Source organism: Tinamus guttatus, unplaced genomic scaffold, assembly GCF_059628265.1.
Source record: "Tinamus guttatus ecotype Peru unplaced genomic scaffold, ASM5962826v1 Tinamus_guttatus_pri_ptg000211l, whole genome shotgun sequence".
Classification (NCBI taxonomy): Eukaryota; Metazoa; Chordata; class Aves; order Tinamiformes; family Tinamidae; genus Tinamus; species Tinamus guttatus.
Window position 1 is genome coordinate 2,619,131 of NW_028288745.1, and position 72,089 is coordinate 2,691,219.

The 72,089-nt window shown below is 42.6% G+C and overlaps 1 protein-coding gene across 1 annotated transcript; it reads right to left on the reverse strand.

Moving 5' to 3' along the window:
* Positions 1–17,594: 17,594 nt before the first annotated feature.
* Positions 17,595–56,508, reverse strand: NEK7 (NIMA related kinase 7). Its single transcript, XM_088524563.1, has 10 exons — positions 56,488–56,508; positions 52,229–52,313; positions 48,225–48,365; positions 42,930–42,992; positions 42,236–42,346; positions 33,969–34,077; positions 32,700–32,807; positions 27,544–27,638; positions 23,237–23,350; positions 17,595–17,713 (listed from the first exon to the last, which is right to left on the reverse strand). Exons 2-10 carry the CDS (start codon positions 52,283–52,285, stop codon positions 17,603–17,605), a joined length of 909 nt encoding a protein of 302 aa, XP_088380689.1. The 5' UTR covers positions 52,286–52,313; positions 56,488–56,508; the 3' UTR covers positions 17,595–17,602.
* Positions 56,509–72,089: the final 15,581 nt, after the last annotated feature.

The following is a 72,089-nucleotide window of genomic DNA, read 5'->3' on the forward strand; positions in this document are numbered from 1 at the left end:
GAACATGTTCTCTCCAAAATACTCTCTTTTTCCATCTCAGTTTGGCACGTAGGCTCCAGCAAATCCTTGCTACTATTAGACTGGCTCTTAGATCTTTACAGGGAGGCGGCGAGCCCAGCCGCTGCCTTTGCAGCGCTCAGTCTCAGCAGCACAACCGCCCCTTGGGCAGAAGATGCAATAAGAACACCTCAACTTGTGACTCACGCACACATCTCCAGCTCGAGGCCTTGGCCGAAGCCTCACACCAAACCCTCAGTTAGTTATTTTCTTTTAAGAGGGAGCCACTAACGCACAGTCAAATTATGAACAGAGAGAAACTTTACCCGCTCAAAGGGAACGTGACATTTTGGCCGGGGCCGGGCGCAGGAGCGCTCGTGTGACAAGGTTCAGTTTTTAGCTTGCTCACACCCACGTGGAAGCAGAGAGCAGGAAAGCGGCATCGACACGAACCACAGCTAATGGCAGGCAAGGCAAAACAGCATCCAGCAGGCAGCCGTCTAGACCCGGGAACGGAATAAACCCAGCTTGGGCGCTTTGGGAGCGAGCAGAACCGGACAAGCAACCGTCTTAAAAGAGGTTCAAGAAGTTACTGCTATAAAATGTTATCAACATTATCATCTTGGTACAATGATAACTTTACAGACTCTTAAATACAGACATAACATGATAGCTGTGAAATAAATATTAGGTAAATAACAAAGCCTTGGCTTGTCCCAGTTTAATGCATTCAGAAATTCTGCAGTTTCTGCTTTTGGGCTCTACTTGTTTAGACCTGATCCTCAGAGACTCATTCTCCGGTAAAATATTAAAACTGTTATTTTCTCTGATTAAAAAGAATGCTTAACATTACTTAACAATTTAACATTAAGTAATATTAAAATGTTAATTAACATCCAATCAGGAACAAACTGGATGTGGGAACGCAGGACAAATAAGTAGGTTGAATTCCCTGCTCTGCAAAAAAAAATCCCAAACTTTATCACCTTAAAAGTTAAATCAAAATTAATCCCTTCCACCCCCTGTCTTCCCTAGTGTATATTTTCTCCCTCTCCTACCGAAATACTATCAATCTCACGTAGCACTGCGAGGTCTCTCTCAAGATCTCGGGCTGTGCTCCACTATCACGACCGCTATGTGCAAAATATTTTAACACTGCCCTGACAGGCAGGAGCGAATTGGAAATTGAGGGGAGCTTGGCCCCCTCACGCCTCCTGACAACTCCTGTGGCTCCGGCTGTTTCCATTTGTCAACCAGATCATCCCTCAATTCCCTCTCCCTCAGGAAGGGGAGCAGAAGCAGCACCCGGGCAGATCCTGTGCTGCCTTCAGGTGCAATGATTAATTTCATATATTTATACTTATATGTAAAACTCAGAGCCAGCCCAGGCAGGCAGAACGAAGGCTGGGGCACAAGCAGAACTGGAAAGCAGGTGTCGCTTCCTAATGGCCTGGCCTGCGTTGCTGAATTTTGTATTTTGACCTTTATAAGCATAAATGAAAGGTCACCACTTCCACAAGATGTGGGGCTTCAGGTACTAAACTAATCCATAAAAAGGATTATAAAGTTCTCCAAAATCCAGTTTGTCTCCATTCCTCTCACTGGAGCATCTTGAGCCCAAACAATCTATGCCTCCCAACCCACCAGTTATGACAGAGGAAGCTCTGTGTCATTTCTTTGGAAATGGCAGTTCTGCATTGGTTTTTGGCTTTCCTTCAAAAAGAAGGTTACTGCCCAGATCTCCTTGCTATTTTCACCTGATCTGTTGGGGACTAAATGTACTCTCTGTTCATCTACTCTTCACTTTCATCATCCAGAATAATCTTGTCCTGTAAAGCAAACATGAAGAAATGAGGACTGGTAGCAGATACTTCCTTTTCTAACATAAGCAAAATATTTTGTAGATACTCCTGTGTGTTTTTTTTTTTAAATGAAATTATAGAGACAAGGATGCTAAACCTTTCATTTTTAAAATATCTATAAATATTGTGTCACATTCCCATTGGTTCAGTGTTAGAGGCCTCCAGTCTTAGCAACACTTAGAATAATATGAAGCTCTTAAGCATGACTAACATTCCTAGTGAAAGAGAAAGATTCCTATAGCTTTTTTTTCCATTCACTGGATTTAAAATATTTATCATCAAGATCACTGACTGTATGTTTTTTGGATAAAAATTTCTTCACATTTTTACTGCTTTGATCTGGAATGCCTCATATTTGCATCCTGCCACTTTTGTTATGTACAGGAGAGTTCAGTGTGACAGCGTGCTCTGTGCATGTTTTTTTTACCTTGCAGATCTCCTCATACATCAGCCTTCCTCACGGCGAGCCAGGAGTGTAAATAATCTGTGTGCGCCGCCACACACTGAAAAGACATTTAGAACAGACACCCAGAGCTTGGAAGAAGAAAACTGAGCTTTCTCTCATGTTTTCTATTAATTAATATTTATGGGTTTAGATGTTTCCCATAGTATTAGGAAGTTTCATATGTCCAGAGCACTCCTCCAAGAGCCCCTCTTGCTCAAAAAGGATGCGCTTCCGTCCTGGATGAACCAGCAGCAAGTGCACGAGCAGAGACTGAGCTCCCGCTTCTCTAAGAGCTCTTAATTGAAGCCTGACAACCATCTATTTACTTTTTTAGGGAGTCTACGTGAATCTGGACTAGAACAGGACCCGGGCATCCCCCTCACGTGAACCTCCTGCCCAAGCCACAGCAAAGGGTCTTGAGCGAGGTGCCTCCCGCGAGACGCTCCGCAGGGATAACCCCCCATGCCTCCAGCATTCCCTCTGCTCCCTCTTTGTGCCCACTCACCTCCTTAACACTCCCTTGCACCCCAGGACACGCTGGTACCTGTTTCCACTGAAATGGTGCTTAAAGGACAGGCGCGAGGGCTGACGCGGGGGACCACGCGGCCGGGGCACCCCGACCTTCGCCGCTCTGCTGAGCTTGCTGGAAGACAGAAAGCACAAGTGGCACTTGGGGAACCAGCCTTTCAGCTAGAGCTTTCTAATGCGTCGCTTGACATATATGTTAAAAAAGAAAACAAAACAAAAAATAAAAAACTCACATCCTTTAGAGGTTGGCAGAGGGTTAAGGCAAAGCCCCATGCCAGAGCAAGTGCAGCACTGCAAGCATCCTTGATTTATACTGATTAAAAATGCATCTTTTTGTTTTTCTTTAAAATTTTTTGAATCTCTGCATGGTGGTGCGTGAGTATTAACCACGTAGTTCTTACTGAGTAATTATAACATTTGTTCTTCAGCAGTTTACGGCTTATCCGTGGACAAACTTTTCCTTTCACTGGGATTCTGCAAGGTTTCCTACCCCTTCCCCTAATCGAGGGCAAAAGGAGCAATGGGGATCAAGGCCAGGTGAGCTTCCACTTCATGTGTCTTTTAAGCCTTTTCAGAAGAAAGCACAACTGGGAACTGTTATCCTTAAAGCACAACAAACACCCAAACAGCTCTGCTGCTCTAGATGAGCTACAGCTCTGGATTGGCTGCAGCTCTTTTTGACCATCTGGAACTTGCTCTATTTTCTCCTAGTGCTGAGCTATTTCCCTTTCTTAAGTACTTCAAATTGTAGTTTAGCAAAATTTGACTGCACAGTTAAAGTTAATATTTGTAGGAGAGCCACAGGCAGTCATACTCACACCTCTCCTTTTGAAATACGAGACTGTCCGTGCAGGGAGAAAACTCCACGTTCTTTTTAATTTTAGGCTGCCTAATTGAGGAATAGTGGAATAACAGCCTTTTACTGGTAATTGAGTTAATGAACACATCTAAGCACGCAGGCAGTGGCTCTCTGGCTTTATTTTATTGCCAGCAGTAATGGGTAGCAACCCATTCATTTTAGAAGTCAAGGTGTACACTACAAAGTTAATAAAATCATGCAGTCAAAGAAAATAATAATTGGGGAATTTTACTGATTTTTCAACTTCCTCTTTCATCCATTTCTGCAGCACATAATGCAGTGATCTTGAGGCATCTAAGAAAAGTGACTTTTTCCATTTAAAAGCTGTATTAACTTCACTATCACCAAGCACGACATGCTGTTTCAGCAGTCCCTGGCTTATCAATATATATGCCTAATTCCCTACTTCATTTATTCTATTTTAAAAAGTTTAAAATCACTTTTTTCAAGTTTTAAATTTCCTGTAACGCATCTTAGGAGCACCTGGGATAGACAGTGGAAGAGGGCAGCGTTAACCAGCCGATACTCTGTACGTCCTAATTCAAGGTCCTGTTCTGGGGAAGAACTTTTTTTTTTCCTAAATTTATTTCCAACTACTTTTGTTTTCCTTGAGGGACCTTTGAAACACTATATTGCTACTTTTCATGTTTTTTATTTGCCCTCTGGAACAATAAAGGCTCAAAGGTTCATAAATATGCATTCTGTAAATGTATTATGCTGACAAAGTGTTGCTCAGATAGCTGCGCTTGCCTTTAGGGAACGGGTAAGTTTACAGCATGCTTAAACAACAGTGCAAGGGGAAGGAGAGGAAGGCAGAGCTGTGTCAGCGTGTGGGCTCAAAATGAACAAAAGAGTTATCCTGAATGCACGGAGAAAACAGCGAATACAGTTAAACACAACGCCACAGCTAGAACCTCAGCACCCGGAGGAGCAGGAGGGAACTGGAGGGTACTGCTCACCAATGATGTTTTGATGTTCTGCAGACTGCTCCCCAGCAAGGCTGCACAAATAGCATCAACTATCAAGCTTCAGTTGCTAATTCTAGGAGGTGAGCCCAGGAAACCCTCTTTTTCCACCCAAAAGAGCAGGCTCCAGGCAGGGTCCTTGCTCCTGCCAGGAATCTAGGTCTGCTTTGCCGGTTCAGAGGAGCTGGCAGGTTTGCACAGACCGACCAAGCTCAGGACCAGCCGAGGCAGAAGGGAAGGAGAAGACGCTTGTAGCGGCCATAAAAGCTGCTGACAACCTCCCCATTACCTGCTCAATACCCTTGTTAAACCTGAAAGTTCACACGGGGGTATCCAGGGCCGCGTGGACACCGCAGGATGCGGCGCTCCACACCGCACACCCAACAGCACCCAGCCCGAGCCACCAGCTCCACTTCTGAGCAGCCAAAGGAAGGATTCGGTTCAACCTCCTTCCATCTCCAATGAACTCAGTGTGCAGAGATAAAGGCATCTGAGCCCCTGTTCACAGGGGAGTGAGTTCTGTCAACAGGAGTATCCCTACTCACGGCTGAACATGCACCTACCAGCACTGTGAAGCTATAGGTGATCTCTCAGACCTACATATTTTAGATCCCTATGTTTTCATATAGATAAAAACCAGTAAATGATGAAGCAGCCCTTCAGCTGCTCCTTCTCATTTCTCCATAGTCGTCACGCTATTTGCTAAATGTCTCCTAAGCACACAGGTTTCCCACCTTGATCATTTAGGTTTGTGTCTGGTTCTTCTCCTGGTGAGTGTTTGGGGAATCAACAGTCAAACAACGGAACCTTCTGCACTGCCTCGCAACCTTCCCAATCACTTGGGCAATGCTCCGACTTTCCCCTTATCCCAGGCTTTCCATGGGGAGCCCAGAGGGTCTCGGAGCCTAAGGAGTCCTGCCACCAAGTGACACAAACTCTGAAATGGCCCTGACTGCAGATGGGAGATGAAGTTAAATATTTTGCCACTAGTAGCCATTGCTTTCCCAGTATAGACCAGGCTGCGTTTTGCATGGTACCACTGCACCATCATGCATGTAACTGCATGGTAACATCTTTGACCATCGATGTGGGAAGAGGGGGAAAAAAACAACCAGCCTGGTCAGGTTGTTCAGTCTGCACATATTCAATGGAAGAAGAAAGGAGAAAAGACCTGGAATGATGGAGAAAAATAATAATAAAAAAGAGCCTCCTGAGCTATTCAAGGCAGTGACAGACAGACCTACTGTGAGGGCTTCCAACAGAAAGATAACAGAGCACCACAAGAGATAGATACACGCACATTCTGCATCTCTCCTATAGATACACTCTGTTAAAGCACAATCGACAACCACTTTTCTTCTTTTTTTATCTATTATTAGGTTTTTCAAGCGTCTAAGTATTTCTTAATCAAAAGAACAGTCCCATACCGTTCTCGACATCAAAGGAGAGCTTTTCCAAAGCGATTACATTATCAAAGTAATATTCTCAGCAGAACCTAAGGTGAACCATTGGAATAATCCTTCCTTCTGGAATAGAGATAAAAATGCTGCATTCACTGTTGCCCAGAAGTAGCCGAAGCAATCTATGAAAGAGGCCATAAAAACACTGGGCCACCCTCACCTGATGCATGGACTCGCCACTCCTATTATTTTCCTCCACTTTGTCTGCTTCCCGCTAATCTTACTGTTGCCTGCAAGTTCCTGGTGCACACATGAAAGTAGCAGCGCTGATTAACAAGTCATGGGAAGAAATGACCTCTGATGGGCTTCAAATCCATAAACCTTTTATACACTTGAACCACGTCATGAAAAAGAGCATTAAGGTAAAAATAGCAGTACTGTAACAGCACCGAGGTGAGACTGCCTGATAACAGCCCCCCTTTGCATGTGACCTTGACAGATTTTTTAGTATGTCAAAGTCAGTTACTTCTCTTACTGCACATGCATTTAACAGTGAGCTACTGCTAATTAAGCAGTATGGTTTGCTAATCCATTTTATTAATGGAGTTTAGCAAACCAAACATTCAGTTAATTGCACAAAGCATATACTTCTCTGCTCCCCTGTGTGCCTGCAATAGGATTTGCAGGAGGGAAGAGCAGTTTTTAGCAGTCATGGTTAACTGGGACTAAGCAAAAGGAGAGGGAGAAGGCAGAGGAAGGAAAGGTGAAGAAGTTATCAAACAGCAAAAGCAGATCCATCTGACAACAGTAGTTAACTTGCTCCTTGAACTTCACATCTGGTAGCATTTTCATCTTTTGCAAACTTGTAAAATGCTATAGTATTTTAGACAGTGGGAGTTCATTTCCAGAAAAAACTTTAACAGTACAAAGAGACCACAAAAGTTCATTTCTTACTGGGCCATAGGGTTTTCTAATCCTTAAGGCGTAGCTTCCTTCAAGGACACCTTAGAACTCCTCCATTTACTTACATTTACTTTGAGAGTATTTTTAGCATCAATCTTCAGCAGCCATAATATGCCCCTATATAGAAAGGCTGCGTCTTACACAGCCTCATTAGAGGGGTAAGTCTGTCCAGCTGCGAGGCAGATGCAGAGGAGGGGTGGTGAGGGAGAAACCTCCCCTGCACTTCCCCTCGTGCACAAGCCTGCAGAACACATCAGGGAGCAGCACGTGCCTGTTCCTCCCTGTCTACAAAGAACAACAGCTAGAGCTTTCCTGGACGTTGGATCCGGAGCTGCATGGAACCGGCAAGGATTTTGGTTTGACATTAAACAAGCTATAAACCAAATCCACCATTGCCAGCACGCAAGCAATTTTCTGAAACAGTAACTCAAGCCCCAAAGACCCCCCCACACCACTGAGAGTGTGGTGGGAACTGCAACCAAATTTCGCTTAAAAACATATACACACATATATATATATATCCCTTAAAAACCCTTTTAAAGCATTACTCTATCTTACACACATATAAAATGTTGTATATGGTGGCTGTCCCAAACATTCTAGCTTAAAATCTGCTGCTTCTGGGGAAGATTACTTTTAAAAAGTAAAATATGTGACTTCACGAACACCAAGTAATTCCTGTGGCAATGGATACTGCGTTTACCAGTCTCCAAACCAGCACCAGTCCCAAGCACAGGACAGTCTACAATGGTAAGAAAAATGTGATCCAAACCTACAACCCAAAATGCAATATTCTTGGTTCCAGCTATGACTAATTAACATCTATTTTACAGCAAAACTAGAACACGTTAGGCTTTTGTAATTACTACTGTAATAAGAGTGGGGTGAAATACTTGCAGATACTGTAGAGCAGCAGCATTACAGAGCACCCACAACTCTGCATTACCAGCGCGGGCAGCCACAGGCCCCTGGCAGCTGGGGGATGCTCTGCGGCAGATCCTGGGCGCGCTGGGCACGGCACGAGGTGGGAGAGCAGCTCCGAGGGAGCTGCACGGCCCCGCTCCGCTCGGCAGGCCTCGCTCAGCCTGCCCGCGCCTGCCCCGCTTGCTGCGGGTCCCGGGGAAGAGCTTCCTGCACGGGCAGCGCAGGGAAAGCAGGCGGACAAGCTGCCCTCCCAGCTCCTCCGCTGCGTCTGCAATGACAGCTTGCCATGGGTTCCCTGAAGCTCTTGGAGATCTGCAGAAAACAAAAATTATGCAAAGTAGATCATCGGTTCCTCGCTAAATCCAGGCATTTGTGCATTTGTGCTTTTAAACAGCTCCACAAAACATTGATTATACTTAAGGAAAATTTATTTTAACAGTGAGGGTGACAGAGCACTGCAACAGGCTGCCCAGAGAGGCTGTGGAGTCTCCTTCTCTGGAGATCTTCAAACCTGCTTGGACGCAGTCCTGTGCCACGTGCTCTAGGTGACCCTGTGTGTGCAGGGGGGTTGGACTAGATGACCTCTAGAGGTCCCTTCTAACTTTAACAATTCTATGATTCTATTTCCCTCATTTCCCCTGCTTCACTTGTCTATAGGATGACAAGCGATGCCCAGCTACTGTGGCATATCCCCCTGCACTGCACCATCCCACTGCCTGCCAATGCCAGGGGCCCATCCAGCCCCAGCAATCAAAAGCAGGAATTTGATTGAAATTGAAAAAAAAAAAATGGTTTCATCAAAAATTAGAAACACACATATTAGTAAATAGACCACATGCAATCATCATGTTAGCTTTCTTTTTTTTTTTAAATAAACATATTTTAAACAAAAATACCCTCCAGACTATTATTTTTGTAATATAACAATCATTTAGAAGCATTTTCATACAAGGCAAGTGGATGTTTACTCTTCATGTCTTGTAGCAAACCAAAATAATTCTGATCTACCTGCAGCAGAGCACAGTCATTGTGGGGTACACGTAAACTATTTTAAGGGGGTAAGAGAACGCCAAGGGAATTTTCATGGATTAAATGTCAGGAATGAAACATTGCATTTCAACTTAGCTAGGACTAAAGAATGAACGTAAGGACGATTATTGAGAGGTCTGAAAAATGCAATTGATTTTACTGCAATTTCAATGCTGAGACACTTTAGACAGTTGAATAGAAGGAATTTATAGTTTAAATTATCATTATATAAATTGTGAATTTACGAAGAGTTCTAACACTGGTTTTATTTCAGAAACATGGAAGAATTTCAGAATTTCCATTCTGAAAAGAAATTTTGTTCTAGGACTACACAGAACTTAGTTCTGTTGTTGTGTAAGCAAACACAGTTACACTCTATTTTGGACAGAGGCAGCTCCATGACCCCACAGAAAGATGAAGAGCCCGGCGCAGAAGAGCAGCCCGGGCTGCAGGGGAGCTCCGCAGGGCTGGTGCGGATTGCCCGCTGGCAGTGCCCGTTTCCGCCCCGCCACGGCAGCGGCACCGCGCAGGGCCCGCGGCGCGTGCGGAGCGCGGCCGGCGAGCAGGGCGCGCGCACGGGGAGACGCCTCCCGCACCAAGGGGGACGGCAACTACAGCGGCAGCGGGGGCTTCCGCAGGAATAAAGTCTTCACATACCCGCTCTAGGTATCTGACTAAAGGAGACATGGATCATTAACTGCAAAATATATGCCACGATCCTTAAGAGCACTCAGTAGCAGAACGGGTTAAGCTGTCCTTATAAAACCTTGCAGATTGAGAGCTCTCAATGCTGTTTAAAGAGGACAGAAGGCAAGAATGGGGCATCTGTAAAAAGCAGAATGCTCCATTTCCCAGGGATGTCATCTGCTGCTGGGCACAGGAGACCACGGCCACCAGCTTGAGCACTCACAGAGAAGGAAAAGAAAGCCATTTTCAAACAAAATACAACTTTATGAATAGAATTAGTACCATAAACATGTTCTCAAGTTTTCCCTTTTTACTAACAAAAGTGATATGGTCCAAATAATCACCCTCCTTTTGTGCAGTGGCCGGATGCCTTGAACTCTTCCCCGTCCTGCAGCCAGACCCGTGAGCTCGCAGCTCCCGCTGAACAGCAGCCACCTTACCTGGCAGCACGTCCACAGCAATGCCTGCCCTGCAAAAGCTCTCGTTTAAAAAACTGAAAGAGCAAAACCAGACAAAACCATGAAAAAAAACCCATATATATTTATACATAAACAATATGCAGTTGGCCAAAAGAAACCAAGAACAAAATGAAGAAAGCCTAACAACTTCTAAATGATATTTTTGTATGTTGAAGGAATTGTTCTGGGGCTCGGGAAACTGTCTCGTAAGACACAATTCTTATTGAAATGATACAAACCACAGAACTTTTAAATCAAGTTTTACTGCCCAAATTTTATTTTACACTCAAGTAGTAACTGAACATAGTGTACATGTCAAAAAGGAGACAGAAGTATTAGATGAACATATACAGTTGGCTTTAACAATTGTTTCAGAAAATAAAAAATCCTCCGTTGTTTATTTCAATATTTGACTTACCTTTCTTATAACAAAGAATATTTGAGGAGTGGCAGGAGAACAAGAAACATGGGTCATAATTTGAAACCAAGGAGGTTCTGACAAAACACAGGAGAAAAAAAAAGATCGGAAGGATCTAAGTGTCACAACGGGTTGCCCAGGAAGGCTGCGGGATCTCTATCTTTGCAGGTATTCAACATGCAATTGGCAGAAGCTTCAGAGCCTCCTGAATTCAGTGCTGACTCTCTCTGAGCAGGTGGTTACAACTAGAGACCTCTTCTGAGGTGCCTTCCAACATCAGTGATCCAACAACTTAAGCAATCAGCAGCCAAATACAAGTGAATTACCTCCAGCTTCCTTCTGCCCCCTCTCCCAACCACATTTTCTACCAGAAAATGCAATACTCTAATGCTCATCTTTATTACTGAATGCTCATCTTTATTACTTCAGCATTACTGAAGGCAGTTGGAGTGCTCAGTACTATACACTCGAGGTCAAACCAAGAGGTTTTGCATAGTTCAGAATTTCCTTTGCTCAGTAATCACACATTTTTAATACCAAATGCGTGATGAGTAATAAATGGCTGTACGATGTACCAAAGATCTACCTAGCCTTTTTTTTAATGAAAAATTTCCTACTCGCACTGAGAAAAGACCACAAGAGCATAAAACAGCATCGAGATACTACTTATTTTCCAAGTGTCTGCCAGGCCTGGCTGTGCTGTGCCCCAGCAGATGAGGCCGAGCACAAGCACCGAGAAGGTGGAGGGGAAGCAGGGCCTCCCAGAACGTCTCTACGCTACCTTGGGGCCAAGCCTGTCCCATCTGAGGCCTCTTTCTAGTGCTAGAACTTAAAAGTAGAAACGTGGAAAAGTGGAAAAGTGGAACTATCAGGAAGACCACAACGTTCCTTGTTTCTTTTCATTTCCATATTAAAAGAACATTTCCATTAGACAAACGGTTGAAGGCCTCCATGCATCATTAGGGCAGTTGTAGAAAATCAGCACACTATACAAATTGACCGCAAAGCACAAGAGTAAAACTTGAAGATATCTTTCAGAGATTTTGTTGTCTTCTAATAGGCAACTGATCCTCTGAAAGAAAGAGCTACCCTGACACAAATAAATGAATTTGTGATTAAATGTGGGTATGCCCATACGCACAGCCACCCGTATTGAGTTTGGCACCCACACTATCCTACAGACCAAACTCCCAAGCTTCTGAGCTGTGTGGAAAGTCCATACCACATCCTGTACTCCTCAGACTCGTTTAAGTATGTAAATACCACGAGTAGCCACGAGCAGCCCATCCCAGGGAAAGGCACCTCCCCTGCAGGTGCCAAACAAATAAAATAAGCAATTAAACACGTGGCTCTTCCCAGGTCAGTCCTGCTGCAAGCACATGGAGCACAAAACAGCTACAGCCCCAAGCCCATACTTTAGTCCTGTCCATTTGGATACCTTGAAGGAAGGAAGTCCAAGTGACGGAGAGGTAAAGGCAGCCAAGACAAGAGCAAGAACACCACGGATAGCGAAGAGGAGGGGAATCTGATGCTCCTTACAATAAAAAACTTGATACTTTGATAAGCAGGTGTAGGGGAAAAAAAATGTCAAAGATAGAAATGTGGCCATGGAACACACAAAGGCAGGTAAAATTGTCAGAGATGTTAGAACAAAAATAAAAGGAAGTTAGGAACAAAAACTAGATCTCTGAATCAACAGGTCTAGGACTGTGGCTGGATGCCCAAGAAACCATCCAGAGATGGAACCGTGGGAGAAACAAACTGGGGAAGGAAGTACTAGATTTTTGTGGCATCGAAATTAAAGCCAAACCTTGGAAACAAAATGGAGAGAGGAATAGGAGGGTACGGGATATATGAGAAGATGCTCAATGAGGACTAATGGGCAAATATTATCAGAGAGACACTTAAAATAATAGCTGCCACCCCCTTCAAGAAAGGAAAAGTAGGAACATGGTGGCAAGGGAAGGAAATGAAGAGACAAAACATGAAATTAGAAAAGTTTAGAAGCAGAAGTCATCCAGGAAAGGCATGACGAATACACAAAAGATGACACAAAAATAAAAGAGACAAGCGAACAGCTAAGAGGTAGGGAGGCTACTTCAGACACACGCACTGAGAAAGCAGACCATTTTTTTAAATAGAAGGAAAGATATTGCCATGAAATAGTAGGTTTGGTCTGAAGATAAACCCTGAATAAAAAATAGGTGGACAAGTAAAAAGAAATTTGAACCTGGAAACAAGCTCAAAAAAGTGAAGATAAAAGTGGTTTAAAAACTTGTTTGGAGGGCAAATTAAAAAAAGAGTTGAGCCCAAAGCACTGCGCCGATGCAGCTCTCGAGTTATTCATAAAGGCAGGAATGAAAATTCCAGAACTACAAGAAAAAAAAAATGTCCGGGGGATAATGGAGACAGGACAGTGCAAGAAGTGACCACAGAAACCACACATAGAGAAGATGGAGATGAAAATGAAGATTGCAGAGCCACAAGAAGCGAGACCAATGAAGGAAGAAGGCAGCAGACAAGAGTAAAGGAGTCAGAAAGGTTAATAGACTGGAGACCCCAAAAGGGGTGAGTGACAGGGTGGAGGAGAGAGAAAGACAGATATGCTGAGAGAGAGAGCAGGTAGTGATCAGAGAGAGGGAATTTAGAAATGAGAGACAATAAAGAGAACAGTATTTAGTGAAGACAAGGTCATGGAAGTGATCGAGGCAGCAAGAAAGTCTGTCTCAAGCTAGAAATCAAAGGGAGTTGGAAAAAGAGTGAAGGACAAGAGAGCAGTTACCAGAACAAAACAAACAGAAAACATAGGAGGTACCGGTGACGAGAAATAAAATTTGAGAAGGTAGAAGTGTGCAGAGTGCAGTCAACTCCCAAAGTAGTCAGCAATGCAAACCAACAGTCACTAGGAAAAGGTCACGGGAAGGAAAACTAGACAGGGAAGACGTCAAAGCAGGAGGGCTGCGGAACAGACAGCAGAGGACGAAGCACAAGCAGCAGGAAACAGAAATGGCAGGATGCAGGAGTGAATAAGAAAGGGAAAATATTAAAAGAAAGTTCAGGAAAAGGTGTAAAGTTTGGAAGAAAACCTTAAAAATAAATCCACATCTGAATGTTTGGAATGTTTGCAAACATAAGGATCAAATCAGGCATGGCCAATACCTGCATTTCCCACGTTCCTGAATTGCTACTTTTGCTGGAGGACCTCAGCACAAAGGGTTAGGAGTTCATCCAGGCCAAACTGCAGGTCGGATATTCAGAGACCAACGCTCACTCACTGGGTGGTGCAGGGACGTGCTGGTCCTAGAAAAAGCTTTGGACTGTTAAAGTGGTGATTTGTGCTCTGCTGTCCCGCTCCTTAACTTCCCAAATAAAGGAAGTCTCCACAGACCCAGAGCAAAGGCCTCCACCGACTCCTCCTCGTGCCGGCCACGAGAACCCGACGCCAGTGCTGGAGGGGTCACGAGAAGAAACTGCAGCTTTGGGTGCTGTCCGGAGAGCCCCGAGAAGCTCCGGTCTAACAAGGCTGGCTTCTCCACTCCCAAGCCTCTGTCAGGAATTCCACTCTTTCCTAATCCCAAGCGGGAATCAAACACCAGCCTCTCCAATGCTTCCAATCCCACTCTTGCCCATTTTCACAGTTCGGGCTCGTTAGCAATAGAGCCAAGACTTCTACTGCCTGCTCACAGGGCGGGTAGCTGCCTCATTGCAACGTACAGAAGAGATTAAAAAACACAGCAGCCTGCGCTGCCAAAACAGTAAAACACAAAGTTTGCCAAGGGAGCTGGGCAGTGGTTCTTCATACACACACCCTGCCAGCCCCTGTTTATTCACTGCACGTAAAACAGGTTCACTAAGAATTACCAGACTCCCATAAAAAACACGAGGGTCACGGGTCATGGGAAGGGGGCAAGAAATGCAGGTTTGTGCGTTTTTCCTTTATAAAATGCTTTTCAGGTTATTTTCATACTGCTTAAAAATAATTTTAGATTCTCTTTTTAAATATTATAGATAAAAACTCTACTGGGCTGACCACTCACAGATCTAGCCTTTTTCAATATAATTTTGACATATAGTGTGAAACTTTTTTTAAACATACTTCTTCTGTGACAGGCTATAAAACTCACCTATAATCAACTACTAGAAGCAGCAAACTGTCCACAAGATAGGTAACATCTACTGTAATACATACATCTGTAATAATAAAAGTTGAGGAAATATCATAGAAGCACTACCATTTTTACATTTTATTTAATATCTGTATGTTCTATTAGACTATTGCACGCCAGGGGAGCCCTTAAGACTCAAGACAAATGTTTTAAGTGATGTCATTCAAAGCATAAAGTTCACTGTTTTATGAAGCATGTTAATACTGCAGTACTACTGAAATAAAAGGAGAAGCTGGGCAGACATTTATGTTAGAAATGTAACATTCATTTTAAAGTAAATAAACATGTAATGCCATAAACACAAAATAAATAGTGCCAAATGCCACCATCAGCACATGAAAATCAGAATGGTGTTTTGCAAAGAAAACTCTTTACAGAAGCACAGGAGAAATGGAAGCGTTGTAACAGACAACAAGTTTTTCATATGTTCAAGGTAACTTACTTGAGGGATGGCTTGGAGTCCCCGGGCAGCTCTGTTAGCCCTTGCCGGGTGCTCAGGGACCAGGGTCAGTACCAGAGGCATCTGCACCACTTCTTTTAGACTGCTTTTCAATAGGAACAACTGCTACTTTTACTCAGCAAAAGATTAATCATCAGGGCTTAAACACTGGAGTAGGTACTCATCGCTCATCACGATGCCTACACTCGAGCTGCCCTTCCAAACACATTAGTGTGGAAGGGAAACTGTTCTGAGCTTCCTTCAGGAAAAATGCTAATAATTGATACATAATCACAGATGCAGAGAGTATAGTTGTGTTTGGATTTTTTTTTCCAGAAATTGCGTGTTCAACTTCGTTTCAGAAACAACCAGCTTGAGTATACATGCATATTAAGAGCTAATTCCGGCAGCCAAGCAAGAACTGCAACTGTTGTCTTTTCCAATAAAACCCATTTGACTTTATTATAAAACATAACCGACAGTTTTGAAAATCAGTGGTTGGGAGGGAAAAAAAAAAAAAAAAAAAAAAAAAAGAAATGAGACAGAGAGACACAGAGAGACACAGAGAGGGGTTGCTGGACACAAGCCAAGGCATTCTGTCAGGGCTCTTAAATACTTCACTCCCATAAGTTGCTGCATTGAAGCCTTAAGAGAGTAACTGAGTACATACAGCAGCCAGATAGAAAACTAAGGATTCCTTTTACACAATTTTGTCACCAAAATAAAAAAAGAGGAAAAAAAAAAGGTTCTGGTATATTCATAATTTTAAAACCTGTGTATTTTATTCAACAGAATTTCCTTACTACTTGTAGTAAGAAACAACAACAAAAAAAGCCTGACTGAGCTTGATGTTGGATAAACCCACAGTTGGATGTTTTGTTTTTTTAAGCATTATGTCAAATCAAAAGAATTGGTCTAGGACAAAGACACATGGCTGTACTGTGTTCATTATACACTGCTATGTTATATTTAAAGTCACACACAAAACAAAAAGTGTGCAGAGACTAACCATATACAGAGTCCTTATATACAAGTACATACTGCAGATTCTTTGATTCAATCTCATCTTACCTATGTAAAGATTTAACTGACCTTAATAGCTTTTCAGCAGTTCCACTAAACTCTGTCCTGAAAGTTTGTATATTCGCAAAACAATTGTCTTCAAACTCAATAAATTTCAGTTCAAATTCCATTATAGCATATTCTTAAGGAAAAAAAAAAAAGAAAAAAAAGTCTTGTTCTTAACAGTAAAAATATTACTAAAACATATCCAAAAGGCTTTCCCCAAAATATTGTGAATTTCCTTTTCCACTAATAAGGTATCAGTAAAATAATCTGCATATATATTTACTTTCCAAATGACAGACTGGCAACTTGCATTTAAAAGGCAAAGCTAATATTTGCTTATGCTAAATATAAAACTACTTCTCAGAATACATACAGTATATAAAATCAAATATTCAGGAAGAAAACATTTGTATTATTGTACACAAAGATACCAAAAAATTTGTGGATTAAAAAAAAAAAAAAATCAAAAAAGCATTGTTCAATTTTAAATATAGTGCTGTAAGGTCATTTAATTTTAAATACAGTAATCTACAGTGACATATACATAAACAGTTGGGAAGTTGAAAATGAAGCATTGCATCTTTTAGACTGGACCTTCTCCTATGTGCTACCCTCCCTGATTCCTTACTGCTGCAAAAATCACCTGTGTAGCTTCAGCATTTCCCTGCGTAGCCTCCTGCTGCTGCAGAGCAGCGTTGCACAAGTCTCTTGCAAACGACCTGACTGCAGAATTAACACCTTAAACCTTCCCCCAAAACCTCCAACAAACTTTTTATGTGCATTATGCCAGAAAAAAACAGAAAGAAAAGGGATGTTACAGAAATTTCGGCATGTGAGTTTTTCCCTGTAACTCTTTTCCCAGCACACTTGGCACACCTGCAACAGCTCAGCTCATCAGGCTCCTCTCACGCCAAGAGCTGCACCTACAATTCAGTATAAAATACAGTAGTCTCCTATAACAACCACCCCCCTTTTAGAAGAAAGATTAAAATAATAAATTTAACTGTGCTAACTCATTTTTCATAACTTAATAAAACTGTGAGATTCAGAAATTTGTTTCTGAATAATAATCCTAATATCTCTATCATGTGCAAAAGTGCAACTGTGTTTTAGAACCAAGGTCCAACTGAATACAATTTTGTTATTAAAGAAAAATACACTTGAACTCACTTTACATGGAAAACAGTGGTTCCCGGTAGCTACGCTTTACATATTGCAACCTGTTTTAAAACTGCAAGTTGGCCAAAAAAAAAAAAAAAAAAAAAAAAAAAAAAGCCTGTATATAAACTGGTTTACAATTCAGAGCATGACAATAAGCTTCAAATAATTACATTTCTGTAACACACAAAGAAAGGCTGGAAAGGCCGGAGCGTGGCCGCCGTGCCCGCGGCCGCTCAGCTGCTCGCCGTGTGCGCGTGCATGCGCTTCGCGACGTCGTACACGTACGTGACGTCCGGCCGCCTCTCGGGGTCCGGGTTGATGCACATATTCACTAATTGCCGCAGCTAGGAAAGGAAAATACGTGTCAGGGAGCCAGCAGTGCTGTCATTTGGGTACTCTCAGCTTCAAGTTAGTAAGAAATTGGCAGAAATTAGCTCAACGCAGCAATTCTGCATCCGTATCCGCATGCAAACCCAACACCCTCTCAGCATCCCCCACATGGGTTTTATACAAGCACATAAACAACGTGCTCCTGCGATCTCTGCATTTTCATGCTGCTCTCTAGAAAAGCAGGTAAGGCGATTCAAGTTCCAATGCTTTCAACATACAATTCCAGACATATATTCACAACAAATCATTTCCATGATGATTCCCGTGTCCTACAGGCATCCATGACTTCAAACCCCAGCCTAGGTCTTGTCAGCCTAGACGGCTGCAATGAGTTTGGAGAAGGTAAACAGATAAATACAAGGCAAACACAAACTCGGGAGTGAAGGTCCTGTGTGACATGACCAGGGACAGACAGTGAATCCTCACACAATGTGAAATGACCCTGCAGATCCTCCAGCTGCTGGGAGCCCCGACATGAACACGTGCAAAAAGGAAGCAGGCAAGTTGAACACACTGGTGGTTATTTTTAATAGGAAGATTCCACCTCTGACTTGGGAAACTGCTGAATTTCAAACTGCTAAAACTTGGGACAAGTATCTGGGGGAAATATTCTATGCGATTCTGAAATACGCATGATGTTGGCCCTGTTCTTCCATTTGCCCATTATCAAAGACGGGATACTGGACAAAATAGTCTCTAGTTTATGTTCCAGTACTTGTTCATAGGATTAAGCCCTTAATTTTTTTCTCCCTTAAAAAAAAAAAAAAGCCACATAATTAACACACATGTTGAAGAAAAGCTTTATCTGGGAAAAAGCAACCACTGTGAGTAGAAAATACCTAATTTCTGCAAAAACTCTAGTCTACTGGGTTTTTTTAGAGAGCCCACGCAGAGCAGAGGGAGAGCAGCAGCCACCCCTGAGATACCCGTCACTGCCTCCGAACCTGCCAGGAGCAGCCACGGGGCAGGGGAGTTACTGCAGGTGACCCCGGAGCTCCCCACGGGCTGGGGGCTTCCTGGGGGGCAGCTTCCATGTCCAGGTTGCACCGTGCACGTTTCCCGAGCCCTCCACGCCGTGGAACGCGCTTCCTGCTGGACAGCCTCCTGAAACGGCTGCCGCCTCTGAGGCGGCCTTACAGCTGCAGGGAGCTCTGTCTTGGTGGTAACAGTTCTGCTCTGACCTCCTAAATGTCCTTATAGTATTAAAAAAAAAAAAAAAAAAAAGGAAAAAAGAGAAACGTGCAATCTAGCCTTTCCTGGCAAGGTGTCAAATCTGGTTCAGCCTCCCTCCTAGCACTCTCAGATAGGGGTATTGAAAAAAGCTGTACTTACTGCAAATAAAAGTGCAATCTCATCACCACGGTTATTCAAAGGCAACAGACTGCATGTTCAAATTTGCCATCAGAGTTCATTTCCTGCTTTCTATTGAAAGACTAATATGCTTTTAAAGTTATAACTACACCCCCTTATTTTTTTCCAGAAGAATTTAAATGTGCTGGAATATAAAATTCAAGAATTAAGAAGGAAAGATTACACACCACTGTCTAAAGCCTTGAGCACTGGCCCTCACACAAACCTTCTGAATGGTATACAACGTGCAGATATTTCATATATACAATACAAAAATTACATCCCTACAACACTCTTTCTTTTTAGCAAAGAGTTTGTTTTGGGGGCTGGAGGGGAGGAATTGTTTGTTTTCTTGTTGTGTGTGTATGTGTTGTTTTTTTTTTAAAAAAAAAATATATATATATATATTAGCTGCATGTCAATAGCTTAACTGTAGGTAGTGCAATAAAATTAGATCATCAGGAGATTTATCTGTGAAAAGCCCAAGAGACCTTGTTTGCCACCAATAGGTACTTATGGCTTTCCAGTGCTGGCTTGTGGTTAACTGGTTTTGTTTTTCCAAGCTGAACTTTTCCATCCAAAAGTCATTTTCAGACTCAAACTGTTTAATGTCATTAAACGATGTCTTCTCCAGAGCTGCTTTTGTTATTAATGTTACAGCATATTCAAAGCTTTAGAAATAGCAATAGAGACTAACTTCTTAGGAAGGCGCTTTAGGAAAAACAGCACCAATATTCAAAAGTGCATATAGGGATTTAGCCCATAGTAATTCTTACTAGTATATTTAGGGTAGAAAAATAAGCTACATGGCATTATGACCGGTAGCATTTTGCAGGTTTTTGTGTTTTATTTTTGTTTGTGTGTTTTGTTTTTACTCTAACAAGCTGGTATTGTTTGGAGGGAAGAAAGGATTTACAAGAACACGTTAACAGTGGGGGACAATCACCCATTTGATGCACTTAAACTCTTAACATAATGCAAGAGGTGAGCTCAGTTGCTCATGAACCTGCACTAATATTTTAATTAAATAAGCAATATGGCCGCAGACCTCTTTTGGCCAACAACATCTAAATGCTGGTCACCGGAGATGCTGCTAAATCTGCCTCCCCCTCCCAATCCCCAGAATTTCTGCTGTAGGGCAAGAAAGCACAGCTGATTATGCCTGAAACAGAGGGCAACGAGGGGGCAGATGCCTGAGTAACTTCAAAATCCTGGAGCTCTTTGGAGCCTTGTTATTGAACAGCAAACCTTTGGGATCAAATCAAGTAATTTTTCTATGCAGGAGGAAAATAACTGTTAACACAGGAACACAGAAATCTTCCTGGACCGAGACTGGGACCATCCTGGATGCTAACGCTAGTCCTATTTCTTCACATACCCTCCAGAAATATCAATTTAAATAAATCTGAAGTCTTTGTCAACCTCTCTAATCTTTATAAAACTTTCAATGATCAGGGGAATTTTCCATGATCACGGGAAGCAGCCGGACACTTGGCACATGCAGTGTCCTCGGGCTGCAGTTCAGCCTGACATGGAAGCAGCAGGACACGAGCCACGTGCTGCTGATGCGGCCAACGCGAGCGATGCCCAAGGCCTGGGGCAGGGCTGGCAAATGTCCTAAATGAGAATGGTTTTCAGCAAGTGCCAAGCGCTCAGTCCGAGCACCAGGGCTTCCTAAGGCATGTTTGGAAATGGAGATCCCCACAGTGGTCAAGTGCCTGGAAAACCTCGCTTGGCACTGTGCTGCTCAAGCAGGTCCGCTTGCAACTGCAACGGGCAGCACCTCTCAGTATTAGAATTTCAGATTAAAGGCATGTATTAAAATAATAATAAAAAAAGGTATCCCTCTGCGTGTCTTAAGCCACATCTGTCCATCACGTTGATGTGGAACACCACAAACATGAAGTATTAATAAAAAGTTAGTCTTGAGGGACTTCCAAAACGATACATCTTTAAATGCCAATTCATACAGAGAGTTTACCCAAAACACACGTCTTCTATTTTGCAATCAAAGCACTTATCTGAAGACACAGATCCTCAGTGAGGTTATTCTTTCAGCAAATTCATTGCTACAGAATATAAGGTGGGTTTTACTGTTTGGGGATCCCTGAACTTTACTGCTCACTGAGCGTGCTTCCATCCTGCTTTAAGGTTTCATATATAAACCTTACATGGGATACATATATATGGTGCACATATATAGAAATGAAATGTTTAGGATGTTATTGTCATGACAAATAATGCTTCTCTGGGTCTTTCTTTTTAAATTGAGCACAGCACTTTTTGTACAAGTGAAAAGGAATGTTTTGATGAAATAATTAGTGAAAACATCTATATTTCTTGTGTATTTGGGCAATATAAATGTGTTTCAGAAGAAAATAAGTTACTAATGAACGTCTATTAACCCTGCAGAAAACCCATTGGATTACTCCTGTTAAGAGACTCCATCCGCAGTTGTAAGTTGTATTACAGCTCTCGTTACGTTGCAAAACCCCACACGGTTGTTTCGGAAAGGGCGGATTTGTGCCAACCGGAGGTGTAGCGGCCCCGTCCCTCTTCCCACCCAATTCCCGGACCGCGACGGGGCGAGGGGACCCGGCGCATCCCCGCGGGCACCCGGCGGAGCGCAGGCCGCGTCGCCATGGCAACCGCCCGGAGCGGCCTCGGCAGCCGCCATGTGAAATGCAAATAGGGACGGCCTGAAAACGAGCCCGGCGAGAAGAAGGGAGGCCGAGGACGCGGCCGCGTGAAATATTCATGGGCTCGGCGGCGTGAGTGACACCACAAAGAGCGGCCCCCGGCACCGGCACCGCGCGCGGCCCGCCGGAGCGCACCGCCGCCGCCGCCTGACGCAAACAGCCGCGAGGAACCGGCCGAGACCACGAACCGCCAAACCCGCCACGGGCCGCGCGGCACAAACTACTCGCACCTCAGCATCGCGCCTTCTGCAAAGCTGCCCCATTACCTTTCCGAGCCCAGCTTTTGGGCTTCATAAAGGGGGAAAAACTGGCGCCATAAACACAACAAAACACAGGGCAGTTATGTTTTATTAACAGCCCAATTACTGCCCTCGAATGTAAAAAGATTCGAAATTGCAACCTCCTATCCTAGGAGGAAAAAAAAAAAAAAAAAATCGCACAACACCTTGCCTTCATTATTTCAGTGATCACGATTATTATGTTTTCAAATTGATCTTTAATTCTTGCAGACCAAATTCAATTAGAAATGGTTACTAGTGCCTCTTATTTGCTTTACAGCTCCTATCGGTTTGCCCTGTTCTAAGTGGGAAAGTATTTCAAAACTGGCATTTCGGAACATGAAGCAGCAAGCATTTATATTTCCTTACCCTGTCATATTGGGTAAGAAAAATATTTAGTTTCTCCTATCTTGTTTCCTTTCACTTTATAGTAAAAAAAAAAAAAAAAAAAAAAAAGTAATCCCTTCCCCACACGCACACAGTCCCCATTTTGACGGCAAAGAGATATTATGCACCAGCTTAAAACAAATGCTGTTGGGCTACACACACACACACAGTATACTGCTCAAATTCATCCGTATTATGTTTTTCTGTATTTCTCTGAAATTTCCGATTAACATGGTCACAAACCACTTTTCTGCCAAATCACTACTGTTGTTCAGTCACACGGAGCAGCACATTACAGCTTCGTAATGCGGACAAATGGGGATTAACAATTCATTTTTACTATTGAGCGACATTAGCTCTACTTTAATGGCAGTCTCTGGAGAAGCGAGGCTGGCGCGCTGGTTTATCGTGGGCATAAGCCTGCGTCATGGTGCTGTTAGAAAGCCATAACGTGGCCGTAAGCCCCCGCGACGCGCAACGCGTGTTGTTGGGCATCCTGGAGTGACGCTGCGTTTTGCGAGGCTCGCAAGGAAGACCAAGGAAATTGGGCAGCTAATGGTGTGAGGCTACAAGCGGTAGTAAAAAAAATAAAGATAAAAACGTTGTATGAGAGTGCCTTTTGGAGATAAGCATTGGAGCAAGGTCAAGCAAACGCTTAGGGGGATAATCTTCAAATAGCATGAAATCACCCTGGTTCGTTTGCCTGAAAAAGCCCCAGCCTATCCCCAGAAAGACGCTGGCCTGTGAGCACAGCGTTCCTTACTTCCTCTGAGTAGTGATCCGAGGGCAGGGGCGGGTAGTCGCACTGCTCAATCTTCTTGCACAGGGAGTACAGGTTCATTTTATCGCCATAGAAGGGACTCTGCAGAGCAGCCATCTGTTTGAAAGAAAACACACTTTTACTTTGTGCTTTTAATAGACCTGTTCTGTCACAAAATCTAGTGTACTAGTAAGTCAAAGGGACTTTTAATGACTTCTGTTCAGTTTGGTCAAAGGGCTAAAACACTAGGTCTGAAGCAATTAATATAAGCAGTTTGCAGGGGCACAGCAGTACTGCCAGCATCCTCACGTCACAGCATTTCAGTTGTACACCAGGACACTGTTTCACCTGGTTTTTCCTCGTACTCTATTAATAGTTTCAGCTGTTGCTGTGAGCATGGGGGTTGCACCACTAAGGAAAATAAAAACACACCCACAAAACTTCTCTATATACCCCTTGGAAAAAATGAAAAGTATATCATTTACCTGAAAAAAATTAGTTGATCTAAAGCAATAGCCTATAGTGAAAATGCTGGATAAAAGCAACTTTGCAGCCTACTTCTGCTATTCTGCTATTGCCTTTTTTTTTGTTTGTTTTAAATAAGGAAAGCTGTGAGGAACACAAGTTCATGAATACTTCCAAAAAATACTCATGATTCAGTATGCTACTCCAAAATGCTTCAACAAAAAATGAGGTTGCATCCTGAAACTTCATTAGAAGTGCAAAATTCAGCTGATACAGTTGGGTATTATAGTTATGAGTATTAAAAATTATCTGGTGGAGAACATTAAATAAACGATCAACCTAAAAATAGTATTTATTTCTAGACAACGTTGCAACTTGACATTTCTGGTAGAGACAAATGCTATAGTTAGCGGGATTACAAATCTAAAAATTCATTTCAAAATCTCTCCATTCTGCTCAAAGGCTTTCTGAGGCTTTGAACCGCAGCAGCACGACTGCTGCTTTGAGCGCGGAGCTGCCCCAAAGTCAGTCACCCTTTTCTACATGTGCTAATAAGTTTGATTTTGGAAGGACAATGTGTACATTCCCCAGACAGGCAGAGCGTGTGTGAAACACGCTGGTCCATGCTGTGCTACTCAGTGAGCTTCAACAGGGACAGGACAAGCTGAAAATGGCTCTCATCTGTCTTGTGGTCCTCCAGATATGCCTTTAACTCCTTCGTGGCCAAGCACTGACATGATACGGGGAAAAAAAAAGGGGGGGAGAAAAAAATTCTAACGTCTATTTACTTTATACCCAATAAAATGCTTTCAAATGGTTCAGCACTAATTTTTGTATTAACTTCAAATAAGAATGAATTTAAAGCTCCCAAATTAATACTACTGAATTCTGTCCTCCACTGGCCCCACAAATTCTAGAACTGTGCTAACAAAATAATGTTCGTTTTTTTGATGTACGTGCCACTGGCTCTACCTTGAAAAGAATGCTAAAAAATGCAGGCTAATGACCAAAAAATAGAATAAAAATAAAATCAAAATCAGCTACAGAGTCTGTACGCTTGCAAAAATTCAAATAAATGCACAGATACTCATTTCATACTCTAGGTGTTCATTAAAAAGCACTTTTGTTTGAATGCTGCAGAGTGTTAAAAGAAATTCCGAATGTCCCCTAAGGAGTTAAAACAGGAATACTATATTTTCATGCATCTCCTGCTTTGACAGATGAAAAATGTCAACTGTCCTGTTTTTATTTTCAAGCTTTTGCACTATTCATCTGGTTCATTAGTGCATCTCGCTGCTGCCCCTGACAGCTGCTCGCCCTCTCCTCCCAGCAGCTGAATTTTTCAGGCTAATTTGATCCTCCACACTGAGACGATCGCTGGAATGATTGACTTGCTCCCTGACCTCCAGGGTCTGACTTTGCTGATTAGTATTCCGGGGGTGTCTGCGGGACGGGAGCCCACTGTCTGTCTGCGGGGCTGGTGGCAGCTCCAGCTCCCTCCTCTTCTTCTTCTCCTCTTTTTTTTTTTTTTTTTGAACTGTAAGCCACCAACCTACAACCCTGTAAGGATGCAATCGCTACGCTGAACAATAAAAGGAAATGTGTAAAACCCACGTTTCCTTGTAAAGGTCCGTGTAGCAAAAGCACAGCATCTTGGTTTTAATTAGCAAAGTCTACTTTGTTGCATATCAATTAAAAACTCCCGCAGTACTGTTTTTTTTTTTAATTACAGGTTGCGGAAATATCTGAGGCTCTGGAAAGCGGACTTTAAAATACGTTTTTTAAAAAAATACCAGTGACCATGTCAGTAAGCACTGAACAATAATCTGTAGAATAGGTTAGAAATAATATTTTTAAATAAACATAAGCTATAGCTAATTAGTTTAAACTTTAATTAAAACATAACTGAGAAGAGCTTAATGGCAATTAAGCGTGCATTGAAAAGTGATAAACATGCCACAGCTTTTCCCCAATTAAGTTGGAGAGAATCCAGAGCACACATTAGCATGAAATCAATACAATAAAATGTGTTAAAATGCAGGTAATGCACATAACACGTATCACAGAAAGACACCCAGCACAAAAGAGCACCGATAACAACCACACCAATGTCCAGGCATGGCTTGCACAACCTTAAGCAAGTTCTCCGATTTTTTTTTTAAATAAGAAAAATGTTAAGTGTATATTTATTTCTATGCTTTTTTTTAATTAAATGTAAAATTTCAAAATTAAAGGGCTGGTAATTTAGCAAATTAACTACACAGAAAAACTGTTCTATTCATACAACAAGTACAGGTGAAAAAAAAAAGTCAACCTCAATAGCATCCTGCTAAAATGCATTAAAGAAAAAGTATCTAGTGATTCTGTTATGATCACTGGAATAAAGATATTTAGCTGCTTAAATTTTTGCACACTGTTCAAAAAAAATCAGATAAAGTTTTAATGTAATGCATGCAGCAGCAAAGTAGCAAGCTAAAAAAAATTAGAAGAAAAATAACTATTATTGATCCACTTGGCAATCTGAATCCATAACACTGAAGAAGTGTTAACCTTAAAACACGGTCTTGATTTTATATATTAATTAGTTATTTAAGGTTTTTGATTGTTTTTGTGATAAAAACAATACACAAGAAAATGAGCAGGGGTGTAGGGGGAGGCTATTGAAATACCCTCATACACTGGTGAAATTTGCTGTCTCCAGGCTTCTCCTTGCACAAGCACATACAGTAGGACATGGAAATTGATGGCAATTTCCATGGTTGGTATTAAGGAATCCCAAAATTAGGTCTCACTAGAGGATTTAAACTTGTAAATACTTGCTACCCAGGTATCACTCTTAATTCCTATGGATTATCCCAAAGAGTGAGAAGAGGCAGGACACAGGCCAGCAAACTCCTCGGAATGGCAATAGAGCTACTGGCCCCTTCCGTATTTAGGGCCACCAACTTGTAGTGGACAACGTTGCCCAGATGCTCAAGTTCCACTGAGGCAGGTGGCTGTTTTTTCCACCTAGGCAGGTGGCACATTGGATAGATCAGCTTTTACCTGGGAGATGACTGGGAAGATCTCACTGCCAGCACTACAGGGCAAAGAAACGGCTTCCAGCAGCCTTCCCCACCACTGCTCGGTGTTTCCTTCACACATGGCATGGACTTGGGAGATGCAGTGGCCTCCTGTCCTGCACACCTTCACTACGAGTCCCTTTGAACTGGCCCTACATCTTTTCCCCCTTCAGGACAGAAGGTCCTTTACACTCGGGTACGTGCACCCTAAGACTGCCCAACACAGAACTTAAAACTATTTTAGTTAACTAGCAGGGGAAGAGGAAGGAGAAAAATACTCATGCCTCTGCAACAAAGCTGTTATTTTTGAAAGTTAATCCAAGACGGTAGTAAAAAGCACAGAGCAGCCCAATTTATTGTTTATTTCAGTTCTAGATAACTAGGCTTATATTAGAGTATATCACAGTTTAAGCGAGCATTAGTTGGAAGCTCAAGCCAGTTCTAACTCTCCTCAACTCATGTATTACCGAAATCATATAAAAAACATAGGCCCTTTAAAATACCTCAAATAATTTTTCCACGTGCCCATCATGATTGACTTATTAATCCTCCAGTTATGCACAACCTCAGCAAAGTCCTGTAATTTTTTTTGTAATAATCCTAGTAAAAGGCAAGCATCTAGTAACTCCCAAGCATTTTATATGGTGAAATTCCTCAAGACCTTTCTCATTGCTAAATATATTTTTAAAATACATAAAGGGCTCAACAGCAGCTTTTGCACAAAGCAGCGGAACGCAGAGAGGGGCCGGACCGGGCCGCGCGCCTGGCGCTCCGGCGCGTTACCTCGTACAGCAGGCAGCCCAGGGACCAGATGTCAGACTTGAAGTTGTAACCGTTTTCGTGTATTCTCTCCGGAGACATGTAATAAGGGGTACCAACTGCAACAAACACACAAGAATTTCTGCATGAGAAACGCTGCTATGAAGTAGTAAAAAACGCGGTATTCCTGGCCCCAAAAAAGCAATTCTTATCTTTTGTACTGGCATTTCCCTATGCATAGTTTGAACATGTAACTTTGCAGTTTGATGAAAATGGACATGAATTAGACACACATTTCACCCAGGGCAGCTTTATTTTCACTACTGATATGCAGTTATCAAAACCATTTATAAAATATTTCCATTTTTTGCTTTTAAACCTGCTCAGAAAGATCTCCAAAATTAGGGTTTTTTTCCTAGAAAGATACAGGCACACATCCTAAACATTTTCTCCCACAATTAAATCCAACCAAATTAAAGTCATTTCATTGTCACTGACTGTATTTCCAAACTAAAACTGTCGTAACATTGCCAGAGTTTAAAAAAATCAATACTCCCACAAAAATCCGAGGATAAACCTCACACAATTTTACTTCATAGGAATTTTGAGGCTATCATAGGCACTTCTGCATTTCTGATTTAGTTTCAGCTATTCAGAACTCATCTCCATATGGATTCTGTAAATGGAGATACAGCAAATATATATATTATTCCATCTCTTAATAATGAGATTAATGATTTTGATCTGGTCCCAACTTAAGGGCTTTTCTTTGGGAACGTGGCCTTCCCACACTTCATAGAGGCTGGCATCTCAAAGCATGGCACCTCTCTTATGGAAGAGGATGATCAGTTTCCTACTTGAGTGCTCTAGAATATGGGTTATCAACAACAATATTTTAATCTGCATTTAATAGCATCCATCTAAAAGCGGGAGCTGTAACTAAACAATATTTCCCTTGATATAGCTTAAAGATTTTTACTATGCTTGTAGTACTTCTCTGCTGAAGTCTTTAAGTTTTTTTCCTGGGACTTGCAAGCTTGGATACCCCTGGAGGCTTTCTGTTGTATTTTGCATCTGTGAATCCACACACCCACTGAGGATATTCAGATGCTCTACTGGCACGATCCATTTAGCAACATAAAAATAGCTTTAAGAGTAACAAAAAAACGGCTCTACGAGTAACAAAAAAGGGGTTAGGAGCTGGCTGCCTTTCTTGCTGGAGACACGAAGCAGCACGTGGAGGTGCCAGGAAGCAGCCATGGAGGCGGCAGCGCTCGGCCTCTCCCAAAGCAAAGGGAATTTTAAGCAGGAGCCCTGGGAAAGCTGCCGATACGTCAGGTGTCTGATGTGAAAGATTGATGATAGTGAAAAAGCAGAACAAATGCTCTCATTTTACAGAGTTTAGCCTGGTGTAACACCTCGGCTGCAACACAGCCTGAAGCCCCCGGTGACCAACAAGTGAAGCACAACAGGAATTACAGCATGCAGCTACTCAAAACACAGGAAGAGCCTCCAGATGTAGACCTCAGTATTACTGCTGGGCTGTTTGCAGCTGGACGCGACGGGAAGGATTCGCTACTCGGACCGAAGCCACCGCGAGGGCTCACGAGCGCCACGGGAGCGCGGTGCCCTGGCACCGGGCGCCAAATCCCGCAGCCCAGGTTCAGCTGCGCTCCTGCCTCCTCCCACATCCGTATTGTGGCTGCTAAGTGACATATACACACCACAGTACGATAAGGACATGCTGCTTGCTTTAATTATCTGTGAAAGCAATGGCGTGCGATAGGACAGACAAAGATGTAACACGTTAAGGTAGCTCTATTTTCAGGAACAGCATTTGTGACTTCAACGCTATTTCCTACACTTCCACATCTTGGATAACCTGCAAGCTTTAGCGGTCATCTTGAAAATGGCCAAATCTGCTTCCCCAGGGGCTGCTGCCGCTCTGCAGCTCCCTCCCTTTTAGAGAGGGCCGGAAAATGCTGTTTCTTTATGGAAGCTTTCTGGTTTTGTACGGAGGAGACAGAAGTCACAGAAATGATGAAAACTATGATGAAGAAAAGGGTGTAAGGATGTGAACATTCCCTTTTATTACCTGCATACACGTGTAACTCACATTGCTGCTGAGAAAAAGAAGAGAGTGTGTGTGAAAAGTGGCAACGCACAGAGGAGTTTCAGGAAACAGTAGCTAACTAAACACTAGGAAACATTTTGTAAACTGGGAGAGGAGTCCGCCCAGCAAACATTAATACCACTTGCACAAAATAAACATCAGATGAGTCAGCCATTACATTAATAGACTTTAAAAAAATCAGTAGTGATTTAGCAAAACAGGTCTCGGTTTCTCTTTTGGAAAAGCTGTGGGACACTTCTTGTGCTGAGCCTTGGTGAATCACCGCGGTTCACACGGAACCCTCCGTGTTTCTGCCCTTGGCCCACGAGCAAAGCGAACGCGGAAGAGGAATTCACACCATGGCCACGACGTCACTGGAGAAGTCGAGTTGTTTGCTCTTTCTGGGGGATTACTACAACTAGACAATACTCAGTTCCATTAGTCATTAGACAGAATGACTACTGAAGCTGGAAAAAAAAAAAAAAGTTCTAACTCCAACTGAAAAATCAGCTTCTTTTACCTTAAGGAAACTCTTAAACATGAAGTGTAGCTAAGTGTTTTAACAGCAGTGCCATAAGCTGTCTTCAGCACTGACATTTCTTTAAAGAGCATAAGGCCATTCAGCCATTAAATAACGCCGACGACAGACAAAGTCACAGGGAGCCTTTCTTGGATGCTCTTCTTGACACACCTTCCCAATAACGTCTTCTGAAGCTAAGAAATTTGCCCAGATCAGCAATACCAAATACCTCCATTTCACTTGGATTTTTGTAAGAAATATTTTTATCTTTAAAAAGGTGTATGCATTCTGTAATAGGAAACTCCTGCTGCTTTGATAAGGCTGTATGAAACCCATTAAAAACATTTAACAGCCCTATCCAGTGAAGGATTTCCATTTAACAACACTATCCAGTGAAGAATTTCCATTTGTTTTAAACGGATCAAGCATTCTAATCAGTATTACTCATAATTAGCAGTTACAAGCAGCAGCTAATGAAAATTTTAGTACATTCCTGTATGTCTGAAAGCCTTAACCTAGTTTGCCACTGAAATTTTTATAAAGCCTGTAAACAAGTATAAACTGCTAGAGAGAAAATGGCTTTGGTGGTTTGGGGCTTTGGTTGTTTGTCTTTAACCCTCGGTCAGCCTTCAGTCCCTTGCAACTATTTCCTGCAACAAGCCTAGATAACATCATGTGGAAACAGCTCTTCCCCCCATCTTAACCTTCCGATTTGCACCTCAGAAAAGCCCAGCTCTCCTTCCCTCACCACTGACTTGTGCTTTCTCCACGCACTCGGACCCTGCTGAAAGCTGGCCTGGGATCTAGCGGCTCCTGCAAGCAGTGCAGGGGCAGCTCCCTCTCCTCACCGCTGCCTTTCGTCCCCGTTTCATTAACGGGACCCCAACGAGGGCAAAGGAGAACCCGGCAGCGCTGCCAGCAGCACCCAGGACCTGCAGGACTTGCTCATTCCCACGCTGCAGCCGAGCGGATGCAGCGTCCTCAGGGCTGCAGCTGAGCGCCCGCGTGGAAGCCCCGTGGGTGCTGCTCCTGCCCGGCCCTGCTCTGCCCTCATTTTGGCTGTTACTGCAGATACCAGCCACATCTTAAACGCTATAAACACAGTGAACATCAATACTCTCTTCTTTAGTTTACTGATAACTGGAACAATCCGAATAGTTTTAATTAAAATGTGAGCACAAGTATAGCACATTTTTATCCAGCAAGTCTAACATTTCACTGCCTAACTAGGACCATCAGTATCTGCAAATGTATTTCTCCGTGAGCCCTCCTATGACCCCAAGATAGGAACTGCAAATACTATTTAATATCTTTAAATAAAGGTCACAAGAAGGGTTATTTTTCACAACACGCTTTTGCCAAGCATATAAATATATCTAAAAGCCACTGCTCACAGTATGGTCACTCTTTTCTCAAAAATTGTCTCTGAGCAGCACGCAAGTCAGTTCTACCTACCAGCTCGGTCCTGTTATCATTTAAAGTCCTGGGCTTGAGGGGTCGAGGGGTCTCAAATTCACACCCTTGGTATGAATGACCAAGATTGGATTCAGCAAGCATTAAAAGCAGCCATTTTAGGGGGAAAAAAAAGGTTGTTTTCCTAACCAAAAACTGCATCATGCTACTGTAAACATGAAACCTTCTATTTCCCTTTAAAGCAGATACTGCTCTCGTTACAAGGACTTCCTTTTACTTCCACCGAGATCCTACAGCTTGTCAGTTCTCTGCAGTCCAACCTAACTATCTGAAAGATATGAGTTCTGCGAAAATGTTTTTGGAAAAGACTTTTTTTAAATGGGGTAGCAAAAAAATGGACATTTCAGAACATGCATGTGCATATGCACACACATGCTCATATGTAACACACACACAAATACTTTTACAGTCCATGCAACCTAAGTGTGGTATCTCCTCAATCTACTTATCTTATAGAGAGAAACTTCACCCAAATGTACTTGTAGGGAATGACTGCAATGATACTGGATAATTGCTGCAAAAGAATTATGTGATTCTTTTCCTCTTTCCAATCTTATGGGGTGGGAACTACAGTCACTAGAGTACAGTCAATTTTCCCAAGCTAATTAATAATTATTCAATCATTTTAAGGTTAATCTGTAAGATGCTCTTTTTTCTTTTTTAAAGGAGAAGAGTTTCTCCTTTAACCCTTTTGAACCACATCACCAATGATACATAGGCATAGAAACTACCATCTTATTTCCAACACTAATTAAAAATCTAAAAGCTACCAAAAAAAAGTCAGTATTGACATTACTTTTTCCTAGAATTTCTAAAAAATGCTACCACATGGAAGACTTCTCCAGTCAAACAAAGGGAAAAGGAGCTCCACTTGTGACACCACTTCAGCATTACAGCTTTTTGCATTTGTCCATGGTGCTGACCAGGCTACTTTCAAGAAAAAAAAAACACCCTGCCAGGTAGAGGTCTCTCTGTTTGCTTTTGTTGATTTGTTTTTAGTTTCAAAGTGAGGGGTGCAATATTGCCAACATGTAAAATCTGCATCCCTCCCACCCACAACTAACACTCACTTACCTAGAGAATGTGCAGCTGTGGTTTTGGAGCTGAAAAATCGTCCCAGGCCAAGGTCTCCCAGCTTTACGACCCCTGTCGCGGTAATGAACACATTAGCTGGCTTTATATCTGGAAAAAAAAAGATAAAGTCGCAGTGAGATTGTAAGAAAAGCTATCACTCTATCAATAATACACAGAAAGAGGTTTTTAATTATGGATAATATTAATGAAACTTGACAGTGCTGCTCAGCAGGAGTGAAACTGCAGTTCAAAGTTTGTAACTGCATCGACATCACACAAGCAACCTGAATAGCAAAAATAAAAGGCCACGAAGAGTTAAAAAAATACACACACAGGGATTTCATTATTACTTTATAAACTATACTTAATTGCTCGTGCCCTAGCTAGAAAACCTCTTATTACTTTAAACGGCAGACCAAAAACATTTTTATATACACTAAATCCTAAACCTTACTTTCACGATGCTACTTGAAATATGAAACTGACTCTCTTCAACATCAGGCATCAAAAAATAAAAAAAGGAAGGGGTAAGTTTTACTCAGGAGAATGGCTATGTGAACTCATCAGTAGAATCGGGCTAATCAAGTAGAAACAAAGCAAAATAATGATGTATACCCCAGACAGTTATTTCTCACAAGTAATATCCAATTTCAGTTTTAATCCAATCCTTCAGAGACAAAAGCTAAAGGTTTATTTTATGATTTTTAACAAGGTACCTGTACGTCTTCAAAACAAACTGACCTGATTTTTTACGAGGCAAATGTCCCCAGCTCTCACTGAGCTCAAGAGCAACACACTGTGGCTCAGAACTTAAAAGTGGATTCATAGAAGTTTGAACAGAAGAGATTACAGTTTGCATAAGACGTAGATATGCAAAAATGCATGGTTAAAAATCCTTTGAATGCTGGCGTTTTCAGGTTCCGAAAAACAACACAAAAACAAAAGACAGAAGTAATTTTTTATTTTGGACAAATGGCAAATTTTGGCAAAATGAACTGCAGAGAGGCAGCAGTAGAGATTCCATCACTTGTAAAACCATCCCTTATTTTGCAAGCAAGTGCATAAAACGTGCACAAGGCAGAGCACATCCACAGGCACAAACTTCTGTCACCCTCCCCTGCTACTCGCAGGGTGCCACAGAAACCCTGTGTTAGGGGTTGGCAAAACTGATCCCATGATGATTATTTGGTGCCATCTGCACCGAACCAGCTTAATTCTCATAGAGGAAAAAGGTCATTAAAGTAGAGCGATCTGCACCGCACGCGTTACCTCGATGCATGACCCGGCGGGAGTGCATGTGCTCCAAGGCACTGCAAAGCTGAACAAAGTACTTCCACACTGTCCTCTCGGGTATCAACCTCTTCTGCTTCTTAAAATGCTTAAAGGAAAAAAAAGAAAAGCACAAAAACTTAAAATATGCATAAAAGGCCCAGAAAAAGAAACAGATAACCCAGGTATTAAATATGGCTACTGGAGCGTCCTCGAGGAAAAGTGTCTTTGCACCAATAATAATTTCCATATCCTCACCTTTGAAACAGAAAAACACCAAGAGCAGCTGCACACATTCACAGACAAAGAGCGTACAAGAAAAATAGGCTTTGTCAAATACTTAAAACTGGAATGAAAGTATGATTTACTTTCCAAAATTTCATACTGATCCATCTCCTGCTGTTCAAATATTTTCCATTCTGTTTAAACAACATTAACAGATCTTACTCATCATGGGTAACAGTTTGATGGCCTGTTAAAGCTTATGTGAAACATAATTATGCTCTGCTACACACAATTCCTTCAAACACTATACTCAGCATTTGAATAATACAGTTCTCCACAAATACATACCGAAAACCTGGAGTTCGGCCAATTCTAAAATGTGCGAGTTTAATCATTACAAAATTTTCAGCTAAAGACTAAACAGAAAAATTGTTGCTCAAAAGTCAGTTGCTTTTCTTGCAAGAATTCTTATTTTAACAGACTCGAAACAGACAAAGAAAACGTAGGAACACCACTAGTACTAGCACAATGATTGGATGTAAAGCAGTTTACTCGGAACTACTTTAATAGTGCATATATTCATGCACACTAAGTTTACAAAACAAACATTTACCACACTAAAAAAAAAAGAAGTTTTATATAGTTAATATCCTAAAACGTGCCCCCGTGAAGTTGACAGAAATGCGCAGAAGCACGAGGAAGATGCTTAGCTATAGTGAAATGCATCATTTACACAAAGGATCATAAAATTCCACCCAAAATGTTTCCAGTTAAAGGGATTACTTCAAAATGCATTTTTATTTTAATGAGGCAAAACATGCAAGCGACTTATTTAAATATATTTTTCCTCAGTCTTGGACCGAATCCAAACAAGCCCCGTGTATCTGCTCTCCCCACAGCTGGATTTGCATATCAGAGGATTGTTTGATGTCAACAGGAAGATGGAGAGCAGGTTTCTTTTCATTTTAAAACAAATACACAATACATGTAAGCGTGTGTACATGAAAGCACCGCTCCTCCATTTAAAATGCATTCTGAAATTATCATAATTGTAACCAGGCACTTGAGCTAAACATTCTAACGGCCTTTTTTTTTTTAAAAAAAAAAAAAAGAAAAAGAAAAATCAAATTGAAGTACAAGCAATGATGAAATACTGTTCACAAAATGGCTAAAACAATGATTTTCAATTACATTCTTTAAAAGTACAACATGGGTTTTAAGTATAAAAACTTTTTTAGCATTTTATTCATTTTTCTATCTATAACATCAGAGCAGATGACAAAATCTGCTTTGGTTCTTGCAGTGTTTGTCACCCAACAGTACTGAAGATGCCCTTTCATTCTACTCGAGGCATTTAAATTGTGCGTGATGGTAACAAATGAATATTCTTGATTCTTTCAGCAAGAAAAGTTATTAACCCTACAGATTTTGAATATTTATTTGTCAAAATAGAAAGACAGCCGTTAGATTTGCTAACAACATTTAAACTTAACAAAGAATGAGGCCCAATACTTCCAAACAAACTCAATGAATACTGTTTTATACAGGTATTAATTTCACTGCCTCTTTTAAAAATAGATATTCTCCATCTTTTCCTAGGCTGCTGTCCACCAGCAAAGACAACAGCAATGAAAAGAATCAGCTATTAAAAAGACTGCGTTTGTACAGAATTAGGCCCCCAAACAAGGTGCAGGTTTCTAATGAAAAGCCCTTGATAAGTGAAGACTCACATTCCATGAAATTCCCATCTGCATGTGTAAACAGAAAGGAATCATATAAAACTATTTGGAGAGTTTTCAGAAGGTCAGCACAGTTAAAACTGAAATTCATGCTTTGCATATAAATCAGATTTTTCCTTCTGGTCCTAAGTCAGCCATTTGAATGCCCTGGCGAGCTCTAAAGGCGGCAGGTTGTACAGGAACCAGCAACCAAGCAGCTTCCTGACGGGAAGGCAGAACTCTTCTGGTTTGCCCTAACGAATGGCTAAAAGTAGCCTGCAAATGTTTCTGCCCTAGTCGAGCTGAATCTAGTTGCCTTGCACATAAACACCATATGCCATTCAGGTTCTTGGAGATGGAAAAAAATATGTGAAAGAGATGAATGAAAGAAAAAATTAGCATCTCTATTAAAGCATGAAGTTATACTGAGTGTCTTCAGATGATGCTTTAAAGATCAGACGCTGAAGGCGAAAGTGACAGCAAGTAGCAAATCATCTTATCCAGGCTTTACGAGGACAGTTTGGCAAATAAACAGCAAATAAATATTTGGCAAATAAAATAAAAAGAAGGAAGACAAAGTGCATTGGACAAACACTGGAGAAGCAAACCAGCCTCACCTGGTATCTAACTTGGATCACCAAATTAAGCAATGGATTCGAATAAAGGAGAACACATCCAGACCAATCTACCCAGACTTCAGCATAACACACTGTACAATGCCCTACAGGAAATGTAATCACTCTCAAATTCATAAATATTTTTCAGTACCTCTAAGGGAAATAACGTGCAGCACCATAACAGGCACCACAGGCTATAGGAGCTCCCAGAGGAGCTGGGGACCCCAGGATAAAAGTCTTCCTCACCACGTGGAGAAAGCCAATATCCTCCCCACCTTGCTTCTTACAGGAGACGTCCTCAATATCGTCAGCACAGAAACGTATGGAAATACCCCGCAAAAAGGCAATAAACTGATAACCTAAACTACATATACAGTCCTAAATTGACTGTCGAATGAGCCCACAAGAAGCACTTTGACCACCTAAATTTATTGCTGTGCATTTTTTAGGCTAGAGTTCCCCTCTGAAAAGGCCGTTTGGAAAAGTAAATGGGAGATGAGCAAGGAGGACCATTCCCTTGCTTTAAATAAATGCCACTAAGCATTTTCCTTCCTGCACATTTTGAGGAGAATCCTGAGAGCAACCAAAGGCTCTGTGCCTCATGGCTGCACTCTGTCCACCGAAGTTTTTTTTCAAATAATTTTATTAAATAGACTTAGGAGAGCACCATGAACTACCAACACAATACCTGTGGCAAGAAATTGGAATGTGAAGAGGAAAAGGATGCGGATTCTAAGGGCTGTTACCTGCATGATGGGTAAAATGACGCTCTAAGCAAGTTCTGCTAAGGAAAAAACGGATTCCTCAGCACCAAGTGGACAAGCAGGTCGGGCAAGAAGAAGCTGCAGAAGCCCCGGCCAGTTTTAACAGCCCAACCACAAAAGCAGGGGACCCGCAGGAGAGGCAGGGCCACAGGGATACAGCAGGGCAGACGGGTCCCACCGCCCACCTGAGGTCACACACAGACCTCGTGCGCACAGAAACAGAGCTCCGACACGAGCCTTCCTTCCTGCTTTAAGAGGTTATGCAATTCCACCAGGAAAGCAGCATCCCAGGAGTTGCCTGCCTCTGATCTCTCCCCGATCCAGCTGCCCACCTCTTTAGGCTGCGCTGAGTTTTCTGCCCTTTCTCCTTGTTTTCTGCATAGCTTCGTTTTTTGTTCTTCTTCCCACACCTTGCTTCATTCAGCCCAGCAACACGAGCATCTCGTGTCAGGAGCAGCAGCCACGCTCAGGTGAAACAACACATCAAATACTAAGGAAAGAAAAATGCCGTCTCAGCTGGACGTGCAGCAGCTAGCACTTGGCCAATGATAAACTGACTTGCTTGTAAGTGTACAAAAACACTGAAAAATATATAGATATTGTTGTAATTACCTTTACACCCCCAAATATCCTTTACAGCTGATTACAAGTTCACTTCCTGGTGACTCCATATATTTATTTTTAAGCAATCTTCCTCTATTAATGACCTTGATAAAGGTCATGAAAACAAAAACACGTTCGCATACTGGTTACTAACATTTTATTATCATGGACAAACACTTTTGCCAAAACCACAATGCCAAGCATTCATATGCCAGTGCCAAGCCTATAAATAAAATCTCAGAATTAAAGAATTAAAGCCACCTTAATTTTTCCCCCCTTCAGAGTTTTTAACTCCCTTTCCGCATTCATCCATAACACTCCACTAGCAAGCAATTATACCAATCAAGTATTGGAAAAGGTTTCTAGGACTTATTTGTTGTATTCAATTCAAAATCTGCTATTATAACTACATTTCTGCAGGGACTGTGTGTAGGGTGCTCCTGATGTCCATCACTGCAATATCACATTACCAAAACAAACTCTGTGAAGTCCATCAGCACAAACCACTTTAGAACGAAGCACATACAGCTTCACCTCTAAGACAGGCGCATTAGCCCGTTGCGCAGATGAGAACGGGAGCAACGAGCTGGGATGGAGCGATGATCCGGCCTGGCTCCGCACTCGCGCGTACCCCGGGAAGCGACGCTGCCGGTGGCTGCAGGCCCTGCCAGGGCCCCGCTCCGCAGCCCCTCAGTCCCCCCGGCCCCGCAGAGCCGCCTCCCAGCCCCAGCTCTGGCCAAAGCGGCTCCTCTCTTTGCGGGCAGCCTCCCGGTTCCCATATGGATCCTCTCTTCCTTCACCACTATTTGCCTGCTTGGCACAAGCTACTCTCTTCCTTACCTAGTCTTTCTCTTCTCCAGATCACCCCAGATCACTTCTTTGTCTGCGCTGCTCGAATCAACACGTCAAGGCAGGAGAGCAACGCTCCTGCTCGCAGCAGTGCTGCTCGGCCCTCCAAAGCACCAGGGAAAAGCAACTTCAGCAGGAACAGCTTTAGCTCCCTGCACGGTGGGCTGAAACATTCCTCCTCCATTCCTGGATGGAAATTCATCGGTTCAGCTGCTTTGCTTCAACTCGTGCCAGGCACTTGTGAACTCTTGCAGCACAAGAGTTCACACATTGGGGCTATTTTCCATGGCCACACTAACAAAATTCCTCTTTCCCCAGTTTCAAGGCGCCAGGGGCTTAGAGCATTTCCCACACAACACCCACTCGGTTTAAAAAGAAACCACACACCCAAGCGTGGCTTGCTCCAGCAGTCTGCTCCTCCTTACCTGGGCACTAAACCATACAGCATGCTCCAAAATACGTATCTTGAAGCAAGCAGCTGGCATGGAACACTTTAATAAGAAACGGTTCTATCCTGACAAACTGAAAACACATTTTTCCATGGGAAAGGAAGGAGCTCTGCACCCCAGGCCATGGGGAGAGGAGGACTTGCCTGACTCGATTTCACAAGTTGAGGCCCAAAATATCCACTGAGGGCCAGATGTCACAACGAAGAACAGCGGGATTTTAAACAGGACTGAAAAAAAAAGGTTGCTGCTTGCTGTTGCAACCAGTAATTCAGCCACAGATCAACCGCTTGGAAGGAGGCAACTACATTTTAATTGTGCAATAGGTGCCTGTGGTTAAGGACAAAAACCAGCCTGCTCCCAGCTTGTCCCTGTTGGAAAAAAACACACAAGTATGCTCTGAAGAGAGAGTTAAGTACCTAGGTGATATTTTGGGGAGTTCAAATCACTTTTCATCTATCTTGAGAGAGGCACTAACATATTTTCTGCTTTGTAGATGAAAGCCTTCATGCTTGTTCCCAAAACATGATTTTAACTTAAGATCTTATGTGACATATTCAGTTTAAAGTTTTTTTTCTGTGCTAATTTGCCAGAAAAAAAAAAAACTAAAAATAACTATAGAAATGAAACAGATCTAGAAGTTTATTGCATTTGTACCTAAAATCTTGGTAAGATTCCTTCTTACAAGCCTTACTAATAACTTTCTTAATTTAGCACCTTAACTGCTCTGCAAAATAGCTCAAATGGTATTGTTTCAACATACTCAGTACACATTATTTTTCTTTTTTTTTAAATTGAATCATCCGAATATATCTTATTGATTAATGCAATTAGTAAGGTTTTTTTGTTATTTATGGCCCCAATGCCATGGAGAACATTTTGAGGTGAATCATTATATATTATTCAATCAACTCAACTAAACACATGAGTCTTGCTATACGAACACACATTTGCATTATTTCATTACGCACTTTTTTTTTTTTTTTATTTACATATAGCAAATTTGATGAAGGCTGATTAGAATCCACTATCAGTCTTCAGTCTAAATGCAGGTAATTTCCCCCAGCTGTCTGCTCAACGGTGACAAGCAAAGTCCTGTTCAAAAGCCGAAGATCCAGAACTCGCTTCATTAAGGGAAGAAGCGACAAATTCCCCAAGGTGAACTCGAGGCACAGCAGCTCTGCTAGTATTGTAAGAAATACCACAGTAAACTGGTTTGTTTTAGATAAACTACCGCCTTACTGTAGTTTTTCTTTGACATTAACACTGGTTTTAGGGCCATTCAAGCTACATTCGTTTAAAAATTCCCAAAATATGCTTAATCCTACAAATTACATAGTGACCCGATACCCAAATGCCCCTCTGGGTTTGCCTCCAACAAACTGATGCCCTGAGATGCCCTGCGGAAAAATACCCAAAACCAAAGGATAATTTTTCTTCTTCCCTAGCACAACATAGTTATTTACCCCAGCAATGCGACAGCCGGATATTTTGCCAGAAGTTTTCACACCATTACGTATCATTTATTTTTCAGGCAGTTTTAAAAATATTTATTTCCAAAGGCACCGCACAAGCGCTACCCCCCACGAAAACTCGCAGCATCCGCGCAGTCCATCAAACCGCGAGCGGCAGGAGCCCGAGCGCATCCCGACGCCTCATCCATATTTCATGGCAGCCCGATAGGCCGTCACTAACATCAAACACAACCCGAGTTTGCTACATTAAACATGATCCCGGTGTTAAGGGGACAACCACCACGAGCTGCCTCCGAGATGGAGCCCGCAAGAAATGCCCACCAGCTCGGGCAAGGTGCAGCGAGGCCGAGAGCTCCGGAGGAGCCGCGAGCCGGATTAAAACAAAACCAAAGGCGAAGCGGGAAAGGCAGGAAAAGGCTGCAGCGGGGCGCAGAGCCCGGCGCGCCATAAGGCAACCTGTCACGGAGCGCTCCTATTAATAACGTTGTGTCAAGGCTGAACGCTCAGAAGAAGAGACAAACCTTCCTTTATGTTTTATGGAATGTAAGCCCACTGAATTAATAACTCATGAGCTGAAGGAAAACATCAAATTTGGGTATAAATATTAACGGCGCACTGTCAATCTGTTTAGAAGCAAGTTCTGACCGTCCTGCCTTACAGTTATCAATCTTCAAAAGCTCAAAGTGGAGGGGCAGAGGGGGGAAACACACCAGCACAGAAGTAATTAAGAAATTTGCAGGCTCTGCTCACACAGGTCCTGAATAAAACGGGCCGCACTGAAACCGCGACCCAGCGGGAAACGGCAGGAGCAGACGGTGAAGTCCTTGTCAGACCGTAACACAAAAGGTAAAATGTTGGTTAAAAGTTCAGCAACTCCAGAATGTGAAGTTTATACAACAACTCTTGGATACATTTCTCCGACTAGTTGAAGATCAAGTATTTAAAGAACATAAAAAGGCACTTTTTTTAATGATGTGTAACTCCTAAACAAGCTTGCTACACATGATTGCAGGGAAATCAAAAACTGTGTTCTCAAAAGATTTAATATGATAGTCTAAAGACATTGTGGTGTTTGATTAAACCTCGAAAATGATGCAGTTACCTGCATTTTACTAGTCTTGTTCCCTAAAGCAGTTAACAGTTTGAACCCAAGATTATAGAAGAAATACTTTTTCTGCCCTATGACTCCAGCTTTCTGTTTTCAGTGCTAACAGAGGGAACAGAATAACACAAAAGGCAGCTGTGCCGAGACCAGGAAAGCAGTCAAAACGAGCCCATTCAAAAGGAGGTAACAGTGCCCTTCTGTACAGCTGCTGCTGCCTCTGTCCTGCCCAATGCTAACAAAGTGAATGTGACTGTGCTCCCACCTGCACTCGCACTCTGGGCGATGCCATTAGAAAATATTTATATAATGCATCAACATCGGGCGTACAAAAAAATCTGGATGCAAGTACTGTCCTTTACAAATCCTGCCATTTTGATTTCATTCAACCCAGTTATGGGCAAGAGAATAAAAAGCCATTCAAACAAGCGATTATAAACTCTTAATATTAAAAACAGTATTTCCTACCTTTATCATTCTAGAGAGATCTCCAGCATCAGCCAATTCCAACACTATGTTCAGTTCATTGTCTTCAATGAATGAGGCATAATATTTAATTACATTTGGATGGTTCAGTTGCTGAGAGGGCAGAAGAATAAAGCAGATTTTAATGTATGCCTTGTCTGTCTTTTACAACTGAGCAATGAAACATTCTTGTTTAGACAAAAAAGAATCCCCTAAAAATCTACCACAGCATAAGCTGTGCTTATGAGAATCTTTTACAGATAAGCATGTTAAAACTGCCAGAACAAGATGGTATTTTAGTATCAACGTGGTGATCAGAAACTAGTCTTATAGGATTTTTGTTTCAATAGTTCTGTGAGATAGAATTATTATGTTCACGTGCAACTTCTGTCATTATACAACATATTTTGGTTAGCCAGAACAGTGAAGTCAGTTTTTAAAAATCACTGTTTTACTTTAAACAGCATATGTTCAGTTACCCTACAACACTGTATTTAGAAGAACTTCTACTTGACAAGTTACAAATTTCTCAATACTTCTCAGCATTAATTCTTGAAGGAATTAAGACTTGCAAAATACCTTTTGTGAAGCTTACAAAAGCTCTAGACAATACTGGACAGTACTTCAAATATGTTTATGAGGAAAAAATCAGTTTTTGATGAAGGCTGCACATTTTATGAACAACTTTGAACTTTACCTTAAGAAGATCTATTTCTTTGATGCAGTCAGCACGGGCTTTGGCATCCATTAAATCAAATATCTGTACACAAGAAATAAAAATTTTTTTATTAAGTGATAATAGCAAACTGAGTAATTGCCATTATTATTTCATAGCATCTACAAAGAAGTTTGAGTTATGCACTTCCTGGAAAAAACACAATGTTGCAATAAAAAAGAATTCCCGATGTTCCCATGTTTGTAAACACTACAGGCCTTCAAGCACCAGCTCGCTGCACCAGCTCCGTCACAGGAAACCAGCACCAGCTTCCCAAGGAGGTAACTCCGTGTTCACACACACGGCACAACCCTCCTCACCACTCCTCAGGTTAGCTCCAGCCCAAATGCCAAAGCTCTTTCTCCTTTTCCTGCCACATCTCTATCGCAGGTGAAGTTGTTTTATTTCTGAGCAGACCCTTCTTTCTCACCCTATTGCTGCTGTCTTCCTTTTCTACTAACTATATTTTTGCACTCCCTCAGAATGAACACTTCCTTGCCATCCCCAATTCCCTCACTTACCCATTTCTTTCTCTTTAGTGAGACAAGAAGCAATTTGGGTTCCACACCCTGTTTACCTGAGCCCATATTTCTAACCTGTTGCCTTGACTCATGCAGCTTCTTATGCTCAAGACATTTCTGGTCTCTTTTTTTTTTTTTCTTTTCCCCCCAGCCTCCCAATTGCTCAAAATGGCACTACATCTCACTCATCCTTGCCTCCTCCAAAAAGTTAATCCCTGTAAATCTTTTCCTTTTCCACAGTTCAGGACCTCTCAAAAACCTGTGAGGGTCCACTGGACATGACCCTCTATAGAAAAGATGATGACAAAGAAAGAAGAGGCAGCAAAGAAAGAAGAAAACATAAGCACTCTGCAAGAAATAACAAGAAGTCCGTTTGACTCGTGCAATTCACACGCATGATTTTACGAAGCCCCTTGAATCACAGTCCCCAGAATGGACAAAGTGCCTGTCCCGAGCCCCGGCTGCACAGGGGCACAGGAACAGCCACAAAACCCTCCTGATTGCCAGGAGCTGCAGCCTCTTACACTGCCTTATTGGAGAGAGGAGGGGAAAAGGCCTATTGACTGCATCTGGGTTGGGAGCACTTGCCAGCACACCTAACAAGCCAACGTGGTATCAAATTTTTAAACATGCCCTGCCTCCAATTAAGGACAGAAATTGATACTTCTTTTTTTTTTTTCCCCTGTTCCTTTGAGAAGACCCTGTAATTGGGACTGAGAAAGATCTAGGGGCATCAAGGGGCTGTGGGGAAGAAAGAGGCACCATTTTGTGTGAGGGTGCCAAGCACCAGCGCTCGGTTCTTCACACTTGTTATTAAGGAGTCCCAGAGGCTCCGTCAGGCCAAGCCCTCGGCTGGTCTCAGGAAAGGCCAGGCTTAAGCTTTATAAACATGACTCCTAGATTTTTGCTTTTCTTCATACAACAGCGTCACAAACCTGTTACTGACTAGGCCAAACTGAACATTTCAAACAATGTTTGAATAAAATAATGCAACACAGAAAAAGTCTTTTGGTGCTTACAGACACTAAGTAAGACGCTGTCTCTGAAGATGCAAGGTATACAATTTTCCAGTTTCTCAGCTAGATTTTGACCAAAACCTGACCTGGAAAGAATGTAAATACCTCCCAGAAATGCAGACTTTCCGCAGACACACGGACATCACGTCATCTCGGTGTTTCCAGTCCCACATCAGCAGCGCGGCCGCTCTGCCAAAAGGCTCCCTCCCGTTTCAGGTGACGGGGAAGCCAAGGGGAGAGCTCCGCTCGCTCCTGCCTTGGGGAAGCCACGGCAGCCACGCCAGGGGACGACAGCTCCCGCACATCCCGCGGCAGGAACCTTCGCGGCACTGGAAAGCCCTGCAAGCCCAGCAGCCCAGGGGGAAGCAGCTCCCACGACCACGGCTTTCCTGCCGGGAAGAGCTCGGGATGGGGATGCCGAGCATCTCCCCACCAGCGCACGGGATGGGCAAGCGGGGCAGGAACGAGAAAATCGGGGGTAACCAAGGGCTGGGAGCAGCCGCAGGAAGGGGCTACCGACATCTGCATCTCTGTATTTGGCCAGTAACAGCAACGGCTGCTCTTGGATCAGGCTCCGAGGACATTAATCAGACTAACAATTAATTCTAGTTTGCGGCTCCACTTATAAGGAGCATAGTCAGGATCAGAGGGTAATTGAGGTTGGCGGGGGAGAGGTGCTTCTCTAGCGCACACGAACTGCACAGTGCAGCACCACGGCTTTAAAAAAAAAAAAAAAAAAAAGTAATTGCTTCCCCAATATCTGAGGGCTATGCTAAGATTAACTTTTCTACAGATTAATTACATTTGCTGTGGAAAACAAAAACAAGCAGAAGTGATGGTAAACATTTGTGTGTGTGTATGTCAGCTTTCACAGAATATAATAAAAATGTCTTTGTTGGCACAAAGACATACTCTACTTGGCTTGTACTGCAAAATTGCTAAAACAATCATCCAAATAGAGCTACAGAGACTCAAAAGGACCTTTAAAAGGTCCTCACAAAAAATCTTTTTTTTTTTTCCCCAGGCATGCAATAAAAATATACACACACACACACACACCCCAAGTGTGTTTCCTGTTTCCAGAGAGGGATGCAGAAACAGTCAAGCAGGTGAAACAAAATGTCTATCTAGTTTAGTATCCTGCCTCCCTCTGGAATCAATAGCAAATACCAAGGAGGATGAGAAGGATAAGCAAACATTGGTACATCTCCAAAAATATCCTCACAGTGCTTGTTTCCCAATGCAACTTGGGGCTTCCTACCAATTTAACATAACTTCTGAAGCCAAATGAACGCAGCAGTGTTAACTTCAAACTACCATTTTCAAAACAAGCAAAGTTGGGAGTCGACTTGATTCCTCATGCTCTTAAGCCCAGCATTTTTCCAAAACTTCCTCTTTGATATTACAGGGATAAAGGGCTTTTTAATCTCACCATTTAAATGGCAAGTCAACCCATAAAACAAAAGTATTTGTTTGAAATTCTCTATAAAAGTAGCTTAACAAAAAGTATTTCAACAGCAAAATACGAACACGACTGTTGCAAGATAAACCTGCATACAAATAAGCAAAATAAAGAGCTACAGAACATAAATATTGAGAATTATGATACTGAATGGCAAACAGAAAAAAAAAATCAGAATTAAGGTATTTTGCCACTACAGTCCTGCTATACTGAGGCAAGGGTGTTTCACTAAGTGTGAAATTACAAGTGCTTTCCTACGATTAATTATCTCTAATTCAAGCCCCAAGTAACAATCCACTGACAATGCACAATGAATAATGAATGCAACGCGCGAGATAAAAGGGCTCCTTGTTTGATCCTCTCACACAGGGGCTCCCGTTCTGGAATGAAAGGCAAGGAAGCACAAAATAATGCCAGGCAGATATAAAATGAGCCTGGAATTTGGTGAAAATAGGTGAAGATTTACACATAATATTGTGAGTAGCAAAGGCTTACTTAAAACAAAAACAACACACACAACTTGAAGTGAACTCCTGTACCCTTACTGACCTTGGATATTTACAATTCCCATGCTATTTTCTAAAAATAAACCATATTCACCCACACATGTTTAAGTTAATACCAATTTCACAGTTCACACTGACAAAAATGTATTTGGTGATGTGACAGTGCAGGGACTTGCTTCATCATGATGTTTCAGCTGATCATTATCCCATCAGTGCTTTGCAACAGCTGTGATGATTTAAGGACACAGGTCTAGGGTACAAGACACTAAACATACTACCCCGTGTATTCTGATGGCTCCAATTCTAGTGAGAATCTGCAAATTGTAACAGTTTTCATCCTGCGGGAAACCTGATGACTACTACCTCTTCATGTCATCTGGGCTCAGCAGTAACTGCAAATCCAAGAGTGGCTTCTGTCACTATCTGCTTGTCCTTCCTCCCACAGCCTCTTCTTGCCATTTGCTCGAGTTCCACAAACACACTCTGTACATTTCAATACAACAAATATTGTACACACTTCAGCCAAATTAAATGTTAATATTGGGAAATAAGCGTTCCCACTGGAAAACTTGATAAGCAATCCAAACCGGCAGTCCTTGTGGGCTATCAGGGCATTCCCTGCTCCACAATGGCTCAGGAGGCACCATGGTGAGGAACTCCAGTCCTCGGAGAGGAAACCAAACCACAGTGCTTGGGGCGGAGAAGGGGGAAGAGATTAAAATGCAGGCCTAAGTACAGAGAACACAGAGCCTCTCAAGAAGTAGTCCTGGCCCATGCTGTCAATGCTGAGCTTACTGATACATATTCTTTATGCAAACACTGTTATAAAAATTTCATAGTGAGTGCAGTGATAGGCTGGACTTGGTGATTTTTCTTCAAGCACCAAGGTTTGCACAGCCCCCTTAATTGACATGCATTTCAAGTCACATTTGACCTTTCTGGTTTCTCACGCACTGTAAATGAAGGAAGAATTAGCCTAATGTTTTAAGACTGTTGATCAAAGTTCTTGGAATATATTTCAGCTTTTGAAGTAGTGTATCTGGCAGTTTTCCCAGAAGGGAGAACCAGGTCTTTTTTTTTTTTTTTTTTAAATCATCATTTCCAGGTCTAGCCCTGCCTCCTGGTACTGCAGAGCATAGGAAACAAAATAAAATAAAATCCCTTCAGGACTCAGCAATGCAATGCAACCTCGAGAGATTAGAAGAGCTCTCTCAAGAGATTAGAACTGAAACTAAAATTTTAGTTTCAGTTTTGAAAACAAACAAATCAAAAAGTTTCCAAAGCAATTCCAGTGGGTTTTTTAAAGTATAATTGTCTTATGAACGAACACCTCTGAACAGCTTCTAAGCAAAAGAAAAATAGAAACACTAATGAATACAGGCTTCGATTGAGTATCTTTCACTTGTGTGATGCAGAAAGTTGCCATAAAAAAACCATGAAGTATTTTTACTAATATTTATAAATTCCAAGCTTTGTTTTGAATTGTTCTTATATAGCAAATTTATTTTCACTAGGTTTCCCAAAAACTCTCAGCCTAACTTTCAATTTCAAAGAATCAGTTTGGGCAATACCACACAAAAGCTACATTGTGAATTTCCCGAGCTCTTCATTTCCTAGCAGATAGCTGCTAAACACAGAGAAATCCATTAAGATCACATCGAAATTACACTTACCTTTCCAATGGAAATACATCGAATTTTTAGAATATTTATGTATTACTATTAAGCCTTTGCGTAGTTGGTACTTCACAAACAGACAAACGAAATCTTTACCTGGACCTTTTTCAGTGCTACGGGCACCCCATCCAACAGGCAGGTTGCTCTGTAAACTTCACTGAACTGCCCACGGCCGATCTTCTTCTCTATTCGGAAGTTGGCAAGCGTGTTATAGCCCATGTCAGGCCGCAAAGCTTTCTGAAAACAAGGTATTAGAAAGAAGTTTGCATCTTTTACAGAAGTGGATACGTTAGGTATAGTCGGATCCTGAACTACAGTCCCAAGTCTGTTAAGAGCCACATACAACTCCAATGTGAAATTTAAATCATTAAGACCAGTCATGTGAGAGTAAAAATACACATGTACTTGAAAATGTTTTAAAGTTGCTTTATTCAAGTGTGTTAAAACCAAAACCGCCCCAGATAAGCCAAAAGTTTGATCTAAATAAAGCATCTACTGTGCTCTTCTTGCAGCAAAACACTTTATAGTTATAAAATGTTGATATGCTTTTAAAAAAAGAAAAAAAATGTTTTCAACATATGAGGAGCTTGAGACACACAAGATGTGAAATCCCACCCAGAAGGGACGGCAAAGGAAAGCAGCTTCCTCCCCTCATGAAAGGGCAGAAATAATCAAGGATCATCTTGCGTCATACAGTATTTTAAGGGCGTGCTGCAGCAGCCATGCAATATATATTTGATACCCTCCCAGAAATCCAATTATTTTTCAATTATTGGATGATCTGTTTCGATAGAAGCGGCGCTGCATTTCTGCCTTCCAAAACGGAAGGTCCAGCTTGCTATGGTATCGCCAGGGCTTGTAGGAGAAGGGTCTAATATGGCCTATCACTCCAGGCCTCCCGCTCGCCGTGCCGAGCCGCGAGGGCTCCCGACGCGGGCTGCGTTTGGGAAGTATTGTGCACTTCCCATCCGGGCGGCGAGTTGCTGCCTCTGCCTGCCCCGCAACTTGACAAATATTAGCGTGAAGCACTAAGGCGCTGTGACAACCGCATGCTGAGAGCAGAGTCTCACTAATGTGTTTTGGCATGCAGGTTTGTAATCACACATTTACATATGCAATGACCTACATTTGCATGTCAGATCACACACTGTCTGCCTTTATTAAGAGCGGGCACCTCCCTGCGCTTGGCGGCCGGAGTGGCGAGAGAGGGCCAGAGGGCCGTGTTTTTTGGCAGTTGAGGGATGAACTGCCACGGAGGATTAGGCTGATGTGGCCTGAGCATTAGACACTTCATTAGAGGTAATCTGTTTAACAGTGGGCAGTGTATGTAAACTTCACAGCCCATTTGCGGCACCTTTTCCCCCCCATGGCCTTCCTTCAAAGGGCAGCGTGGCTGAGTGACAGGCTGTCTCATCGGCTCCCGTGTCCTGTCAGACAATTCCGAGGAGCGGGAATGACGTGAGAAGCAGCATAGCTGCACAGGCCCGGCCCGGGCGGCCTCCCGCCTGCGCCTCAGCGCGGGGAGACGAGCCCGGCCATGCGGCCGGGCTCGTCTCCCCGCGCTGAGGCGCAGGCGGGAGGCCGCGCGGTGCGACCGGTGTCTCCCTCAGCGCAGCCGCTCACACCACCCCACGAACCATCACACCACCGATTTCTAGCAGCAAGACAAGCTACCTAACATGCTAGTTAACTACTCAGTGCTTGAAGAGCTCGTTTGCACAATGTCCAGCTGATTGCAACCTTCCCCAGACACCACAACACCTGTTTTCGGATGGTTTTAGCCCCAGGAAAGCGCCGGTGAGCAGGGTGCCCTGCGGAAAGGCCAGGGCAGCACGGGGTGAGCGCGGTTCCCACCGATGCTCCGAGTCGGATCAGAGCCCTCATAGGAGCCAGGGCGCTTGGGAGAAAGGTTCACAGAGCCTTCCCCCTAGGGCAGCCAGATTTACACAGCATTCCCACTTCACTGGGACACAAGCGTTTATAAAAGCCTCCAATGTGCCATAAAATACCAGTGGGCTCCAGTGCTGACCGGAAGAGGCAGGCAAAGGGGTGGCTGGCCTCAAAAAAGATATATGGGACACCACAGAAGAAACCCCAAAGCCCTTATTTGCCAAAATAACCTGTCATGCAGTGAGTGACAAAGCCTTCTTCATAAAAAATAATAAATAAATACTTTTTAAAAAATTGCTCACAGATTCAGTTTTAAACCCAGCCAAAGTTGAACTGCAGGTATTTAGAGATTCTGCCAAGCAGACCAGAGCCAAGTGGGAGAGGAATTTCCCAACCAGGCTTTTCTGCTCAAGAAATCCCCTGGTGCATTTTCCTTGAGTTCCTGGCCAACCAAGGTACTTGTGTAAGGATCCCTGAGTTCTATCCTAAACTCTCACGGGTTAAAGGAGAGCAGTGACCAGGCGGGCGGCCAGCTGCAAAATGAGAAACAGCAGCCGGAATAAGTGTTTTTCCTCAGAGAAGTTACCAGTAAAACCCCAAAGGATACTATGTTATTCAATATCCGTAACAAAGCCATAAATAAATAAACAAATGCAAAGCAAGGTCAGTTATCAGAAGCACAGTGGTGTTAAAAAAAAAAAAAAATGGAGCCAAACTACCAAGCGCAGTATTAATTTGAGGAACTTGCTGCCATCTGAAACTGCAGAAGCCACAAGTAGAGATGGGTTTAGAAAGAGACTGAGAAATTCACGTACTGTAGAATTGTCCACTGCTATTAAACACAATAGTCCAGACTTAACTCCAAACTTAGGAAGGGTCTAAGATGCTGATTGCTGAAGCTCAGCATCACTCATATTCACACATACATACATGTGTGCCTAATAATCCTGTTTATATGCTGTATTTTCATATACTTCTCAAAGCACTATTAGAAAGATACAAAGCTGGATAAAAGCCTATCCAACCCCAGTATTTGGAAGCCCATGACTCTTCAAAAGACGGTAAAATTTTGGCATCTAATTCAATCCCACATCTCCAAATACGCACCCCAAACAGCCTAACAGCAAAACTGCTGCTGGATATAAAGAGCTGGTAACTTCAAGATGTTTAACGAGCTTCCTCAATGGAAGCTTAGGGACGTAATCAGATGCAACCCCTTTACTACACAAAAGTGCAATTTAAAACCCTTAGTTGATGCAGTAGCACAAGCCAAGACACTCAATTATGCTGAATAAATGCAACTTACAGGACGTATTACATGGAGTCATAATTCTTCGAGTACTTCATATAATTAGCAGAGTACGGAAAACCTTATTACAACTGTATAATTTAAAAGCATTGATTCTCAAAACATTTGTATTCATAGGTACATCCTCATTTGTAATTGCTTTGCACTGATATAAATTACTATTAAAGCCAGATTCTTATTATCACAACACTCTAATACAAACACTGGAACTGGATAAAGCTGGTCGTTGCAAACACTCATCACACAAACTCTTTCGTACCTCATTTCCCTCCCTCCCCCTTTTTTTTTGTAAAATAAAGGGCACAAATCGCCCTATCAACAAGAAAATTACAAAATTAGGTGGCGGCTCTGAACAAGTTTGCAGCTTGTAGTTTGGGATGGTCATCATGGCAAATATTGCAGGGCATTTTTCTAAAACATCTTAAAATTCCCTTCAAAGAATTATCTTCTGAAAAATGTTAAAAAGTAACATGCCAACACACTCACTCACCAGATAACCTTCATTCTCTGTTTCACACCATCTACATGTACCCAAAGATTCAGCTGCTTATGCATCTTCTTTCTAACAAAACTGCAGCAACTGGGAATTCCTCTTGCCTAATACCCACCAGGAATGGCTCTAATTCACACAGGACCACCGCGTGCAAGCCAAAGCACATGGGGTAACACTGATGCAATTCTCAAGTGTGTAGCATGTAACGGCTAAGGAAAAACTTAAAAAAAATAAAAAGTTTTTATATGAAGTATGGCGCTGCTATTCATGTATTTTCAAGGTCACAGAAATGATATTAACTCTCTTCAAAGCTTCTTTTCGCACAGGAAATAATGTTTGTTCTTGGGTCCTTTCTATTTAAGGAACAGCAGCACCTAACTCTTGAGTAACTGCGTAAAGAGAAAATACCTGTGGCTGAAAGGGTGGAGTTGTGGGTCCCTGCATGCCTTGTGGCTGCTCTTCCATCCTGTCACGTGGAAGCCTCCTTTGTGTCCTGAAAATAGGAAATACAAGCAATCGTTACACTGTAATTCAGCTTGTATTTATGACCAGTGTACAAGAGAGGGAAACTGAAGAGCTGCTCTTTCAAATACACCTATTAATTCTCATTCACAAGCTTGAGCTTAAAAACGCTGAGGTATCTCTCAGCCCTGTATTGTTTGGGAGAGGAGAAGTTTCTAGTTTGGGCTGTTCTACAAGACAAAATAAATCACTATCTACACGTGTGGGCTCAGGAACAAGACGGCCCCTCGGCTGGCTCAAGGCTTGTACGTGCAGAGCGCCGGCCCCTGCCTCCTCAAGGGCACCGGGGCCGCAGGCGAGCGGCTGCTGCCCGGCTACTGCCCCGCTCCGTCCATCCGCACTGCTCCTCAGCGCAGCCTGGGGCCTTCTGCTGGTCGGTTCAGTCATTGGTGCCGATTAATCCAGAGAGACCAAAAAACCTGTTTCAGGCAGATCTAGAGAAGGGATAAAGTATCAAACCAGAGTGAAAGGTTTGGAGAGGGGAAATGTAAACTGCCACTGCAAAGCTGCTCCCCTAACTGGCTGCACTGAGCACACAGCGCAGGCAAGGCCGCGAAGTCCTCGCGAAGTTATCGAGCAGCCGCTGGCCGAACCGGTGCGACGCGTTGCTGTTCCTTCCACACACAGGCCCTGCTGTCACCGCTGGCTTCCTTAGCGGCGTGTGCCAAAGCTCTTGGAGCTACTTGAAGCACATTCAGAGACGATGCAAAGACACAAACTAGACCAAAAGACAACTGCTCCCCTATGGAAAACACAGAAAAAGCTCATCTGCCTTAATCATCTCTCTTATTAAGGGGAAGGAAAAAGTCTGGAAATCCACAGAATTCCACCTGGGAATTATCTAGAGCCATGGTGAAGGTCACAAAGTATTGGTGCATGCTGCTACACACAGCTTAATAAGGAGCCTCACACCCATGGCAGGGAAACCTGAACAAGACTAAAGAGAAGAAATGATCAGTGGAAAACAGCGTAGGTGGGATGAAGGTAGAGGCCAACACATAAATTCTTTCTCTAAGATATCCTACAGTCCAAAAGACATTCAGTAGCAACAAAATAATAGCTGCAGTAGCAAAACAGGGTAAATATGGTCTAACCTTCCCCTTCAGCAGTGAGAAACACCCCATACCTGCAAACTTCCCTCCAGAGCAAAGCAAAGCTCTCCTGAAGCTGCTGCTAAGGCAGCGGCAAGAGAGCCCAGGGCTCTGCTAGCGCAGCGAGAGCCCGAGACCCGCTCCCCAACAGCGCCAAGGGCAGCGCTGACGCTTCCCTGAAATGTATTTTAAAATAAAGGTTTAATGGAAAATAAAAAAGTGATACTGAGGACATTCGATATTCAGCAAGGAAGAAACAGCAGCTGCACCACAGACGAGCGGAACGGCCTTCACCCAGGAGCGCCCGCGCGGCTCCTCCTGCCGCTGCGCGCAGCTTCACTGCAGCGCTGGGGCCGCCGCAGCTCGCGCGGGGCTCTGCAAACCTGCGCCTGTGGAAGGGCCTGCACCCCCTGCTTCTTGTGCCAGCACGCTGAGTCGCCAGCAAGCATTTTAAATGACAGGCTTTATTTTCCTGAGCTTTCCAACTGGTTCTACCACCTACTTGCAAAGACAGAGAATCCGCATCTCAGCTGAAACGGTATCTACATCCACACACACACACTGCTCTCCATATCCCCCCTGCTACCCACCCTGGCTGGAACTAAAGCCCCGGGTTAATAAACCTGCCAGGCCAGCCCCTGTTTTGCCCTTCTTCACCTGGAAGGAGGCAGCAATGAGACTCAGGAGTGACTTGGGAAGCAGCAGCCTCCAATGGGGAGGATGAGGTTGCAGCAAGGATGAGGTTGCGGCCTGTTTGTCAAAAAGTTGCTTTCCTCGGTGTTCTGCATCTTGAACACAATAAATAAATAGGAGTTTGCATCTTATCAGAAAGATTTTACTTGTAAAGTGAAAGGCCCTTCAGTTTCATAACTGGCTGGTATTTTTAGTGCCAACTCTTGGAAAGAGTTAGGAAACAGTACCAGCAACAGCCTACACGGGGTATCTTAAAAGCTGCTATAAACAATTTTAAGATTCTGGCATGTTCAAGATTTACACAGACTTGCTGTGTCCAGGGATCCTAGAACAGCACTTTGCAAGAACAACACCCCAACAGCCAGCTAAAAATCAGCTCTTACTTCCATGTTTTTGTTGATCTTTTTCCAAATGGAAAGATGAAATCAAACATAATTTAAATACCAAAACATACTCCAACAAATTATTTGTTTACCTTTATACTGCTGGTACTTAACGTGGATATATTCAGCAGGAGTAGCAAGAGAGTCTGACTACTAAATGCATTTCCAAACCACTGGATGAGCAGCTCAGGACAAACTCACTATCTTTCCAATAAAATATTTACTCACTAATAGAGTCTCCAACTAAAGTCTGGTCAAACACATATATACTACTACGCCATTTTTCCATAAAATGGCAGGCTGCACTCCAAGATTGTATTGGAAGTGATGAAATTCACTAAAACATTTAAAGTTTTTCAAGGAAAAGCCCAGCCACCAGCGCTGTCCGCTAGGCCCTGCAGCCGGCTGCAGTGGGTGCAACAGCCCAAAGCTCCCGAGCGCAGCCCTCGCGCTCCTCCCACAACGCCACACTCTGCTCCGGACACTGCTCCGCACGCTGCTCCTGCTGCACAGCAGGGAGCTTCCATGTGAATTTCGGCACAAGGTGGACCCGCTTTTCAGAGCACCCAACAGGTACTGAAATCGGAAACACTTCAAGGGTAGGAGCCAGCCTGGGAAGAAGGCAGTTTATTCGGCAAGAAGCTAAGAGTTTTGCTTGCCACACACCCGAGGGGAAAGCAGCGATAGGAAACAACAAATAGAAGAATGGAAAAAAATGAAAAGGAATAAAAAAACAAGACAAAATTTGGAAGCTTCCACAGCCCTGACATCTCCCCACTCTAGTATGCGGGGAGATGAGCCCTGTCCCTAAGTAAGGACCAGTTTTGAAAGCATCTGTACTAAGTTATTCACAAGGGGAGGTCGCTGAGATCAGGTGAACGTGTAGCAGCCCCGCTTCACCCGAGAGCTGAAGGAAGACGTGCGAGGCGGAAGGACGTGCGCGAGGCCGTGGCTCGCGGCAGCCCTGCGGACGCTCGCGCCCGCGCTCCGCTCCGGAGCCCCGCGGCTGCCCCCGGCCCCCGCCGCTGCCGGCCCCGCAGCAAAGACAACTCCTTTTTTGGCTCTGCTCTCACACGAGGAAGGAAAGGGCGCGCAGGGGGAGCCTCCACGGAGCAAACTTTATACCCTGGGAGTAGAAAACCAGAAGGGGAGCAGATTTATCAACGCTTTGCAGCACCTACGTCAAACCTCTTCCAAACGTCTTAGTAAACATCTGATCTACAGGCTTTACCAACAATTCTTGGGGCATTTTAAAGCCACTAGGCAATCCAACACAAGACTGTTAAATAACAGCAGCAAGTTTATAATTAATACATCAATCATCCCGAACACATTAAAGCAAAGGAGCTTGAATGTTAAATTCCTGAACAGCAGGTAAGGCAAAAGCCAAGCTAAAACTCCTCCTATAAAAAAGGTGTTGCTAACATTATAAAGTTAACTATGTACCTATTTAAATAGATTTTAAAATATGTTTTTTACCGCCTTCTACAAATCACTGTTTCAATATCTCGTTTGAAATCCGTAGCAGACACGCGCTGCCCAAGCCCTTACACTTTGGTCACACAGCGCGGGAGCGGGGCACTGAAACGCGGGTTTCGGCAGCCGCTGGACTCCAGCAGCTGCGTTCTGCACCCCGGGAGCTCCTCCCGGCGGGGAACAACTCGCGGCCTCCACGGGGACTCGCCGCGGAGCTCAACCCTCTCCGCTGTGGCCAAAATCCTCCCGAGCCGGCGCCCTCCTCCCGCCTGGGGCAGCCCCGCGCCCGCGCTCAGCCCGCGCGGGGCAGCCGGCCCGAGGCCGCGGCGCAGGCCCCGCGGACCCCCCTCCCTGCGCCGCCGGGAGGAGCGGCAGCGCCAGCGCCCAATGGCAGCGCGAGCCAGCGCGCCCGCAGCCAACCGGCGGCGGCGGGAGGCGGGACCTGGCGGGCGCCCCCGCCGCCCCGGCCCCGCGGCCGCCCGGCCCCGCGTGCCCCGCTCACCCGCGCCCGCAGCGGCCGCTCCTGCCGCCCGCCCGCCCGACCGCTCGCCCCGGGACGGGACGGTGGCTGCGGGCGCCTCGCGCGGCTCCCCGCGGGCGGCCCCGAGTGCGGCCCGGCCCGGCCCGCGCCGCCGCCGTCAGCGTCCCGGCAGCCCCGGGGGGAGGCGGCGCCGCCGCCCGCCCCGCCCTCCCCGCGCGCCAGCGCTGAGGCGGCTGCGCGCAGCTCCCACTGCGGGAACGTCCGCTCTTTTATCTTACACATTTGTGGATTAAACACGCACCCAAAGGAGTTTCCTGCTCACTGGTCGTTCACTGGGTTGTTTGCCCACAGCGCAGTACTTGGAGTTGCACACTCACCGAGGAGTGAAAACTTCATAGCCGGCTGTGTAACTTCAGGAAGTGTCGCAAAGCGTCTGCGATCAGCAGTTCTCCTCAGTGCTGGCTCTCTCCCGAAGTCTAATTTCAACTACAAATTTAGTTGTGTAGCACGTGTGTATGTTCGGCAAGCTTCGGGTGGAAAAAGAAGGAATTGTTATTTGGGGTATTGACCAATCGACCAACTTTACCACAAAGTTCCGAATATCGCTAGGTATCATTTCTTGCAAATAAAGGTGTTAACTTCGCTAGTCTCCAGTCACTGCCATTTTCCAGCTTCTCGCGGATAGGAAGTTGCCAGCACGTGAGGCCTAATGCAGAAGCATTAGAAGAGCAGCTCAGAGAGCCTCGTCCTTCCTTCTCACCACCTTCCTTTGACCCAAATGTCTTGCTTTCTGTCTTTCACCCTCTTTTTATGTTTGCTGTTTTGCTTTGCTTGCTGTTGTCCTCTTTCCTCAATTCTGTGTTCTTGCTTCGCTACAGCTGCTGTTACTGTATTTCATACAATGAGGACTTCTCTGTTGACCTGCCTAAACGCGCGTGCTGCCTCAGCCTGGCATTGCCGACCGCCGCAGCACCGTCTCCCCCAGTACGGCAGTGCTGCTCTCGCTAGAGTGCGGGGGCCTCCATCCCCCCCACACCGAGGTGCATAACTCACCTCCAAGTTTGGCAAACAAATATACACTGAGTTTTGAACAGTGAGTAACTCCAGCTACTTATTTACAGATGTTTCCTAAGCACTGATAGACTCACTATGTATCAATTGATGCTGCACTCCACTAGTCTTGCTTATACAAATCTGGCTACACATCAGAATGAAATTAATTTAAAAAAGCTCCACACTCCTTCTCTGATCATTGAAATCTAGGAATATATATGCTGTATAAACATGGTGGGGATTCAAGGAGATCTAAGAACACCAAATGAAGATAAATAGTGTTTTCTGAAAAGGAGATGTTACGTGTGGATTAGCACCGAACTAGAGAACAGTGCTCCTTGCTGGGGCTAAGCTGCTAGTTATAAGCAGAGAGAGGCTGTTAGGCAACAGTGTAAAAAACAACCAAGTTAGGCCACAGATGATTCCTGGCGGCTTCATGTTACTCCTATACAGGCCTCTGCACAGCTAGATTCTTGAGATGCTCATTAACAGAACAAACCAGGACTCAATAAATATATATATTTCAACAATTTAAAAACTTCAAGCAGAAGAGCTCACTAGGAACATGGAAACAGATGTCTCTGCGGTCACAGAGCTGGCACAGAACAGCTCACTGTCTGGCTAACGATTCTTTGGGGTCTTCAAATCAATAAACACCAGGAAATTAATCAAAAGGAACTTCTCCGCTGTGAACCCTGGATGCCCAAAACTTCAGGCTTCGAGTCTCCCTCTCTCCTGGTTCTTTATTATTAACAGTAAAAAACCTGATGTATCTGTCTGTGACATGGTACGGGAAATCAGAAAAAGGGCATGAGCAAAGAGAGATCATTTATATCTAGACTTGATGAATATTATGATAGGGCTCCATGCAGAGATGAAGCTTTTAAACAACATAATTTTTTAAATGAGCCTTTGAGAGTTGGAGCCCTGGACAGAGCAATGCACTCGGGACTCTAGTAGGAGAGAATCATTTTATAATATTGACCATAATATACTCAAATTCACCTTCCTTGTAGAAGTGAGAAGGCCAAGGAAATTTATCACAGTAACAGTGAACTTTGAGGACTATGTGCAACCAAGGAAGCATGTTAAAAACAAAAGACAAAAACAATGGGGAAAAAGACCTATATTAGAACTTCAAAGTAGGTGTACATGATATAGAGATGATGATATCATCTCTCAAAGTTGCCAGGAGGACCTAAAAACCAAGACAGCTAGACAAGAGAATAAAGGAAAATACTCAAAGCAAGAGGTGCTCTTTGTGCACAAAGTTGCGCTGAAATGAAGAAAACAGAAAATAGCAAAGCCTCTGGCAAGCTAAGTATAAAATTGCAATAAGGTAGGCCAAAGGCATCCTAAGGACAATGTTGCTGATGGGACAAAACTTCATTGTAAAACCTCTTCCAAACACACCAGAAGCTGGAGGCCTGGTGCCGTCCCCTCTGCAGGGCCAATAAATTATCATGATTTGGAAAGAGAAAGATGTAACAAAGACTAACATCTCACAGAGATCTGTGCTGGGACCACTGCTATTCTGCATTTCTTTATCATTTACAAAGAAAAGCATAATAAGGTGGCTAAGTTTGCTAGTGTAACAAAAATCACGCATTTTCACCAAAACAAAAACTTGCTGTAAAGATCCTTATGAAAGGATCTCACAATAAGGAGTGATAATGCAGCACGTGAAATTGCCTGCAAGCAAATACACACACAAGGAAAAGTAATCTCAACTACACGTAGAGATTAGAGGTTCTAAACTAGCAGTGATCACTCTAGATTTTGGATTCATTGATAATTTTCTGGAAATTTCAACTCATTCTTCAGTGGCTTAAAAGGAAATGAGAATGATTTAAAGGGAAAGAGGCAGGAAATAAAATTGCCACTGCATAAACTCAAGGTTTACCTTTATTCTGAATCTCGCCTGCTGATCAGGGCAGCTTTTCTCAAAAGGGATGCAAAGAACTGGTAAATGTACAGGAAGGTGGAAAATGAAAATTAATGACAAGCAAAAACTTCCGTAAGAGGAAACACACCTGGAAATCTTCAGCTTAGAAATAAGTGAGGTGCCTGAAGGGAGATAAGATGGATAAACTTTCAACCTAAGAAAGCATACAGAGGATAATCATCGTTATTACCATTATACTGATGGTTAGTGATATAAGCATAATTATACCTCATCTCCCATAATGGAAGAATTAGGTGGCATAAAATGAAGTCAGGCAGGAGTTTTAACAGAAACACTTTTTTATACATGAGGAATTGGAAGTGTGCAGGTCAAACACACGCGATACGGCGCGTTCCCAGGAGATGGAAGGCACGCGCTTTCCTCCACGAGCGCCATCCCGAGCACCCGGCATGGAGCCGTGAGCCCGGGGCTGGCAGCTCCGCTCTCCCCGACACCAGAGGGCCCCGAGCGCTCGGGCCGCGGCTCTGCGGGCACGGCGGGATCCGCTGCGCCTGGAAAACGTGGAGCGGGCAGTACTTCCTTAGCCATTACTTAGCCTGTGCAAATAACCAGCTGTGCTGATCTATGCATTTGTGTTTTAGAAACTTCAAAAGGTTGTTTGGAATTTTGAATCCAGCCTTTGAAACAGGAGAGTTTTAGTACCCTTTTCATTTTCAATCCATGTATATCATTACTGCAATGCACTGTTTCTGATGCCTCCTTAATTATTATCTACACAAAATTCTTTTGCTATTTATGAAAAACATCACACCTACATCAAAAGTGGCAGTTACTTTAAAATTACACTCTGATTCGGGATTGAGAACAAACCTGCCTAAACAAAACCTAAAATACATTCATCCAGACAAGCAGCGCTGTAACAGCCCGACACAAAGCACACGCAGAGGAAGCTCTAAGGGTTCGCGGGCACTTTCATGGGTTAAGCTGCCTCTGGGAGCATCACGAGCAGTTGCAAGCAGCCTAAAAGGCACGGCTTGGATGGAGTTAGGCTAGTTAGTAATTACTACGTGGGACTTTCACCATCCACAGGGCTGCATTCAGGCTGCGGCGTAACAGGCATAATAAAGTGAACCCTCTGTTGCCCAGTGGTTGTTTATGGACTTCTCTGACGGTACAAGTGGCCTCTGAAGATTCAGTGCTGCACTTGTATCTGGCATTGACTCTTCAAACATGCAGTTCTTTCCCAGAAAACCAGACGTTTGTATCATTCCTATAAAAGAAACTAGCAAACATGCATAAGCCTTTCAGCTCTCCAGTCATTGCTCTATTCGTCCAAGGCATTACTGTTTTATGATATGACACAGGGTTGGAAGCTACCTTCAACTCTACAAACGTGCACTTGTTAAGAAAAGCTATGTGCTAGGTATTTGGTGCAACCAAGGTCCACATCCTTAACCAGTTTAAAGCAGCATTACCACTGACTTTAGTGAAATCATGCTCCTTTACACAGCTAAGTATCTGGGCCCTCACTGTTAAAGTTGGGGGGTTCATTTTAACAAACAAGAAACAAAAACAAACAACAACAACAAGGATAAAAATCAGTCAAGTTTGTCTTTTCCTTCAGTAAAATCAGCCAAGTTTGGCTTTTCCTTCAGTAAATCACAGCTGCCAGAGTTACTGTATTGCAAGGCACAAAATAAACCTCCATGCGTATGGAACTCCAGGCAGAATCAGATACACGGTTGCATCTACTTCAGTGCTGTCTAGGAAAGAGTAGGACCAGTGTCTAGAAAATGTACTGAAACCTCAAGCATCACTTTTGCTTTCCCCTCTAAATCCTTGACGAGATCCGGCATTAATACTGTTAAACGTGGACATAGTAACCCAGGCATATTTCAGAGTAAAGGTCATAAAAGGCAACTGGAACTTCCTAGGGGAAACTGATAGAAAAAGTACAAAATTGCCAGACTGTTGGTGGGCATCTTTGTTTTGTTGGTTTGTTTTAAGACTGTTCTTTAACACGGAGAAGAGCTTTTTTATTTCATCAAATATATTCAAAGAGTGAAAGGGCAATTCTGTCACCCACAACTATGCTTAATGTATCTAAACAGTAAGATTGTAAATGTGGATACTCAGAGTTACTCTTTGCATTGCTCACTGCATTACATAGCTGTTACAAATGGACACTGAACTCCTAACAGAAAGAGCCTAATTGTGAGACGTGCATGCGTGCAGTAGGCCAGCCTAAGATTCACAATGACTTGAACACTCCTTGGGATTTATTGGGAGTATCTGTGCAAGCCAAAGTTTATGCTGCGTGCGGACTCCTTGTCCAAAGGGGAACACTTCTCTTTGCGGAGGTTCTGAGCTCCAATATTACCAGATAAAACCTGTTCAGGCAGTCAGCCCTTCCCTGCTAGCCTGACCAAATTTCCTCATCTCATTTCAGCTAGAAATAGAAAGAATATAAAATAGCATCATTACTCGTAGTATCCTTTTCCTTACCCTTTGTCACAGCTAGTCAGAGTCTCCCAAACAAGCTGTGTCCCTCACCGTGGCTTTGTGCTCTGCCTAGCAGCACAGAGCCCGCGTCTGCCCTGCAATCTGAAGGAATTTATGATGGTGTAAGGGTGCTGACAGAAACAGAGCTAAAGGTACTGGCGAGTAATAACCGTGTTTATTGTGAAAATAACTATTGTCAGTCAAAACACGACCTAAAGTTCCAGTGTTTAATCTTTATTAGCCAGGACTCCCAGCGGAACCAGTAGAACGGACATGATTTTCAGTAGCAATTTTGCTAGAGTAAGAATTGCAGGACTCTTCTACTGGCTTAAGAGATTTTGGAAACAGCTTTAAAAATATATTACGAAGAACAAAAATGAAAAAAATACTGTTGCCATTTTACAATATGCAAGTGCATTTTATAGTGGTTAGCAGTTTGTAATTACCCTTGGTAAAACTAGTCCTTTCCCCATGCTCGTTAAAATGGTTCATGTCTCAACAGGCACTGGAAAGGACTCGCCACCAACCTCTTAACTTGCACGAAACCAAGAATCACCCACTCGAGTCACAGTTCTCAGTGCCAGCCCTGTGTCTGTGCCTGCCATGGGAATTCAAAGCCTCTAAGGGAATTAAAACTAACACATTAGTTCCTAATTAAATCCAAAAGGGATGTGAAATGTAACCAAATAACTTTATAGTACTTCTTGGGAATACACTCTCATGAGGATAAGGAAACGAGTCTCTCAAGTAATGTTTTTCCCTATTCTGATAGACAGAAAGTGTAGGCAATGCTCTTTTGCCCCCCTTTAATTTCTTCAAGGGGAGCACTTGACTCTCCCAGCTTTCTGCTACAAATATAGATGCTCTAGGTTTGCAATAATTTAGCGAGATAAAGAAGTACAGTCATTACTATTACAGTCCTCTTTTCTTCAATTAGTATTTCTAATCACATTAGACATGTTTTCAGTATCCAGAGAGGATGCCTGATCCCTACAGCTATCGTGAACCATTAACTTTAATTAAAATTTACAAGTCTAATGTTGTTAGATCTGCTAAAAGCATTAACTGCCATGTTAATTACCAAAATGTTAATGTTGCGTTAAAATATGAATGTTCCCTTTTGACAGTTCATCTTTGGTTTAATTATTTATTTTTGGTAGAAGATGTCCTAAAAAAAGAGAAAGGCATAAAAGCATGGATGAGGACTGAAATGAGACATAGTGAGAAAAGTTTATCTAACAAGAAAATTTAATATTGTAGCACACGCACTGTCAGCAAAAAAAAAAATGTGTTCTTTGTTGAGTATCTAAAATAAATATGCAGCTTTTGCCACGTTTCAGATGTTATATGTAATTGCAGCACATTCTTTTAGTATTACTTCATAGGGATATCTAATCTACGGGACACAGCTCTTGCATCTCTGTCATTGCTTTGGCCCTACACTTAAAAGCTTCCCTTCAAGTAAGATTCCTGGACTTCATGTTGAAAGCTTTTATTGAATTTCTGAAGACTGCACATATCATTCATTTAAAAATAGATTTGCAAAAGATGTCTAGAACATGGCCCTGGAGCTTTTTCATTCCTTATCCAAAAAATAAAGGACTGGAGTATAAGGGTTTTAATAATGTAATTCAGAATAGATATAGCAAATATTTGCAGCAATTCATCTAAAGAACACAAATCTTGGTTAAAGCAAAGTTGTCACTTGCCATATTTCATGGCAAGAAACTTCTCTATCATGCCTTCTTAAAGGCATTATGTCATTGAAATGAGTAAATGAAAAAGTTCTGACAAACCAACGCTAACTGTAATGCTTGCACATTTCTCTCATATTGAATAATTATTTTAATGGTTGATGTTAACAGTATGCCAAATAATTTCTTAATGTGACTGTAAATAGGTACTGTTAGACTTCATGCCATAATCTATTTTTTTTAACTGACAGGAGCAAACCTTAATTTTGCCTGTAGATCTTCTATGTTACATGTCAGATGCATATTCTTCACTGCACGCTCTTTGAACGTTGGAGGTAGGCAGCTGTTCAGTGGCAAGTGCATAATTTTTTTGGAGGGTAGAAGAAAATCCGCCCTTAGAGTTCAGAAGTTCACATCACAAAGACAGAGGGTTTATTAGCATAATAAAATTTAAGAACCGTACTAACCAACGCTCTGAATGCAGCATTTCAAATTACTGTCTCAAGCTTATTCTAGCAGGTTAAGAGAAGCCTCCATTAGAAGATAGCTATTTCCTACAGATTTGGCAGTTCAGAAAACTAGGTCTACAGATTCCTTCCTGTAATCTGAAAAGGACAAAGCAAAACGACAACACCTCCTGCTTCACCACAACCAGCCCTCTCCCGATACCCTGATTTTCTTTCAGCTGCAGGGCAGAAACAGCTCTACTCACACAACAGGAGGCTCCACACAATATATTTAAAGCTCCTGTAAGAGATGCAGACATTGTACCCTTCTTATTGCCTTTCCCTAACAGGTAAGATGGATTCAGCCTTCTTTCCAAGCCGCGGCTGTATGAGGAGGCTGCAGTGAGAGCATCACCTGAGCACAGTGCAGTTGGGCAGACTCGCAGCACATTACCCTGCAGGCCCTTTCATAAAGCACCAGCAAATGAGCAGGACTGCAGCAGAGAAGGGCTCTGCAGTCTCACAGATCTTGGGATCCTTTTCAGAACTCTCCCAGGAAGCAATACAGGATTGAGAGGAAACTGTCCTCCAGAGAAGTCTTTCAAAGCCTAAAAAATCTTTTTTTTTTTTTTTTAAATTATCCTTTCAGGATTTTTCCCCCCAATGAATTCATACAGCCTGAATGCTCTGAAGTCCAGAGTGATCCTAGCACAGCTGAATCATCACTGAAGAATTCCTTCAATGCACAAGATAGCCCTTGCCAGCCTAAACTCGACAGCAGCCCTCGCGCTGCCTTCTGCACCCTCTGCTCTTGTTCTGCAGCTCTGCTCCAAACTACTAAGTCAAGAGACTCCTTGGAGAAAACGCTGGAGCAAATGACCTAGTGGAGGGACGTTTCTCTTTCTCCAATGTCATAGCAATCTTATGAAAACTTATATAAGTACTGTCAGCTAAAGATCTTTCCTTACAGCTTTATTTTTTCCTGAAGGAAACAGGCCTGTGGCCAGGCTAATACACTGCTTTGAACAAAGCTCAGGCACAGCACAGGAAAACCAGGCACGGCTGGGCAAGGACTCCAACTATTCACTCATGGGCAGCGGGACAAGCAATAAATGTTAGTCTGGGGTGTCTAAGGCTCTAATCCCAACACTTTAAATATACTAGTTCAAACATAATGTTTTTCCAGTTAAAGTAATAGTAGCTTTTATTATTTTGAAGAACATAGCAGGTTGCCACGGAAATATTTTCTAGTAGTCTGCCAGAAGGCAACCTATCTCTTGGGCTTTGTTTGCTTGTATAGATTTCACTGCCTGCAGCAATACTTCTAAAATCAAGTTTACAAAAACTTTTGTCTCTCCTGGGGAGATAAATACCTTCAAAAGCGTGCTATTTATCTGGGAATACGCAAGCACTCCAGAAAACACAAGGCGCTATATCAAATAAATGATTTGCAATTCATCTGCTAGTAGCTCTTCTGTGTTATGGAGCTCTCGGTTACATAACTTCCTGCAAAGTTAGGCATTACTAGCAATTTTGGAACAACAACAACAACTTATTTTGGAGCCTTCCAGTTCTTAAAACGTGTGGAAACTCCTCAACTCCTTCCTGAAGGAAAGCGGAAGCACATTTTCCATGTGCTTGCTTGACTCCCAGAAGAAGGCAAGTGCAAAGGAGCCCTATGCAACCCCTGCAACAGAGGGACAAGCAAGAAACCTTTTGCTTGTGCAGTTCATCAGAGGCTCTTTAGTTTGCAAATCAGAAATTAACCCCAGCAGAGCCTGCTCACAGAGCAGCTCCAGAAAACCCCTGCCTTTTCTCAGGCACTCTAATGAAGGCAAGGGAGGATCTTCATCAGGGAGATGGTGTTAGGCAGACTGGGGTGCTTACTTATTCCATGGGTTCCAAGTTGGTCTTTTTGGCACATGCACTGAAAAGAACACAAATAATCTGTGTTTAACTGCAGTGCCTGCCCTAGAATTAACACAGCTTCTTCCTCTGCCTAATTTTTCATCATTTTCCATTCTGTTAGTGAAATGGAAACCTAAAAGATTTCTCGTGTTCCATTCCCCAATCTTTTGGGCAGAAGATGCTTGTTTGAACACACTTTAACAGCTGGCAATCAGCCCGGTACATCATCCACTGAAAGTACATTATTGAACTGTAAAACACTGGAGTCTTATTATTAATAGTTAATTAAAAGGCCAAGGCAAGGGCATTATTTTATGATCGCTTTCAAGATATGTTCACAACAGTTTTTATCAGACAAAACATCAAAAGACAAGCAACAGAGTTTTTCTCTGCCTAACTTCTCGATAAGAATTACTAAAAAAAAGCAGTGACAGACCCTCAGCTTCAACAATAAACCTTTTTTTGACCTTTCTTGTGAAAATATTTATATTTGTGAATGAATATAGCGAAAAGCACTGTACTTTTAGAATTACAGTGGAGTTTGTAGGATGCTATTTGCTCATGCTAGATACCAAAGTCACGTTTACTACAAATCTACATTTGAAGAGAATTGATTGCACACATCTGATTCTGTCCACTGAGGAGCTCCCATACCTAACATCAAGGATCTGATTTCTGTGAGACTACACTATTCACATGCTTAATTTGAGCACATGATTTATATACCTCCAAGGACAGTACCTGCTCGTGGTACAGTAACTGTATCTACCTCTATGTATATGCACATACATATATACCTGTCTATAAAATATATATGTAATTTTAATTGTATAATTGTAACTAGCTTAACAGAAATAAATATAGTGAAAGGGCTGTATCAGACCACGCCATATTGAAAGCAAAACTTGAAATTTCAAAAGTGAAATCTTGCTAAATAAATTTTTCCTTCATTTCTACATGACCAGGTTTTCCCTCCAGAGACTTCATTTGTACCTAATATCATGTTACTACTTCTCCAGTTACCTGAAGTGATGTTCTAGGGATGGAACACAAGCACTGCTTTCAAATAGTCTTTTTATTATTTATTTATTTTTTAAATCCAACGCTTATACAACTGCAATTCAAAACTCTTGAAAACGTCATATCACCTAAGTCAGGTTTCAAGGATGACAAAAGCAATCTTTTGCACTGGATCTTTATTCTGCCTTTCCTTCCTGAAACCCTGCCATGTTTATAACATTTCCTCATGCTCCAGGAACTTCAGAGCCTCTCCAGGCTAATGCAGAAGCGTGATCTCACCTCGCGTGCAGTCTCACCAAGGTGCAAGGTATTAGTCACTCCTGTATCTTATACCCGGTGTATCAAAAATAGTATTTGTTACCTCACTCCTTTTTATGAGATATTTTATTTTCACAAGAGCCTCTTCTGGATTCTCCTTTCTAAATAAAAAAAGAAATACACAGTTTTATCCCAGGGCTTCCACAAAATTTCTCTTCCTTTGGCACTGCACGAAATGACAATTGAGATTGTGAGTGTGAAGACTTCCTGGCCTACCCTCTTTAACAAGGTATGTATGAATGGAACATTTGCACCTGAATATCCAACACATATTAAATCAAAGAAAATCAACAATGGTTTTCCAATTCCTGTTAGCACTCAGTCAGTTTATTTTTTCTGTAATAAAAGTCATTTCAAATACATATAAGCTGCAGAATTAAATTTATACAGATACATTGACTATGCTCTACTGCTTCCTAACGACATTAAAGTTGACGAAGCAGCCTGCTGTTCTCAGGCTCCTGAGTCCACCCCATTTCCTTGTGGCTGACGCAATTACAGATTTTTAAAGAAAGCCAGGTCCCAGAATATAATTATTTTAGTCTATTAAATTACTATAATAAGACATTTATATATGGACTGCCCTTAATTAGACAAATATCAAAGAAGAGAATTCCAAAGAAATCAAACAAGCCATATTAATTTGCCCAGAAAAGGCTTTGCTATTGTCAGTATTTCACACAACTGACAAAAATCAAGCAGCAATTTAGAAGGAAAAAAGTGCTTGTTCAGGTTTTCTTCTTAGGAAAGCATGGCTTGGAATTAATGTTATTGCTGTTTTCATTGCCTCCATACCTGTTCTTTTCCATACTATTCATTTGTAAACATGGCTAAACTGAGTTATAAAAACCAAACCCGCTTACCTCCTTATTCCTACTGAAAATAGGCAATATATTCTTCGTAGGCAAACAACAGAATTTTTAGTTAACTAATAAATTATGCAGAATACTTGCCATTTCCCAGTACCACATTTTGCAGAATTTAAGCTAGGCAGGGAATTCACTTGAAGTGTGGAAAATCAGCCTTGTTATCAGCTTGTTGGTTTTCTGTGAGAAGGAAAACAAAAATTATAAAGATGATTTTGCACTGAAGATCTGATACTCCTGACTAGGTCCTGACTGTCAGTGAAAACTGTGTAAAAAAAGCTTTAAGGAAAATCATGTACTTTTACAGAAGCAAATAAACAGAAAACTCTGGTTCCTTCTAGTGCTCTTCTGCTGCTTACTGCACCCAAGCTTCTGTCTATTACTTATTTTCTTCACTTCCAGTCTGCTGATATTTTCCATAGTGATTAAAAGGGGGATAAACTTCAAAAACAGAGAAAGGGAAGTGATAAACCTCAGTAACAGCAACAAAATCTTCTGTGAGCTGGAACCTCCTTGGGTACAAGAAGCTCAACAGCAGAAGGGCATCAGCCAACCTCAGCAAAACGCCCTGCAGTCCAGAAAAGGTTCAGGACAAGCACAGGATGGCCCAGAAGCAGGACATTCACTCAGGGTTAGTAACAGCAGTGATTTGCAAAGCCAATACAATCTCAGGTAAAATATTTCAAGCAATTTCTTGTTGTCCATTTTCACGCAGAGAGAAAGGCTACTCGCTGGCATAATCAGGCAGGCAGGTGCTTGCACCAAGCAGCCAACGCATCCAAGCAAAGGGCCATGTTCTTATGGCCACAAATCAGGCTGGAAAACAGAGTTTTGGACAGTTTTCCACTTGCAGTAACAGCAACCAAAAACTAAACACTAAAGACAGAGCTTGAGTATCGAAGGGCTGTGTGCTCGTGCCATCAGAGTACTGAATGCAGATTCAATGTCTCTAAAAATCCATTCAAATCACCATGTTTTTTGAAAAATAATCACCGCACATTGGTTAGTAATGTCTGGTTTTCACATATTATTAATACTGCTTGACAAACTCCTAGTAGTTCATGAACTATGTTTGCTAGCTGCCTGGTGCCCTTTGGAGGCAGAAGTAGCGCTAACTTCCATCTGAATAAAAACATACCACAAATTAACATACCATGGGCTTTTAGAATAGAGTTTGCAAGAAAAGAAAAAACAAAACAAAACACAAAACTTACTCATGAGGAGTTTTACAACTTTGCATTATGTACTTATAAACAAAAGCCTTGCACCACGCCTATATTAATTTGTATAGGTGGCTGAGCAATACATAATATATATAATATAGTATTATTTTTACTCCAAATAGGACTTTCAAATATTCTAGAGATTATCATTACTTTTACCTTCACTTAAAAAACAGACAGGAAGATGGGAGAGGATTTGTCCTATTTAGCAGACCACTAAGAAAACTGGAATAGTTGTCTATTTGAACTCAAAGCCAAGCACCTTAAACCTGATAAAAACTGCCCGTGATAACAGCAGGCTGACTTTGCCACCTATGGGAAACTTCACAAAAATTCACTGAATTGAGGATAATATTAAAAAGATAAATATTAACAGAGTCTAGGATCAGAAGTGGTCATTAAGTCACCTAGTTTTACCTATATAATAAAGCAAAACAGAACAAGTTTCTTCCCTTTGGACTGCTGGCTCCCAACATCCTCTCTGACCTTGCTGAACCCTTTCAAGTACCTTAATAAATTCCAGAGATCACTGGGAGCAGACTGAGCAGCAGCAAGCTCACTTGCTGGAGCTGAAACATTCATGCTTCAAAAACACCCTCAGTACGAGCTGACTCACAGAAGGTCTGAAAATAGAGCTTCATCCTCCCTTTTCTGGGCTCAGTCCAAGCAGAGAAAAATTGTGGCAAAAAAAGAAGAAAGATCATTCTAGTAATCAAAATACAAATAAACAAAATGTGCAGGAGACATTTGTATACATGTGCACAGATATGAGGATAAATTAGCATTCAGTCAAAGCTTTTTCTCCTTTCTAACAGGTAATAATGATACTTAATGGGACTGACATTTTCATTGTACAATGAAAACATATCCTTCCAAACCTATTGCTTACCAGCATTACTTACACACAAGTCACATCGAATCAGAAAGGCTTAGGGGGCTGTGTGTAGCACGGTTTGTGTCCGTCTTAGCCACTCGACTGCCAGCACGGCAGCACTCGAGTAGCCCAGGATCAGGCAAGACCTTGAAGGACATGAAGAACTTAGATCCTTATTGCCTAACTCAATGAGATACTGGCTGCAATTCTGATCATCTGCCCAACAGGCTTCTCATTCCCCTGTGGCCAACATCACTGAAAGAGTTGAGCATTACAGGAATAGATAAATGAAGGCCTGTAACAGCTTTTCCATGAGGTAATAAGGAAAAAAAAAAAAAAAAAAAAAAAAAACATGGTTGAATACAATGATTTTATGAGTGATACACAGTACAGCACCTGACTGATGACCTAGGAGGTGACTTCCAAGCCTATAGCTTGTTTGTGCAATTGAAACTTTGGAGACAACAGATTGATCTTCCCCTGCTCTTTGCAAACTCTACAAAGTGTGACCCAGCTGCTGGCTCTGGGATGGGAGTGGGAGGGGTTGCTATCAAAAAGCAACTAGAAAACATGCTAAATAAAAGATCTGGATAAAAATGAACCTTCCTCTGCAGACTTTGATGTTTCCAAACATTGATTGTGAATTGAACACGAAAAGGAAAATAAAGCTGAAAAGCTGCTGTCAGGGCTTTTATAGCACCAAGCTTTTTTATGATTTTTTAATGCTCAGCTGACAGATATATGAAAATGAGTGCAAAATGCACAGAAGGAAAAATAAAACCTCACTACAGAATTTACATAGACAAAGAAGAAAGTATAATTTCACAGCACTGAAGACAGCATAAGCACTGAGTAACTTCCAGGAGAATTATTTTTGCAAAACACCAGCATGTTTCACACATTGGAGTTTCTAATATGTCATTGCTGAATCAAAGACTGAGAGTCCCTTTTTTTTTTTTTCCCAGGCATGCAGAGGAGTTAAGAAATGTGAAGCAAATTATAATGCTACCACTAAAGCTTTTTTTTTTAAAAAAAAAAAAAGTAACTTGTTTACATTATTTTTCTAGATCAAGCCACTAGATAGACTAGCCTACAGAATTCCAGCACAGTAACACAGATACAGAGAATACGGTAATTGTAAGTTGAATGACATCTTGCTAGCAGTTAAATCCAATGTATGACTTTTGGCACTATAATAAAAACAAATTATAGTTGTCAAAAATTAAAAGTTAAATAGCTATGGAAACAGTTTGATTTCACTGAGTGAAACTGAGCAGTGATTTAAATTAGCAAGGCAGCACACCAGAACTCCAGTCACTGGCTAGGGATCATCAAGGTACTGGGATATCATTTGGCTAAATTAAATTTCATCCTCAAAGAATGTATTCTCTGTCAGAGCACCCCTGCCATGTTCCTGAGGCCGAATGTTTGTAGGGCTCCAATACTCCACTGTATTTTACTTCTTTTACTTGAGCTACACTGGGCAGTTGGATGAGGACAACTACAAGATTGTAGTCTGGTCTGCAGCAACACATGTGGTTCTAGGGGATCACAAAGATACTGTAAATGGTCAGCTGTAGTGTGTTTTTTGAGAAAGTAATGATTTAACAAAAAGTAATATCTACATTAGAAAAAAAAACTCCTACTGCAAGCTCAGAAGGATTAACATGCTAATTGTATTAGAGCAAAAAAAAAGCGTTATTTTAAGGCAAATTAAAAAGCTCAGGCAGAAGATCAGTTTCTCACAGTTCAGCAGCTATTGCTTTTCAGCTGTGCTACAACACCCGTCCACGTGCATCCTCCCAGGCAGGAG

What these genes read in the sequence shown, in the direction of transcription:
- NEK7 (XM_088524563.1), bottom strand. Translation starts at nt 52,285, where the DNA reads ATGGAAGAGCAGCCACAAGGCATGCAGGGACCCACAACTCCACCCTTT. An exon ending in AAGAAATAGATCTTCTTAAG is followed by an intron (nt 42,347 to 42,929) that starts GTAAAGTTCAAA and finishes CTGCCCTCTCAG; the next exon opens with CAACTGAACCATCCAAATGT. An exon ending in CCGCCGGGTCATGCATCGAG is followed by an intron (nt 32,808 to 33,968) that starts GTAACGCGTGCG and finishes TTTTTTTTCCAG; the next exon opens with ATATAAAGCCAGCTAATGTG.